The 72089-nt window shown below is 44.5% G+C and overlaps 2 protein-coding genes across 2 annotated transcripts; both read left to right on the top strand.

Moving 5' to 3' along the window:
- Window positions 1–33155: 33155 nt before the first annotated feature.
- Window positions 33156–34912, top strand: LOC308174848 (zinc finger and BTB domain-containing protein 41-like). The gene is made up of 2 exons (XM_080549959.1): window positions 33156–33211; window positions 33652–34912. Exon 2 carries the CDS (start codon window positions 33819–33821, stop codon window positions 34518–34520), a length of 702 nt encoding a protein of 233 aa, XP_080406085.1. The 5' UTR covers window positions 33156–33211; window positions 33652–33818; the 3' UTR covers window positions 34521–34912.
- An 18104-nt stretch (window positions 34913–53016) lies between these two features.
- On the top strand, window positions 53017–69171 carry opn8a (opsin 8, group member a; the record flags this gene model as incomplete). Its single annotated transcript, XM_080524333.1, has 4 exons — window positions 53017–53089; window positions 65024–65317; window positions 66254–66582; window positions 68800–69171. The coding sequence occupies 4 exons, from the start codon at window positions 53017–53019 to the stop codon at window positions 69169–69171; spliced, it is 1068 nt and encodes a 355-aa protein (XP_080380459.1).
- Between the last annotated feature and the right edge of the window lie 2918 nt (window positions 69172–72089).

Below are 72089 nucleotides of genomic sequence, written 5' to 3' on the forward strand. Positions count from 1 at the left end.
AAGCCGCTAATTAAAAGCAACTGATCTGTAACTGACTGGATCACCCCGCCATGCACATCCATGTGGCCCACGTCGACTCACATAAACCTTCACCCCCCTGACAATGCCTTGTAAGGTTCTGGGCCAAAATTGCAGAGGAACTGTATCTGTGCATCTCTTCTGAGTCAAAGTTAGCTGCCTCTCTCAGGGCGACAGGGAGAGTATTTAATATACTTTTTTATGGGAGTTGTTTTGAGGTTTTACATCAAGGTAAAACTGGCCATGACTAGAAAATTGATTCCTGCACTTCCTGTATTTTCCCAAAACTCAGTTCAATGTCATTTTGGGCACATTGCTAGGGCCTTTACATGGTTGGTCCCTTACAGTTACATGTATTGTCATAGAGTTATACAAAAGTTAAAGTAGCACTGGCATTATCATGCACCATACAGTAGATATCAGAAGGCCGAAACAATTGAGCTATCACTATAGCAACACCCCACAGTCGGGAGCAGAGTAATTGGAATCTAAATCACTCTAAACAGGGACTTTGATTACCAAGATTTGTTTGTTTCAGCAAAATGACAGCTTTAAACCCAAAGTCCCTTTAGACCAAAGTCTTGTTAAACTCTAAACCAGTCCCAGAAGTTGGCCACCTAGAGTATGGGGGAATGGAAAAAACTCTGAATCAAAGGCTACCTCTGGTGACTCTGTATTTCTTGTTTATCGGATGCTGATTTTAATGCTCCTTTTTTATCACAGCGATTAGTGTTGTTTTGGTCAGGCAAACCAAGACTTCCCTTCGCCCTTGCAAGTGTAAACACTCCCTCTTTACCCAACGCCATCGTTTGGAAGCATAAAGGACAGAAATGCAAACTTAAATTCAACAGCCTTTTTTGCATCATTTTGTAAAGCAAAAGCATATGCAATGGCTGTGTTCCACAGATTTCTTGCTTAGATCTCTGTCATACAGTACAGTCAACATTAACGTAACTTTTTACAACAAACCGTAATTGCATTTGATTGTGTTTTGATATTTAACCACTTTCAAATGTAATTTTGCACCTTGAATTAATCATCCTTAATCATTCGGAAATATAAAGAGGTTCGCAATTCAGCTCCCTACTTGGCGTTGGGTGTGATTTTGAGATAATGGTTCTCTACAGTAGTGTCTACCTTGAACAAGGACAGGGAGAGTTTCCTCGACAGCAGCAAGGAAAAGGTAGAGGGGGGTGGAGGGATGGAGGGATTGGGGTGATTGGGAGAGCGACCAGGGGAGAGTGAGGGAGCGACCCAGACAATGACTTGGCTGAGGTCAGGTGTAAACACACACACACAGCTGGTGAGCAGATGTGCTCAGACGAGAGCCATGTCTCTGGTTCCTTCTTCTCTGCTCACCTGCGTTTCAGCTAATTCAGCAGCAGCAGCAGCGAGGGTCAGCAGAGACAGAGAGCTAGCGGCTCACACACACAACCCTACACACACACACACACACACACACACACACACGCACACACACACACACACGCACGCACACACGCACACACACACACACACACACACACACACACACACACAGAGGCCTGATGAGGGAAGTCCCTGATCCGAGGAGGTCCTGAAATGCAGACAGTAAGAGAAATCAGAGGGAGGGCAATGAGAAATCAAAGCTCCACTGCTCCAGAAGTGGCCTCTTCACTTATGGTACTGAGTTAAGTGAGTGTGTGGTCGATGAGAGAGAAAGTATAACATTTCCCATTTTCTACTTTACCGGGGGAAGTAGAGTAGACCTACTACTTTACGGAGAGGCACACTGAATGGGATTTTTTTTTAAATGCTTTAAATGCTTAAATGTTAATTAACTTTCATTGGAACACCACCACTGTTGCATTCCTTGTTTGTTTGTTTCTTAATTCACTGCGTGCTATCGCCCAAAAAAGAATAGACAATTTAGTGTGTTTTTGTGGATTTTCTGAGTCTCTCAATCTAACTTTCAAACAAATGACCTCATGATGTAATGGAGTGAAAAAAAGCAAACAGCAACAAAACAAATGTCCTCTACTGCATTCTGGGCAATTGCGAATAGTTTACACCCCAGTAAATAGTTTAAATATTTACGAGACTTACTAAAACAGTTAGAGATTATCCTAAACCTATTACTGTAACATGGAGAGATGATCTTCATACTTTCCATATTTTATACAAAATCTCAGAGGCTGAAAATAAGGAGGTGGATCAGATTAAAATCTCTTTGTACATAAACTACCCATTGACTCGCAGTCTTCCTGTCGGAAGAAGCAATTAGAACTTTGAGACAAAGATCTTAGACATGTTAAACGACTAAAGATAAATAAATGTGGGTATCGCCTTTAGACATTAAGGCCTGTTTCAATTAGAGAGGAGGCTGGGCCCGGGTCTGTGTCTCTCAGGCTCCTATGGGCTCTGTTTCTATGGGGACTTTTAATTGCTATGTTTTAGCTGAGAGGGATTCCGAGTCAGAGGGGAAATGTACAGTATTCATTTTGGCCTCCCACTTTGCTCTGCTCATGTTGGCCTGGGGTGATTTTTCTCTTTAACACTGCATACTGTACAGTGCAGTACAGAGCTGTCCAGACAATGGCTTCATTCTTCCCATCATGAATGGAGATTTCTTTTCAGAGGACCTTTTTCTTTTCAATCCGGATTGATTTGTCTGACGTTATTTATTAACACCGACTCGCTCAGCTCCATATCAATTGAGAAGGTAAAGTGGTTTAAACTCAGATTTTGATCACCACTAACTCTAACCCTAACCCTAAACTAATATAAGTATATATTAGTCATCCATCATGAGATTCACACTTTTTACATTGACGTGTCTACTGTACGTTTATTTTATTCTATAACACAGGAGAGGAGAGTGCTGGGATTGTTAACTGTTATATAATTAACCACATTCAATGGGTCCCAACTCATTCCATCTCAGACATTCCTAACAATTCATGGAGGTTGGTTGTATTTTTCAGCACAGCAATTTCAGCTCTCTGACTCTTTACTTTTTTCACCTCTTTCACCGCAGCCATGTCAACTATCAAAAACCCAGATGATTAAAAAAGGTACCATTCAAATTCCTTTTTGAGATGAATGATGCTGAGGGGAACCAGATCTGTCTGTGCTCTCTCTTATGCATGCAGACATGTAGGTCAGACAGACAGAGAGAGAGACCAGAGACATGAACCATAGCTCCTCTCCCCTCTGATCTCCCTGCACTCTGATGAGCTCCCTCTGTCAGCATCTCCAACCATTTCTATCCACTTTTTAACCTATATCTACTCTCTCTCTCTCTCTCTCTCTCTCTCTCTCTCTCTCTCTCTCTCTCTCTCTCTCTCTCTCTCTCTCTCTCTCTCTCTCTCTCTCTCTCTCTCTCTCTCTCTCTCTCTCTCTCTCTCTCTCTCTCTCTCTCTCTCTCTCTCTCTCTCTCTATCCTCGGGCATCCCATCAATCATTCTCATTTCTAGCGTCAGATCTCAGCCCGACCCCAACATTCTCCCCGCATCTCTGCCACGCTCGGATGGGACCGTTTAAAGGTCCCTTTGTCCCTCTGCGAGTGGGAGCGACGGTATTTTTCCCTGTGATGCGATAATATGATGACTGTTACGCTATTTTCAGGGACGCCGCAGTTTCTTTTTTGTTTCTCTCAACACCCCTAATAAGTGGCGCGCGTCTTCGACAGTGATGGTTATACCTTTCACCCGTCTCTCTCTCTCTCTCTCGCCCTCTCTCCAGCGTATGGCACGGCATCGCGTGATTATCAGAGGACAGCTGGTTCGAGTTTTAGCCTTCCCGCCATGTGCTAATATCAGACATGCTTCGAATTTATCACACATCTTAATGGCCGACAGAGTATACACAGGCGGTTTGAAAATGCTGCTTAACCATTTGTCTCTCTCTGTTTATTAACTTATTTATTTGACTGCCTGTAAGGAATGGAGAGAATTGGGCCAGAGAGAAAGAGAGAAGCGCGCTACGCAGGCCTATCGCGGGTCTATGGTCTTGGTAACTCTCCAGCAGCCTCTCTGTTACTATATCAAATAGACCTAGAGTTTAAATGCAAACTATAAAGTCTACAAAGACAAGTCATTAAACAGGCAATCTGATTGGATCAAAGTGTTTGGTTCTTCTCCCTCCAGCTCTCTGGTTGGTCAGGGTCATTGGGTGATTAATGATGACACCCCTTGAGGCTATGACCCCAGAGGTCATGGGAATGTAGTAATGCATACATCAATATTAGATCCTCCACTTAAACCTATTGTCTTCCATCTCAGTGAGTAATATCTCCATAGAGATACTGTATATAATATAAACATATTTGTTCTGTCTCTATGAATACATCAATATGACAGACACTTGTTTGATTCCAGTAGTCTCAGTGATTTACTCACTACAAAGATAAACTTGGGTTGTCAAGGTGGTGGTTTCTGTATGGTTCATCACTGGTCAGCCAGCAGAGGTCTGGGAGGAGATGTGAAGATTAATGTTGCGTCAGCATAAAGGGAGTTGCAGAGGGAACAAAGACCGGTTTATAAAGTATGACCGTTAGACAGGCAGGATCAACACTCTTACTCAGGACCCAGGAATAGGCAGGAGGGCTGACTCAGCCTAGCAGTAAACGGCCCACATTCAGAGGGAGAGGGAAGGAGGGGGGGGGGAACACGGGAGAGAAAGAGAGAGAGAGAGAGAGAAAGGCTGAGAGCGAGAGAAAGACAGAAGGAGAGAGAGAGAGAAAGGCCGAGAGCGAGAGAAAGACAGAAGGAGAGAGAGAGAGAGAGAGAGAGAAAGAGAGAAAGAAAGAACGCACGCGCGAGAGAGAAAGAGACACCAGGCCCTTATTAAACGTAGATTGTTTAAAACTCCTGCTGTGAGGTCGACTTTGTGCCGCCCACTGTTTGCCTGCTCTTGACCTCATAACACATGGACACAAGTGGCAGCTTGGCCACCTGACCAGCCTGTTTACAGGAAGGACTTTTCACCAGTGACAATAAATGCTTGTGATGCGTCCGAGACTCCTGCCGCCCCCTGCTGAGTGTGCTTTCAAGATATGCACTCAGCTCCCTAACACACACACACACACACACACCCACACACGCATACACACACCCATACTCTCTCTCTCACACACACATGCACGCACACCCACACACGCACATACTCTCTCTCTCACACACACACGCATACACACACACACACGCATACACACTCCCATACTCTCTCTCTCACATATATACACACGCGCACACACACGCGCGCGCACACACACACACACACACACACACACACACACACATACACCAGAGAGACACTGCTGAGTAGTGTGGTGACTAGCACTCAGGGTGATAGGCCAGGGAGGTGTTGATGGAGGCCACAGAAGTAAATACACGGCTGGGGCAATGGGTGACCAAGTAAGAAACACACACACACACACACACACACACACGCACACACACACACACACACACACACAAAATCCCACAAACACCCTGTAAGGGAAAGGCCATAGAAGGCAGTACAATTATCCTCTTTATCCATCAATTAATACTAAGAGAGAGTCACTCCTACTCAGAGGTAACACAGTGTGACTTGAATTACTGTTTACTGTAAAAGAGCTCCACAACTGGAGTTGACATGGAATTGTATTTTGTTATATCATTATGTATCTGTATTACTTATTATGATGATGATGATGTTGATGATGTTGTGTATGTGTGTGTGTGTGTGTGTATGTCTGTGTGTCTCTGTGTGTGTGTGTACACAATATGTGTATGTGTATTTTCATTTGGAAACGATATCCTGTGTTTTTCCTGTTGCAGAGTACAGAAGCGTGTGGTGTGGAAGCTCAAAGCTCCCGCCCACATCAAGAGGAACCATCCGGCCTCGCAGCCGCAAGACCTCCCCCCACCCCCACCCCCCTCTCAGGCGTAATAACAGAGCCATCAAATAGCCGTATTTATAATCTCCGAACGGGCCAATTTTAAAGTGGTCAACTCCAGGGGTATTGGAATTGTTCAGAGCAATTTGCGGTTTTCATTTTTTAAAGAGGCGCTATCCTAGTGGCAAATGAAATAAAGTCAATTTTCTTTTTTTTCCATTTGGCAATATAAAAGATGTGTCCAATTACATCTTAGACTTCATCTTAATATCATTTCACAATGATTTATTGATTTGGGTTCAAAATAGTTTGTTGATTTAAACTTGCAATTTAGCTGTATGTCTTTGTGCCATTGGAATTAAGAGCATTTATCAGTCTTGAAAAAGTTCTTAGTTTGTTTTGTCATTCATATGAAACCAGTTAAAATCTCAGAAGCTGTAGCATTCAGGATATAGAACATGCCATGACTACTGTGTCCATTCATCTGGATAACTAGAACACCTAAGATAGTGTTGAATCAATTGAAAACAGTGAAGAAATCAAATTAAAAAAACTACAGTACACAAAGTACTGTCAAACAAGGTTAATTTTATTTTTTTACATTTAAATTGATAATTCCATTAATTTCACTGGTTTTTAATCTTGTCACTGTGTATGAAGTCAATCATTGCTGGGGTTCTACATTTAAATCTTGCTTCTGTCCTAACAAGTCATGATACATGTATCTTTCTCATGAAGTACAATACCATACAAAACATCCGTTTTCAATGAATCAATGAAATATACAATTGGAGCTGACTTGTGAGAAGTTAAATGCCTTTTGATTTGCAACACATTGTGAAAAGGCCAGTAGATCACCATTCATGAATATGTGCTGTGTATTTCATCTGGTCGTTACTCTGTAGTTATGGAACAGAGGCCTTTCTGCCAGTTTCCACGGGCCTGTCTCTAGCTGGTATCTGACACTGATGAAAAATACAGTGTGTTTTGATCCCGGCAAGATTACCATTCTGTTTTCTCTATATGTTGAGATCGAATGACTCCCCTGTGTTTATCTAGAATGATAAATGTAGTGTTGCTGTCCACGGAGTGCTCTATAAAAGCCATGCCATTAAAGGGCAGCTGCCAGATTGGTAATTGTGATAGTTTTGAAGTCAAATTACAGTCACTTTTTAAAAGTTGGATTGTCTCCATTTTGCCCTGACAGCCTGTGCTGGGTTCCTGCTCTGTGATTTGAATGTCAGCGCAGTGATATAGATCGGTAATGTGTGGCCTTCTCTCAAGAGAAGAATTGTCACCATACATGGCTGAGTTTTGGGTTATCTGCCAAGGTGAGTGTGGGTAGGAGACTTGGGTCGAATTGGTATTTGAAGTGCTTTCAAATGCTTGATTGAGGTGCTCTGGAATTATTCGCTTTCTTGGTGCAATGGAACCAATGGAATCATCTCACAAGGACAAACCGGCCTGCAGGCCATGTGAGCCATGCAAGCTAACTTAACTGCATCCAACGTAACATAAACTGCATCCCAAGTACAACCTAGGTCAAGGTGTGCTTTTTCGTTGCTATACATTGTAGCCTTGTGTGACAAGCAGCCTCGTATAAGACCAAAGAGGCCAAAATGAGAACAAAAATACAACAAAGCAAAAGTAATTTACGGGGTTTAAAGACGTTCTTCAACAACAACAAAAACTTCACCACAATGCAGTTTAGGAGCACGAACATCTAAATAAACTTGAACAAAATTCCGAATTTCATTCAAATGCAATAAGCAAAGTTTCATTTGATCTAAGGGGCAATTTATAAACATATTTTTTCTCAACTTTGAAAATGATAGACTTGGGATGGTATTTTTAGATGTCTTAATCACATTGTTTACTGATGCAGTTTGTGAAGCTTTTGGACCCAACTACTCTTGAGTTTGTGATGTGCACAGCCAGACCCATAACCATTAGCTGGAGCCTCCTTTCATCTTTCTGTCGTTTCTCCGTCTGCCCCTGAAGGAGTGTGCTCGCGCATGCCGGCGTCATAATCAACCATTTTGATATTCAAATGAGAAAAGAAAAGCTTTTATTCGCACGTGTAGTTGACGGCCATAATACATCTAAGGGACAGCTGGAATGAAAACGGTCTCTCGTTTTTTCTTCTCTTTTTCAATATGGAGATTAAATGGATGGACCGAGGCAGAGGGTTGAACGTTGGAAAAACAGGAGAATATGGGGAGTTGTGGAACTGTTAATGTGCGGTCCAATATCCCACTGTCTGTGCAGGAAGGAAATGCTGCTTTATACGCTTCTCTATAACTTCCTGTTTAACATCCGCCAGTTACAAACTCACAAAAAGAGAACAAAAAAAAGCTGGCCTGGGACCCAGTGTCATCCAAACATAGGAGCTGTGTATTTATGTGAGTCCACTCGTAGGAAGCTGGCCAGGGCCTGGTCCCTCCTGGACGCGTGTACCGTACGGTGCGTGGAAGAGGAGGATGTGTGTATCATGTGTTGAGGAGGATGTGATCAACATGGCAGCGATGAGAGATAAATGGCGTCCCGTGGGGTCGGCTTTAAGCCTCTGCACATGTGCACCGCACCACTGGCCACAAAAAATACGACTCCTGGATACTTTTCCGACGTATGGGTCTGTCAATAAATCACGGAGCTCGACTACAGGGTCTGCGCTTGGCAGGGAATCAGACGTGCCTCCAGCGACTACTCCTGTCTGTCATTCTGCCGCTGCCGCCAGGCTCGGCTTAATTAATGTGGCAATTGAACGCTGCATATCATAATGAAGTGAACACACAGCCCCCTCTATCTCAGCCTTCCCGCCCGGCTTGTTATTCTTGGGTGCTCGTAAGGATACGTCCCTGTGTAGGTTCGGATATTTATAGTTAAATGGATCTATTAAAATGCATGAGAACGAATTAAAAAACAAATAAATGCGAAGGTGCTCAAACGAGTCTTGGAATGTTTGAGGAGAGGGATTTTGGGTTTGATGTGTTTTCACAGCGAAGCTGGCGAATTTATCACTTTTACTTGTCGTGTCGCTGTTGCTGCGGTGCGTTGTGTCGCTTGATCATTTAGAAACACAGGCTGCTTCTGGCCTGCAGATTTTTCATTTGAATTTAGGTTCTAGCTCACTGCAGTGTTATAAATGCACAGGAACCCGACTTGAAAGACTTCAGGGAAATCTAGCACCGCACCACTGCTACAGTAATACTCTCTGAGTGATGTGAGGACACACTGAATCTACAAAGAGATCAACGCTTTACACTGAAAAACCCAAGATTGATGAGTGATAGTTAACACCCCCTCCATTGACCATGTAAGACTTTGACCGTGACAACCTTCTACTATTTTTTGCATACTTGCGAGTGGAGTGTGCTCATAAGTCGCAAATTGTTGACATTATACCGTAAACGAAATTCATAACTTTATTCAGTATTCGGCTCAACAGATGAGTATCCAATTCCAAGTAAAGAGTAGTGTATCATTCTGGCAGCCACAGGTAGAGGGTGATCCCCCTCCATTTGCAACTCTTTACTGTGCTAATAACGCTCCCTGTGCCATAAAGACTCCATAAATTACAGAGAGGAGAAAGACAATGATTTACGATCACAACTTCCAGCAGACGTCTCATCCTTTATGTACTTTTATTGCCCCCCTCTCGCTGTGCTAAAGCACCTATTCCCTTACCTCCCTTGCCCAGGTCTGGGATCTGACTTAGCCAGCTCTCCGCAGCCAACACACACACAGGAAATGGACATCCACTTCCACAGAGGGCTAATAGGATGTGACATCATTTATGGGTGGCTGGGGCTAATATGTGACATTTCAACTCTAAAGTGATACTTGTACTTAGAATGAGAAGATTTTTCAAGTCCATCTGAGGCCTAGGAGACAGTTTTGCCACTGAAGCGACTGCAAACTAAACTGTATTTTAACTCTAGAAGTTTGTGGTTGTCTCCTGGCTTAAAAGTTCCCAATGAATTCAGTAATTGACCACATCGCACGAGTACTTCCAAAGTAGTCTATGGATCTAGCAACTCAAGAATTTGGATCTGTTTACTTTACACATTTGATATCAGTGATGTGTCGCCCCATGCTGTTCCAAGAACAGTAGTGTCATATTGGTACATGTCAACACACAGGTATACCTTCCATCCATGTGTGGGAGTTTCTCTCTGTGTTGTCTGGGCTCCCCTCCAGCTCCAGGGGAGGACTCACCAGTGCTTCCTCAGTCACAGCCCATGTGTTTTGATGGCTGGTCTGGGCTTGGGGCTAGGGATGGGGATGAAGATGGGGATGAGGATGGGGATGGGGCTGGAGCTGAGGCAGAGGCTGGGGAATGAGAAGTGTGCTGGGCCACCCAAACCTGAGTTATGTCCTAGGTCTGTCACTGATTCACTTTCCAGATTACTGAGAGGAGGCGGTGGTGGCAGTTACACATTAACTTTAGATTCAAATAAAGTTAAGATCTCAGATTAAACCTGGAGAGCAATGCTCTATCTATTATTAAAGTGTCAAAACCATCCAGGAAATGTGAAGGCCCTGAGTCCAAGGGGATGTGTAATCAATCAATAAAATCAATGCGCTATGGTTACCATTTCATACAGGATTTATTGTACAATCTTCTATAATGCCTATAACTAGATGTCCTTTACTGTCAGAAAGCACATGCTCTTTCTCAAACTTCATGGTCTGTATTGTACCAAATAGTTTACTTTGAACCTCAATCCAACATTTCTGTGCAGCTCAAAACAGTAAAATACACTTTAAAAGAAAAGCTAAAAAAAACACACAAGCATTACAAGAAATAGTGGATCTTTTGTTTTCAAAGACTATTCCCCTTGCTTTGGCTTTGTGTCTCTATTTTGACCTGCCTGGTGTAAGGGTGTAGGATTAGTCTTCCCTGCCCTAGCCAAAAGGACTGTGTGTGTGTGTGTGTGTGTGTGTGTGTGTGTGCATGTGGCTGAAAGGAACAGGGTACAATTCCTATAATCTTGTTTGACAGTTGGGAGCGGAGGCAACAGAGAGAGATGGTGTCCCACAATGCAACTGTAAAAACAAACAGCAAGTTAGTGTATGGAGGGGGCCGAACGATGCTATACACCACACTCAGGAGCGCTAATCTAAACCACACGCACGCACGCACACACACACACACACACACAGACACACACGCGCACACACACACACACACACACACACACACACACACACACACACACACACACACACAAACACACACACAGGGGCTCTAATCCTGTTAAAACCTGTCAAGCTCATACAAAGGCAGGCCTTTTTCCCTCTCTCTCCCTCTCTCACTCCTCAGAAGATCAAGCGTGTTGACATTCTGTAGGAGAGGAGAGTAACCTGTGTTTGTCTCTTTAGTGGTTACTGTTGAGCCGACCTGCAGCGCTGCGGATTTGACAAGGTGTAGCGGCAAGGTGTCCACTAGTTCTGTGTCATTCAATGGTACACTGCTGTATCTAACACTTATGAGTGGAGGGGGTGGAGGGCGCAGGAGGTAGAGCCGGCGTCTAATGATCAGAAGGTTGGCAGATTTGCAGCTCGAACCCCAGCTGGCCATATGTCAAAGTGTCCTTGGGCAAGACACTGAACCCCAAATTGCTCCCAATGAGCGGGCCGGCGCCTTGCATGGTAGCTGGCTGCCATTGGTGTGTGAATGTGTGTGTGTGAATGGGAGGCCATTGTAAAACGCTTTGGAATAAGGCACTAGTCAGTCCATCATCATTATTATTATCATTATCTAACGATTCAAAATTCTCTGTGGGAAGACAATTTTAGACTTTTTTTTTATGTCAGACCTCACACTTGTGTCCCTGATATCCCCTCCATAGAGCATTGTGTTGAGAGTTAATGCAAGCATGTGGTCCGTGGCGGTGGTGCTCTCCAGCCCAGCTTAACACACATCCCTTTATTAGACCAGGGGATCTCTTTATGACACCTCAAACTAACGTCCCTCTGTAAGAGAGTGTCTAATGTCCATAATGCGTTCAGCAGCAGTGAGCCGGCACAGACCGCTGGATCTGCAGAGAGAGAGAGAGAGTGTGCTTGTGTGTGTGTGTGTGTGTGTGCGTGCCTGCGTGCGTGCCTGCGTGTGTGTGTGTGTGTGTGTGTGTGTGTGTGTGCGTGCCTGCGTGCGTGCCTGCATGTGTGTGTGTGTGTGTGTGTGCGTGCCTGCGTGCGTGCCTGCGTGTGTGTGTGTGTGTGTGCGTGCCTGCGTGCCTGCGTGCGTGCCTGCATGTGTGTGTGTGTGTGTGTGTGTGTGTGTGTGTGTGTGTGTGCGCGCGTGTGTGTGGGAGTGTTTGGTCAACCACAGTGGATCTACAGGATGTTGTGTGAGCCGACTCCTAGGACCCCTGGGACACACACACACACACATACACCCACACCCACACACACACGCCACACACTGTGGTTTTTCCCTTGCGGACGCACGGCCTTCTCACACTCAGACCACCAGAATCAGCCCCCTGCCTCACTGGTTCCCCATCCCCAGAGGACACACCGCGGCAGTGGGCACTCACATCCCTGGCTGTGTGGGCAGAGATCCAACACTTCTGATGTATGGGGTAACGGAGAGAGGGGGGTATTGATGTATGGGGTAAGGGGGAGAGGGGGTTGGAAGGGGCAGAAGGGGAGAGGGAGATGCGGGGGCAGGAGGGGAGAGGAGAGGAGAGGAGGAGGAGGAGATGGGGTAACATACACATCAGTCCCCATCCTGCTGGAGTAGAGTAAACGTCTGTATGCTGATGGAAGAGATGAGGTATGGTGACATACAGTATGGTCATTGTATGAAAGTCTAGGAGGAATATCTCTATCAATTTAGCTGATCTCTCCCATGTAAATGAAACATATTCAACAGGAATGTTATTAAGTCGGCAATGGATACATGTTTTGTTGAAAAAAGATATAAATCAAGTCTGTTTATTTGTCTGCTCCGTCCCTGCTCAGCTGTCATGGATTGTCAAATTTTGAGTGCTTTTAGTTCTGGACGCTTGTTTTGAGACTACTACTGCTCTGCTTAAATATACGTGTCTACTATTGTTCTGGGCTTCCATCAAGGAAAATAAAATGCTGTGTCATCATTTTGGGGGAGAGAACTGGTTGTAACAGTGGGAAAATGTTTCCCAGGCCTACCTTCCTGGCCTAATGCTGCCTCCCCTTACTGGATACACATCAGCACGTCTCGGGTGTGAGAAGAGAGGGAGAGGGATAGGGAGAGAGAGAGAGAGAGCGAGATGTAGAGAGAGGAGAGAGTGAGAGAGAGAGACAGAAAGAGAAAGAGAGAGAGAGAGAGAGACAGAGAGAGGAGAGAGAGAGATAGAGAGACAGAAAGAAAGAGAGACAGAAAAAGAGAGAGCGAGATGTAAAGAGAGGAGAGAGAGAGAGAGAGACAGAGAGAGATGTAGAGAGAGGAGAGAGAGAGAGAGACAGAGAGAGATGTAGAGAGTGGAGAGAGAGACAGAAAGAGAGAGCGAGATGTAGAGAGAGGAGAGCGAGAGAGAGAGAGAGAGACAGAAAGAGAAAGAGAGACAGAGAGACAGAAAGAGATAGCCTTGCTCCTCTAGCGTCCCCGGCGTCGCCATGCCTCCCCCTCGGTCCTGGCCCTGCCAGCCCCGCATAAACACGGGGAACCTGTGGAAAGTTTCACTCCTCTCTGGAGGGTCCTCTCCTCTCCTCGCCGGTTTTATTCCTGTCTATCTGGCCCTCGGCTCACTTCTCTTGTTTTAGGAAAATCCAGCCGGCAGCGTGTGCCCCCGAAGCCCTAACGTCTTCCATGTGATCATTATGGAGGCATGGCCCAGTTTGTGTTTGTTTTAGGCAAACAGCTAGCTCAGTTGCCACTTCATCCATCTAGTTTACTTCTCTGTTCTGGAAACTGACTTTTTTTTTTCTTCCAGAGTCTCACATGCGGGGGTTGTGGGAGAGGGGGGGGGACAGCTTAGGGAGATGGACACACCTCTAACTACCACACACACACACACACACACACACACACACACATGCACACCCACACACACACACACACACACACACACACACACACACACACACACACGCAGACGCACACACGCACGCATACACACACACACACACACACACACACACACACACACACACACTTCCTCCTAGAGCAGAACTTCATTTCAGACGTCATCTGACAGAGCTTTTGATATCAGTAAATAATATCAGTTGTGAGAGTTAGTAGGTCAGTGGGGAGAGGAAGTAGGACAGGCTTGTTAAATGTCACCAGGGAGCAAAAAGCCCTCACACACACGCTGTGTTGTCTGGACAGAGACGGGTTCTCAAATTAGGACAACATCGCCATCTTCAGGACACCAACTGTATCCTAGACAGGACAAAAGGAACTGACTGCTATGCCTCTGAGCCCTCAGAACAATATCATTTCCACTCCTAAAGTGCTGAGTGTTGGAATTCTAATACCAGCGTCTATTTTTTTACCCCCTTATTCAAGGGAGATGCTAAATTACCTCCATGACAGGAGGGGGCGCTCTAGTTCTCAGCCTTCAGGGCTGTTCTGTGGTCAGGGTTGGAACATGGGCTTGTTTGTTTGGCCGACGGTGTTGAAGCCCACCCACAGGTGCTGAAGGTACAGTGAGTACAGTGCCAGCTGTATGTATGCTAGCTAGCTGCTCCACTCTCTACTTTGCCCGATTCAGCGTGACTGGCCTGATCTCTCTCACAGGAAAGGAGGAAGTGGTCATGTTACCCAGCAGCAAATTTGAGGTTTATAAAGGGTGAAGGCATGAGTAAAAACCCTTTGGGGTGGTGGATATTTCCCAACTCAGCGACTAGACTGGGTGAGGTGAAACCTTTCCAAATGCGCCAATCACAGTAACGACTTGAGCAGTCTCTGATCAAATACAGCCAATCAATGTTTAAGAAGATTCTGTTTTGGAGTGCCTGAATATTTAGTAGATAATATAACAATAATAATAATAATAATACTTTATTGTATAGAGCTTTTCCTGCAAACGTTGCAGCTCAAAGTGCTCCAAATGCTCCAAATGCAATATGACATGACACGTTAATGTCTTGATCAGACTTCAAGTCAAAGCATAAAAACTGAAAAAATAACTATAATAATTGGCTATATATAATATATATATAATAGTCAAACTGTGCCATTCCATAAACTGGGCCACACAGAGGAACCACACACAGAGACCACACTGACAGGCCACACATACGGCCCTGCTCTGTACTACCATAATTGCTGATACAAAGAAAAACAACATTTCATACATTTTCAGGCAGCACGCTAAGAAAGTATCTCATGAATATTACACACATGGTTTATTTGTAGTGAAGAATACCTGAGCATTCCTTGAAAATTGCATAAAGCGGCATTTTACTAGAGGTGAAATCAGTAAGGCATGTGCAGCATTTGGATTTCATGAATGGTTTACCTTAACACCATCCTGTCTATGCGGGGGAATGGGGAGCAGGGGGGTGGGGGGTTGGGCTGGCAATTTTGTCCCTCTTGTTATTGCCAAGACAACGAAGCTCAGTTCACTCTCAGCTGTGGCGTATTTAGAAGCCTGGAAGCGGAGCAGCAAGCAAAAAAAAACGTTAAATCAGTTCCACTCTCCTGTAAATTACAACCCTGCATTTTTAATTTCCTCTCCACGTACAATATTATTAATGGGCGTCCAAGCCAAACATGGGCCCTCTAGGCCATACAGCCCCGTAGAACAAACTGTCCTCTTTTGCGCACTCGCTACCTGTCAGAAACATGATTGAAGACACACATTCCTTGATATGGAGTGAAGTATGGCGTGGTTTGAAAACAAGCAAAACAAAGGGAAAATGGCAACTATGTTGATTGGAATATTTTGAATACTTTCCTTTGTCTGGGGTTAAATGTCAAAATGAGCAGCTACTGTGGACGGCCCAGTTTGATAACATCCAATTTCCATTATCTTAAATTGTACACAGGGTGTTACTTTGAGTGAAGTCTTAGGATGGAGTGAATGTGGTGCTGTAGCTCCTCCTTTGGAAGAGCCAGCAACCCTGCTACAAGAGGGATGTGTCTCCAAATTCAATTTCAACAGGAACCCTGAAACCCAAGGCCCTAAACTCCAGCCATGTTGAATGTAAGCATTCATAGAGTGCACATAGCAGTATTTCATGGCAATAATATAGCAATTACACGCTAAGGAGAGAATGTGCATACCCAAACATGCTTACGCCATGCCTGAGGATAAGGTCTAAGCTCTTCTAACCACTAGAAAGAGAGAGACTTGGTTGCTGAAATAACATTAGGAGTCTGTTACCATAATACTACAACCCTCATTTGTTAGCATTACATATCTAAATACCATCTGAAAACCATGGCCCGTTCTGATTAAGCTAGGTCTTGCAATGGTGTAACATTTCAAACAACCCTGTACTCGCTCTAGGACTTCTTACAATGTATGCTTGGAGCCAGTCAGTAGGAAATCATCTATTTCTGAAATTGAAGCTTGTCTGGAACAGTGAAATGATATCTTAGATAACAGATGACATGGCTTTGGTTACCTCATCTAGAACCTTGTATCACCCTCTAACAGACACTCAAGAGACCAAAGAACTTATTAAATAATACATTATTCAAAGCTAAATCCCTTAAATTATCTTTTGCCAACAGTAATTCATCCGTATTGCTAATCAGACTTATAAAGTGTAACAGGATTTAATTTAGGACAACACACCATTGGAAGCCGTTAGCCTGATAGGCTTACATTGTAATTTTCACTAATTCAATCACCCCCCCATCCTTTCAGTGCCACACAAGGCAAACAAGGAGACACCTGGAACCTCTGCTAAAACAGGCCTTGCGTGTCCGAGTAACCCAAACTGACGTTGAAAGCAAAGTTATAACTTCTCATTAGATTTAGCCGAGAAGGCAACAACATAATCATGTCAGTATCCCGTGGCTATTCCGCCACATTGTTGTCTCGCTCAAAGACATTGGATTTGATTTCAGGCAAACTTAGCTGACCTTAGCTTCCTGGCGAGCATCAGTAGGGGAACTACAACGCTCTGTCCTCCACACTGGCACCCAGCCTGGCAAAACAACTCAACTTTTACAGACAAACCATTTCTCTTTTTGTTTTTGCCCAGTTCTAAAATAATTGTTCTTCAAGCGTGAAAAGGACATGTGTCAACTAACTTTTCCGGGTTTTTGCTGCTGTAGCAAATTCGGCCCAAAAATTCCTCTCTCCTCCCCCTCTGAGCCTTTCAGCTCCAGTGTTGATTATTATGCTTTTTGTCTTTACTTTCCTCCTAAATGTGTTATTCATCCTGTTCCGAGTGTCTCGGGGCACACTTCGGAACTGGATATAAAATAAACACTGGCTTTTTGGCCTCCTGCCATGAGGCCTATACACAATGTACTACCTGTAACAATAAACTCTTGGAGATCTCAGCATGTTTATACTCATCTCTATGGCTGCATGTATGACTTCAGTCAGAGGTGGAGGACAGGAACACAACAGGAACAGACACTGTGCTGCTAGGCAGACGCCCACTACCACCAGAGGTTTGGTGAATACTACTAGACCGTGATACAACAGCCCTGAGGCTGCTGGCAGGTACACACATTTACTTTGGAGCAGGACCAACTGTCTGCATGCAACGAGGAGCAATTGGCAACCTGATGTCCAGCAATAGCTAGACAAAACCATTCATTTAATGAAATATAAATTCTCCCCCTGCTGTGTGTGTGTGTGTGTGTGTGTGTGTGTGTGTGTGTGCGCGTGTGTGTGTGTGTGTATGTGTGTGTGTGTGTGTGTGTATGTGTGTGTGCGTGCGTGCGTGCGTGTGTGTGTGTGTGTGCGTACGTGCGTGCGTGCGCGTGCGTGCGTGTGGTGTGTGCGTGTGTGTGTGTGCGTGTGGTGTGTGTGTGTGTGTGTGTGTGTGTGTGTGAGTGTGTGTGTGTCCACGACTGTGTATAGGGGCATAGGAAATGCTAGCTGATAGATTCCTACTTATGTTTCATCTCAAAATATGTCAATGAATCTCTTCCTTCCTGTTGAGACCAATTAATTCGCAATGATGTCATATTACTGGACTCCAAGAGATACACTGTTGCCACCCTGTGTTCCCACCCTGTGTTCCAAGTCAAAGGTCAGTTTAGTTTTGCATTGGAAAAGGATGAAGTAATCCTGAAATACAGCTCTATTTATAACGTCATGACTCGGTGAAAATAATTGTCCTCGAGATGGTTTGTGTGCGTGCATGGATGCATGCGTTTGTTTCTCTGTGTGTGTGTGTGTGTGTGTGTGTGTGTGTGTGTGTGTGTACGTGTGCATGTGGGCGTGTGTTCTGGGAGGTAGTTTTTGATGTTGCGTATTTTTGACTTCACAAGACTTCTTTATGCCTGGGGCCTCATGATTCTGATTTCTCCAAAGGGCTGTTAACCTAAATGAGTATCTTGTGGTGACCCCCAGTCCCAGTCCCATTGTTGTGGTCTGATGCTATGTTGCCTTGCTGACTTTTGAGAAAGGTTACGGGTGGACAAATACTTTGCTTTTATACCAATTATAACAAATGGTTCAGTCTTTATTTGGATTGACATACATTCAAGGAACATGATTGTGTGCTTATTTCTGAGATTAAAGGCTCCAGTAAACTTCGGAGTCTTCACAGATCACTGAACGCTCTACAGTGTCTACCATTGTTCCTCAATGGTCTCAAATAGAGTTAGGGCTGGGGCTAGGGTTAGGGTTAGGGTTAGGGCTGGGGCTAGGGCTGGAGCTAGAGTTAGGGCTGGAGCTAGGGTTAGGGTTAGGGTTAGGGCTGGGGCTAGGGCTGGAGCTAGAGTTAGGGCTGGAGCTAGGGTTAGGGTTAGGGTTAGGGCTGGGGCTAGGGCTGGAGCTAGAGTTAGGGCTAGAGCTAGAGTTAGGGCTGGAGCTAGGGTTAGGGTTAGGGTTAGGGCTGGGGCTAGGGCTGGAGCTAGAGTTAGGGCTGGAGCTAGGGTTAGGGCTGGAGCTAGGGTTAGGGCTGGGGCTAGGGTTAGGGTTGGAACTAGAGTTAAGGCTGGAGCTAGGGTTAGGGCTGGGGCTAGGGTTAGGGCTGGGGCTAGGGTTAGGGCTGGAGCTAGAGTTATGGCTGGAGCTAGTGTTAGGGTTGGAGCTAGAGTTAGGGTTGGAACTAGGGTTAGGGTTGAAGCTAGAGTTAGGGTTGGAACTAGGGTTAGGGTTGGAACTAGGGTTAGGGTTGGAACTAGAGATAGGGCTGGAGCTAAGGTTAGAGTTAAGGCTGGAGCTAGGGTTAGGGCTGGAGCTATGGCTGGAGCTAGGGTTAGGAAAGAAGCATGACATGTGCCTTCCCAATGCAAAAACACATTAAAAGGTTTAAAAACATTCAAATAAAACAGCAGCAAGTACATTAAAAGTCATAGATAGTGCAGTACAACATACTTACACACTGCTAGAGTTAGGGTTAGGGCTGTAGCTAGGTTAGGACTGGAGTTAAGGTTAGGGTTAGAATGAGGGTATTGTAGGGGACTTACCGTCTGAACCTGCCTGCCAGGCTATGTTTCACCACACTATCTAAATTGAACCAATGGCTTCATTTCAAAGCTCTCTCTATTTTGTCATCGGGAGACTTATTGTTTGAATTGAAAATCCAGCTATCGTTTGACAAAGGAGAGGTTAGGATAACAGTGGGACCTGGCAGTATGCACCATAAAGCATCAAGTTAAAGCGTGGCTCGTTAAAGCACGTAGGATTATGACCTGGCCCACACACAACCATCACAGTTTAGTCAGGTATGCACCAAAGGATTCATAAATAATCTGCCTGGTCTCACAAGACAGACGAGTGACGCCGGACAGACGGACTTAATTCAGCTGTCAGGAAAATTAAAACCCTTAATTACCCACAGTCTTATGGGAGAGACAAACTTTTAACAACTCGGACAACATCAGCAGCATCAGTCTCATTTTGACCAATCCCCAGCCAGTGTTGGGGCTCTGATAGGTTTTCCAGAAGGATGTGGGACTCATAGGAGTGTGGCAGCCGCTTAAAATAAAGTGACAATTTTTAATGGGGTTTCAAACCTCAGCGAGTCTCAGCATCCTGCCAAGCCCCTGGCGATGGCGCCCGTCCAAGCCCTCTCTTTATCGAACAGGACGTGGAGGAGTGAGCCTGTTCTCTCAGATCGCTGCCATTACAGAGACTGTAGGCAGTCAACCATTTTTTGAATTGGATTTGCCAGTATCCCAGTAGCTTTTATATGTGCCATATGTGTGCATACATACACACTATGGTACCTCTGCAGCCAGCTCGAAACAATCCTACTTTTAGAGGTGAATGGTCCCCTGACAATAAAGGGGAATAGAGAACCCTGCCAAGCCCAGTTAATCCTAATAGGGTCAGGTCATTTTATACATTAATCAAAAATTAACCACAAGGTCTATTTAGATGGGAAGGACTGCCTTCGTCGTTCCTGGTATAATTTAAACAGAAAAATTCGGTCCCTTTGAAGTTTCCCTAATATGGGATATGAGTGAAATGGATAGTAATATTGCCTCTATTCTTACTGTCTCCACTACAGCCTATCTAGCACAGGATGCTGTGTGTGATCAGGCCTGGCAGAGAGAGCAGCTCAGTTAGAGAGAGAGAGAGCAGCTCAGTTAGAGAGAGAGAGAGAGAGCAGCTCAGTTAGAGAGAGAGAGAGAGCAGCTCAGTTAGAGAGAGAGAGAGAGAGCAGCTCAGTTAGAGAGAGAGAGAGCAGCTCAGTTAGAGAGAGAGAGAGCAGCTCAGTTAGAGAGAGAGCAGCTCAGTTAGAGAGAGAGAGAGAGCAGCTCAGTTAGAGAGAGAGAGAGAGCAGCTCAGTTAGAGAGAGAGAGAGCAGCTCAGTTAGAGAGAGAGAGAGCAGCTCAGTTAGAGAGAGAGAGAGAGCAGCTCAGTTAGAGAGAGAGAGAGCAGCTCAGTTAGAGAGAGAGAGAGCAGCTCAGTTAGAGAGAGAGAGAGAGCAGCTCAGTTAGAGAGAGAGCAGCTCAGTTAGAGAGAGAGAGAGCAGCTCAGTTAGAGAGAGAGAGAGAGAGCAGCTCAGTTAGAGAGAGAGAGAGAGAGCAGCTCAGTTAGAGAGAGAGAGAGAGAGAGAGAGAGAGAGAGAGAGAGAGAGAGAGAGCAGCTCAGTTAGAGAGAGAGAGAGAGTCTGAAGTTGGAGACTAACAGGAAATGCAATTACTGTCTGTCTGGAGCCCGCATTCCTCAACAGTAGGGCCAATTTCACAGCAATTTCAGTGAGTCAACAGCTCGTAAGTAATCGTAATGAGCGTCTTAATGTTTTCACACGATGCAGAGCACCCCTTTGTGGTTTTATCCCTTCACCATTTGATCCTCCTAATACTCTACAAGCTGTTTATACTGTACACTCGAGCTGTGGACTTGCACGGGTCCCAGGAGAAGGCCCCAGCCCCAGTGTTTGTGGAATACTGTCGTTTAAACGTTGTGTCAACAGGGATCAGGTTCCCGGGTTTGGCATCCCTCAGGTTCAAAGGTTGGCGGTAGTGGACAGCAGCTAATGCTAACAGGGTGTGTCGTGTTGGCTCCTGAACTGTTGTAATAGCAAAGCCGTAGCTCCAGGGTGGCGCTGCACTTTGTTACTCCCATTGTCAGTGGAGACAGGCCAGCTGGCACAGGAGAAGAACCGGCACAGAAGAAGTTGCATAACCGCTGAATGATAAAAAGGTATTTTGGTTGGGATTGGGGGTACTGCATGTAAGTAAGTATTGCTTTGACCTCCATGGAGTAAGGAAAAAGGCCACTAGCAAATCCTTATGGTCCTCTGATCCTGACTCAAAACTAAAGGACATGAAGCTGTTTCAGGTGGTAATTGGTGGTACACAGTTTTTGCCATTAGAAATTATGTTAATTCCTAAAAGAAGTAGACAGGCACACATACTCTCTCACTCTCACTCTCACTCTCACTCTCACTCTCACTCAGCTCACACACACGGACACACACACACACACACACACACACACACACACACACACACACACACACTCATGCTAAGTAGCTGCTGTGTGAACGGGGTCCAGGTTGTCTCTGTGCTCTGTGCCAAAATGATTAAACAAATGCCCCCTTTGTGAGCAGTAGCCTTGATTAAACTGAGTCGTATGTACCCCCTGAAAAAGAAACGCAGGAAAGCGCCTTTGGTGGTGCCAGAATTCACTTGCCCTGTTAAAACATTGCTCCTGTCAAAGTTGTTTTTACTTTCTCTGCTGGAAACTAAATTTATCATGCCCCTCCTGAGATTTCAGATTTTTTTCAGTGAATGAGCTTGATTATTTATGTACAAAATAAATATTGAAACTATATATGCGTTAGTGGTCACAGAATGCTGGCACCAATACATTTCAACAAGAGATTATTTACAGTGCCACAATAAGAGCGAAAATAACCATGTTGTGTCTGTAAAACAGACCCTTACATATTTCAAAACGACAAATTTCACCTACTCACTGAAGATCACAAATAAAATATATTATTATGCCACATTATCGAACACATAAAACTTTGACCATTGAAACACAATTTTATTGACAACAAATTAAGGCATTGCCATGGTTGAGTATGGATCTTACTTTGACCTTTCAAGTGTGAGTTTTTTAGAGGGCATCTTATTGGGAAATGCCTCATTTATGGCTCTTCATCCATGACTGTGTGCCTGTGCATGGCTCCAATACCATTATCACGTTCTCAGACGACACCACGGCAGTAGGCCTGATAAGCAACAATGATGAGTCGGCCTACATGGAGGAGGTTCAGCACCTGGCGTGGTGGTGTGCCGCCAACCCCCTAGCCCTCACCAAGAAGACCAAGAAACTCATTGTGGATTACTGGAAAACCAGACGCTGCGAACACACCTCCATCTACATCAATGGGATGGAGGTGGAACGTGTTTCCAGCGTGTTTTTAAGTTCCTGGGTGTCCACATCGCCGCAGACCTCTCTTGGACCGTCAACTCCTCCACCCTGGTCTAAAAGGCACAGCAGCGTCTATACTTCCTGAGGAGACTGAAAAACGCCAAGCTGTCTCCCAGGATTCTGGTAAATCGGTGCACCATCGAGAGCTTTCTGACTAACTGCATAACAGTGTGGTATGGTAGCTGCTCTGTCTCTAACCAGAAGGCCCTGCAACAGGTGGTGAAAACCGCCCAGTACATCTTCCGGTGCCCAACTCCCTGCCATCGAGGGCCTCCGGGAAAAGCTGTCTGCGGAGGGTGCGAAGCATCATTGAAGACACCTCTCACCCCAGTCACGGACTGTTTGCCCTCCTCCCATACGGGAGGCTGTACAGGAGTCTAGGCTCCCGCACCAGCAGGCTTGCGATTAGCTTCTTCCCTGCAGCTATCAAGCTGCTGAACACAAAATCCTTGCCCCCTAGCCCCCACCCTATACCTCTACCCCCCCACCCAGCCCCCTCCACACCCCAACAGGAGGAACATTGCACACACCCCCATACCACTCAGGACTTCAATTTAGCTTTTGTACCACTGCTGTTTTGCACACTGTACATATACCCTAACTTGATATCCATTGCCCTTGTTTTGTACATATCATACTGCACATATCTTAATTGTACATATCTTCGCCCTTGTCTGTACATATCACACATATATCTTTACTGTACATATTATATATTGATATTCATGCTCATATATATACTTTTTATATTCATATTCAGTATACTGACTTTATATTCATTTACTTATACTCACCATCATGCACTGTCCATACATTTATGGCTTTTGCAATGACAATAACGTTGAATCTTATTATTTTTTTAAAGTAATTTTTTCTGAGTGGGGCAGTCCCACTCATATTGTTCATTTTTATTGACAGTCACAGTGAAGATTTAGACAGGAAGGATGGGTGAGAGAGAGAGGAGGGATGACATGCAAGATATGTCCCCGGCCGGAATCGAACCGGGGACCCTGTGGTTACATGGTCTGCGCTTAACCCACTACGCCACCTAAGCACCCACGTTGAATCTTATTTAATGTAACCTAATTGAAGTCTCCCCTCGAGAGCTGGTGCTTCAGCAATATTATTTTCACCTAACTCTTGTTTTCATATCAATGCAACTGTGGGAAAGGAAAACAGGAGAAGAGGCCAATTGATACAACCAACTTGCATCCTATAGGAATTAAAATGTCCATAGGATGCAACTCATGAGATCATTTAAATTAATTTGAGCAATGCTGCTCCCTTCTGGAGAAAAGTTAGAGCAACAGTGGAATCATGTTTCAAATTCCAATATGTCTGCTCATCATAAAAAATAAAGGTTGAGAATGTATTAAATGCAGAAAACTACATTTTATGTGACATAATATTTTATAGCCGAAAAAGAAATTCAACTGAGCCCAAGACTTTATCCTATTCACTGATAAGATATTCCAGCACACTCAGCTTTGACTCCAGCTACAGTACAATTTGTGGGTCGACTAAACAGCTTTTAACTCTCACACTGGGTAAGATGTTTAGGATTCACACCTTTCTCTTCTCACTTTATTTACATTTATTATAGAAAAAAAAACTATTTTATCTCATGTGGGCTGAAATGCTGCATCTCCATGTTATCTAGCTCCAACAAAATCTGACACTGTCTAATGGATTGCACTTATATAGCAGAATATATATCAATATCTATATCCCTATATATATAGGGAGTGTTATGCTCCATCACTTATAGGAAATGTCCCTTTTTCCAAAACCCTAACACAGTCTTTTGAAATCGGTTTCTAAGCATGTAAGTGTCACATCAATACAGCCATAATATGATAATAGTATATCACATTATATAATGGAAAGACTCCTCTGGGTCCTGCATAATTGAAGCTGGCTTTTAAAACGATGTTTGTCTTTGATGCTCTCCGCTGATCCAGACCTTGATCTCCAAGAGCTGGTCACCTACTTCAGCGTCTTTGAGCCTCGGAAAAGCGCTATATTATGTAATGAATTATTATTATTATTATTATTATTATTATTATTCTATCGCTGCACCATTGAGAGCATCCTCACCAACTGCATCACAGTGTGGTATGGCAACTGCACTGTCTGACCAGAAGGCCCTGCAACGGGTGGTGAAAACCGCTCAGCGCATCGTTGGCACCAAACTCCCTTCCATCGAGTCCCTCCAGGCAACCCGGTGTTGATAGAGGGCGGCAAACATCATCAAGGACACCTCCCACCCCAACCACCGACTGTTTGATCCCCTACCTTCAAAGGGACTCAGGAAGTACAGGATCTTTAGGTCCCATACCATCTTCTTTCACAGAACACTCTGATAAACAATCCCCCCCTCCACACACCCGCTGAACTATTGCCCCCCCCCCCCCCCATGACAGTGACAATACTTTGATGGCTGCTCCCTGGTTAATGTGATCACTCTATAACCTTTACACTAATGATGTGATCCTTGACAACCGCCTATCCTGTGTGGAGAACATCACAGTCAGCAACGGCACGCTCCTGCAGATTCTTCCTTTACAACATCAGAAGGATACGACCATTCCTCACCAGAGAAGCAGTGCAACTCTTGACCCAGTCACTGGTTATCTCCCGCCTTGACTACTGCAACGCACTCCTGGCCGGGCTCCCCGCCTCTGCCATCAGACCTCTGCAGCTCATTCTAGCTCATACTACCATTCTTGTTCTATTTATATCATGCCCTTATATCACTATTTGAATATACTGCTTGATTACCCTGTTGTTGGAGCTGTGAGTGGCCACGCAGGCATGGGTGTACAGGGAGTAGAGGAGAGGGCTCAGAACACAGCCTTGATAGCAATAGAAATGTACACTTCTGTACACTCCAATTACTCATTACAGGCTAATTGTTATGATGACACATACAGCCTACATTAAAAGCCTACATGAGCCACCAAATTGGCTGTTGAATGATTTAGAGACCTAGACCTGGTATGTGAGTGTCCATATTTAGCATCTACAGAATTAATGAAGTGATACTTTATTGTGGACCACTGCAAAATGATCTGTTTCTCTTTTACTAGGTTTTAGGTTTTACTATTTATAGGTATGTGTTTGAGTAAAATGAACATTTATACAATTCCTTGGCCTTGTCAATGGTAACACAGTTTACAGCTGCGAGGGCATGACTGTTGCCTGTGTCATGAAGTCATTAAAGCCACACGTTTAACAGTTATAGTAAAATGTAGACACTTAAGAAGGTTGTGCCATGTTGCAGGTGACAACTAGGCAAGACCTGATATGAGCAAATGGCATTATAAGATCCTACTGGATATTGACCATGAGTTAAAATGTGACATGTTCTAATATAAAATATGTAGTCTATATATTTAAAAAAGTGTCAGTGAAATGTCACCTCTGGCAGAAGGTCATTTGGTCATCATCTTCAAAGAGGATGATGCCCGTGGCCTTCTTCTTAGCCCAAAGAAACTTGACTTGTCCTTGTTCTTTCAAACCAAAATTGACACAATACACAACCAGTTGACTGCTGCCTCTCCCACCACACTCCCTGAACCCCATTCCAACCCCCCACGACCCCCAAGTCATCCTCTTACATCTTTCAGTCCAATCACTGATTCCATCCTATCCTCCACAGTCACCAGCATGAAGTCCTCAACCTGCACCTTGGACCCCATTCCCGCCTCCTAGTCAAGGCCTGTCTCCCCACACTCACCCCACTCATCACAAACATAATTAACTCCTCCCTGTCCACCAGCATTGTCCCCCATGCCCTCAAGCTCGCTGCTATTACCCCCATACTTAAAAAACCCGGCCTCGACCCTGACACCCCCAACAACTTTCCAATCTCACCTTCCTGTCCAAAATTTTCGAGAAAGTTGTTGCTGCCCAACTCAAATCTCACCTCGACTCCAATAACCTGTATGAACCATTCCAATCTGGCTTCCGTTCCAAACACAGCACTGAAACAGCACTACAAAAAATCGCCAATGACATACTCCTCTCTGCTGACTCTGGCCACCTCACCATCCTCATCCTCCTCGACCTCAGCGCCGCCTTTGACACCATCAACCATTCCATCCTCCTCACCCGTCTCCAACACATTGGCATAACCGGCACCGCCCTCTCCTGGTTCAAGTCCTATCTCTCAGACAGACATTAATACATCTCAATAAATAACTAAATCCTTCACTACTCCAGTCACCCACGGTGTCCCCCAAGGTTCAGTGCTAGGCCCCCTCCTCTTCATTCTGTACATCCTTCCCCTTGGACAGGTTCTCCACCGCCACGGCCTCCGCTTCCACTGCTATGCCGATGACACCCAAATCTACCTCTCCTCCAAAACCATCTCCCCTAACACCCACTCCACTCTCACTACCTGCCTCAATGACATAAAATCATGGGTGCAACTGAATTTTCTGAAAATCAACAGCAATAAATCGGAAATCCTCATCATCGGCCCAAAGTCCCTCACCCGTTCCACCCAGACATTCTTACTCAACATCGATGGCTTCACCGTAACCCCCTCCAACCACGTCCGCAACCTCGGCATCATCTTTGACCCCCCCTCTCGTTCCGTCCCCATGCCAATCAGGTCACTAAATCTGCTTTTTTCCACCTCAGAAACATTGTCCGCGTCCGACCCTCTCTGTCCTTTTCCGCTGCTGAAACACTCATCCACACCTTCATAACTTCCCGACTCGACTACTGCAACAGCATCCTCTAGTCTACGGTTTGCCTAATAACCAGGGGTGCACATAACTGGTGCGCCAGTGCGCATGCGTCGCTAAAATGCATGCTGCGCGGCAGATCAGCCGCATGAAGGCGCTCTTGCGCACCAACAGCTTTTTTAAAGAGATGTCCGTTTATATCAGTGTGTTTAAAGAACAGACATTCAGTTAGTGCTTAAAGAGATGTCAGTTTATTTCAGTGTGTTTAAAGAACAGACATTCAGTTAGTGCTTAAAGAGATGTCAGTTGATTTCATTGTGTTTAAAGGAGTCGGACAGACTTTCATTCTTAAAGAGCAGTCATTTGATTTTGCATTTGTTTCTTTTGTTTTGCACACAATAATTTGGTCGTTCATCTTTATTTATGAATAAATGTCGTTTTGCTAATAATATATCCATGTATCCCTTTTTTATCCATCCTGTGGGACGGGTCGTGACTCGCGAGCTCGGGGAGCACCAAGCAGCATCCCTAGGTGCTCCTCCGAGCACTGGCCCCAAAAAGTTATGTGCACCCCTGCTAATAACATCCTAAACAAATTCCAATACGTCCTGGGGCCTCATTCATAAAAAAGTACTTGAACGTCATCTTTGACTTTCACATAAGCACATTTTTCTAAACGGACGTAAGCATTATTTATAAAACGGGCTGCGCTTGTTTCAAATTGCGTACGTGCTTCCTTCTATAAATACCAACGCAGGTAAAATGAACGCAATCATAAACATCAGGGGCCTCATTCATAAAAAAGTACTTGAACGTCATCTTTGACTTTCACGTAAGCACATTTTTCTAAACGGACGTAAGCATTATTTATAAAACGGGCTGAGATGGTTTAAAGTTGCGTACGTGCTTCCTTCTATAAATACCAAACATACTTGGAATTGAACGCAGGTGAATGAGGTTTGTATTAACGCCCTGTGATAGAGGCTCAATTATAGCGGCTGAATGAAGCCAAGTGCTATAATATAATATAATACAGACAGACAATACTGACAATATTATATACTGTCTGTATTATATTATATTATAGCACTTGGCTTCATTCAGCCGCTATTTGAGCCGCTATCACAGGGCGTTAATACTATATTATAGGGTAGGCGTGCGTCTGGAAGCGGGAGAGGGCAGTAATACCACGTTCATTGATTAAATGACATAAGGGATGGAAAGGGGGGATGGCAGTTTTAGAAGGGGGATGATTTGGACTGTTTTTATTTCAGGGGGGGTGCCATTCCCCCTCATCCCGACTCAACTCGAAATCCAGTATCATTTAGCGCGTGGCCGGGCAAGGCATAGGCATGTTGAAGAGAGATAGACAGCCTCAGAGGGATATAAAGAAAGACTGAAATACAATCATAAACATTAGTTCCCTTTAAATCTTGAATTTAACCCATTTTCTCGGCTGGTAACAACATTGTTAATTTTATTACGAGCCACTTAAACTTCGCATGAATTACAGTAGGCAACGTTTTTCCAGTGCGGCTCACATGCCTGTAATAACTCCGCATAACCAGTAGGTAATGTGCGTAAGCAAGTTGAATACTCGACGTCGAGCTACGATCGTTTCCACGATCAAATTGACTCACGTTGAAATTGTATAAATCACTATGTTGACGTGGTTTTCTACGTACGACACGGGTAAGATCAAAATTTGATCTAAGCACGTTCTATGAATGAGGCCCCTGACTGTTGTGTCCTGTTTATACCGCCAGTGGGCGCTAGTATGCTAGTGATGTATGCAGTTACGGAAGTGATGTATGCACTTACGGATGTGAAGAAGAGGAGTTGAAAAAACGTGCGAAGTGAACAGCAGCTGCGTGTCTCCCGGTCTCATTCTTTCCTAACTACTTTCTTATTACAGAATACCACATTTTTGGCGACGAGGATGGCTATTTCCGTACCCTTACCTACACCGTTCATGCCTGTGCCAGGCGAACCTGCTATTTCTTTTCCTACTTGGTTGAGAATGTTTGAAAATTACATGCTCGTAATTGATGCTACCGGAGAAAAATGGCCGGAGGAAAGAAAGCGCGCGGTTCTTCTCCATGCACTTGGGACCGAAGGACAAAGACTGTTCTACACTCTAAAGGATACGGGTGTTACCTACACTTCTGCCGTGGATGGACTGAAAAAGTACTTTGTTCCTAAGGTGAATGTGATTGCTGAACGTCACAAATTTCGACAGAGAGCTCAGGGTCCTGACGAGACGGTTAATCAGTTCCTTGCTTCATTACGCGAGCTAGCTGCAGCTTGTGAATTTGGTGCCATGGAGGAACAAATGATTCGTGATCAACTGATTGAGCGTGTTGCTAATACACGCATACGAGACAGACTTTTGCTTGAATCGGACTTGTCTCTGGACAAAGCTACTTCAATGGCCTTACAAATCAAGGCTGGACTACGGAACTCCAACGTTCTCTCTGGAGCTACAGCTTCGGTGAGAGCCATCGAGAAACAGCCGACGAGGAGGAGGTTCGACAAGGGCAAGAAGAAAGCTCCGACGACGACTGCACCTGCCACGGTCTACAGCCAGCCAGCTACAACTGGGAATCAGCGCGCCTGCTTCCGATGCGGATCCACAGGACACTTAGCTAACAAGCCTACATGCCCGGCGGTTAAGGTGACTTGCAATACATGCGGAAAAGTTGGACATTTTTCCAAGGTGTGTAGATCGGCTCAAAAAGAGGTGCGTGAGGTAGTGGTGAATGACGTTACTGTGCTTTACATGCAGGGGGCCGTCGTGAATGATAAAATTATGTGTACTGTACGAGTTGATGCAAATTATCATTCCCATGATGTTGAGCTGATAGTGGATACAGGCTCATCTGTTTCTATTATTCCAGAGAGTACTTACCAGACACTTTTCCATACATGTGTCCTTGCTGAGCCTACAGTGAATCTGCTTACATACTCCAGAGAGAAAATTCCTGTTAAAGGTTGCATGCATGCTACAGTTGTTCATAATGGACATTCAGTTACAGGTTCATTGATAGTGGTTGAATCAGGAAATGCATTGCTGGGACTAGATTTATTTGTAGCATTGCAGATGTGCATTGAGGGTAACAAAATTATTACTGTTAGCCCTGCTAGCTCTCCTACTGTGCTCCGAGCACCTACTGTACAGAGTACCACTCCACAGACCGAACCAGAGGTTCTAGTACAGGAGTTAGGGTGTGCAAAAGGTTTTATGCACAAAATACAGGTTAAACCAGATGCTGTGCCAGTGCAGCAGAAACTGAGGAGGCTTCCGTTCTCAGTGAGGCAGGCTGTGACCGATGAGCTCGCAGATCTACAGGAAAAAGGCGTTATAGAACGTATAGACGCATCTCCATGGGTTTCCCCTATAGTTGTGACCCAGAGAAAGGGGGGAGGAAAGCCTCGCCTGTGTGTTGACCTCAGAGAACCTAATAAGGCAATCATCAGTGACTGTCATCCCTTACCGCACATGGATGAACTGTTCGCTGAGCTCCGTGGAGCCACAGTCTTTTCTACTATAGACTTAGCCTCTGCTTATCACCAGTTGCCATTGCATCCAGATAGCCGTGATTTAACTGCGTTTATCACGCATGAGGGTCTCTTTCGTTTCTGCCGAGTGCCATTTGGCCTCGCTTCTGCTCCTTCAGCTTTTCAGAAAATGATGTCGACTGTACTGACAGGCCTGCCAGGCGTACAGGCCTACCTGGATGATGTGATTTGCTACGGCATCACACAGCAGGATCACGATGTCAGCCTACGGAGAGTGCTACATGCTCTAAATGAAGTGGGACTTAAACTGAACATGCACAAGTGTAAGTTCAACCAGAAAGCTCTGCGCTTCCTGGGCCACACGGTGTCCAAAGATGGTCTTCATCTTGACCAAGACGGGGTCAGTGCTGTGGCGAACGCGCCTGCCCCGCACGACACATCCTCCCTGCGGTCCTTCCTAGGACTTGCATCGTGGTATAGTAAATTCATACCTGACTTCTCTACTGTGGTGGAACCGCTACGTGCTACACTCAGGGAATCTACTGACACTAAGTTTGAATGGACAGCGGATGCAGAGTCCAGTTTTACTGAGGTTAAGAGACTGATTACTGAGAGTCCTACCTTAGCATTATATGATCCTGAGTTACCTACTTATGTCACTACCGATGCTTCTAACTATGGATTGGGGGCTGTAATGAGCCAGATTCACCCAGACAATACAGAGAGAACCATAGCTTTTGCGTCCAGGACACTTTCGCCTGCAGAGAGAAAGTACTCTACCGTCGAGCGTGAGGCGCTGGCATGCGTTTGGGCGGTGGAAAGGTGGAGAACCTACCTGTGGGGACATCGTTTTGTCCTACGCACAGACCACCAAGCGTTGACAACCCTACCGGTACACACATAAGGATTTTCTAAATCTTAACAGATTTTTTATCTGAGACAGACCCCACACATGAAGATAAAAAATCTTGGATTGAACAGCCTTGATCGTATTGTATGTGGTGTGCGCCGATATTCCCATTTCAGCACACCCCACCCCATACATAAAGATTATCGTTACGACAGTCTAGAGTCTCGTTCCCCAAGCCAGAAATCTCGCGTGATCAAACGTGATCTAACGTAGTACCCTGACTGACCTGTACGAGGCAGCCATGTGTGACAGGGCAAATAAAGTGCCACACGTCACAATCTGAGTCGCGAACAGGGGTGACAGATGAGATTGGCATTTTCTACCCTAACCACAGTCTAAAACCGCTAATTCCACCCCCAAAAAACGAGCCCATCTGGCAACCCTAGTCGGGAGTTGTCGGGAGTTGCCCACACACATTAGGATTTTTGGTCGTAAATATTTAACTCGTTTAATATTTATGATTGTCGGCGCCGACCATTTTCCGACCAGATTGTCGGGAGAAATGGGCTCTTAACACACCTCACACCACAGGAAAATCTTGTAGGATAATCTTTAGAGCCATCCGATAATCGGGCGTTTGCTGTCCTTGGTCGGAAGGGGGGAAATCGGCCCCAAATCGGCCAGATTATCTTTATGTGTGTACCGGGTTAAAGCAGTAGAATGAAAGTTCAATCGTTTTTTAGACTCGGATCTATTCATACAACAAGGGACACAGCACTTTCCCTTTTTCCCATATTGTCAGCGTCTTTGAGCCTCGGAAAAGCGCTATACAAATATAATGAATTATTATTATTACTGCAGCATTTCAAAGAGAGCGCCTCAGGCAACGTTGGATCCGGAAACACGTCACGATTTAACAACTGAATAAGACTTCCGGTTTCATTTTCGCGACTTCAAAATTAAAGTGTGAGGTTTAGAATACTTTGTATGACACGCCTCATGGTTGAAACTCTTGATATGTATACTAGAAGTGTTGCTGAGTACATACATACATTAAGAGGCGTACATGTTTATTCCCATATATAGTCATATATCATTTGTGGCTCCTTTATCCATATTTAGTATTTCCAAACGCTTAAACAAGATTAACGTGGCACTTTTATTTTGGAAGAAGTTCTCATTTACATACACCGGAGCTAAGTTTGCTGAGTTCCTCATGTAAATAGGCGTCCAAACCAAGAACAATTATTTGACGGTCAGGAAATTAACAGGGGATGCCACTTACATATTTGTGCAGGTAATGTGACAACATGATTTCAAAAAAACATTCTGATTCTCTGACAATGTATTAATAATCAGATGGCTCGGTGTAGGATAGGCTAGATGGCTGGTGTTCAAAGTATGATTGACGGTTATCCACACTGTATTGCACTGAAAATGAATGCATTCATTGTACTATGCAGAATATACTAGTCCCTACCGTCAAGCTACAATGATCAAACTCTTATGGTGTATATTATAGTAACCTACAGTGCTCTGTTGACATTTGTTTTCCTCTATAGTGATGAATACGGTCAACTCAAGTCAACAACAGAAAAGCTTTTTAGGATGTGAGTTCCATAATGTTTTGATTGTCACAGTACAGAGTGACCATGCTCAGTAGTGTTGTTGTAGTCGTCCTTGTCCTCGTTGTTGTCATCTAATATTTTAAGACCTAAACATGTGTCTGTCTTTCAGACAAGAGGCTGCTCCTTCCAGTCAATATTCTCTTTGCTAGTGAGGATGAAGATGATCAGCATAACTCCAGTGATGAACAGAACTCAAGAGAACAGAACATCACAACAAGCACACTGGAGTTTCCGATTGGGGAGGATGCGGATGAACCAATACAGACAAAGACCGGGATGGATGCTCAATCAAGAAATTATGAAGGCTTACAGGAAAATAAAGATGCTATGGATTCTCCAACAAGTGATGTCGAAGAGGACCCTCCAACAAGAAATAATCCCCAAATAAAGAATGTGGAAACCACAGAGAATGTTGAAGCTGACCCCCCAACAAGGGAGACCCCCCAAGTTAAGGAGGAGGACACCAAAGAGGAGATGGTGGATTCCCAGAGAGTAGGTAGAGCTCAGACGGGGGGTAGAGCTCAAGAATACTCCTGCACCAAGTGCCCCTACATCACAATAAGCTCCTACAACCTCACAGTCCACAAGAGGACACACACCAACGAGAGACCATACACATGTCCCAAGTGCCAGTGGGGATTCCGCACCCAGAGTCACCTCTACCGCCACACCAGGAACGTGGACTGCACCGCCACCGACATCGCCAAGATTAAGAGGGAGGATCTATCTCAGAAACCTTCCAGACAGAGGAGTGGGTCAGTAGCTGAGTTCAAGTGCGAGATCTGTGACTACTCCACCGCTCTCTCTTACAACCTCAAGGTGCATCAGCGCTTGCACACAGACGAGCGACCTTACGTTTGTGACAAGTGTGACGGCACGTTCCGCACCCAGAGTCACCTGTACAGACACACACGCAACTACCTGCACAAAGCTACACGGCCCTCACCTAGCATACGGGCCAAGCCACCATCCATGTAGAACAGGGGTGGAGAGGAAGACTGAAGTTATGCACCCAATATAATATGTCCATAGAGTACACTATTCAAATGAATGCAGCAGAATATTTTCAGGGTACATTTTGAGTGTTTAAGGAAACATTTTGTTGTTAGTGTTGCAGTTGATGCAGAGGCGACATTGTTGGTAGCAGTTAGAATGAGGTAGTGCACATTTTCTCAATTTGTTTGCCCAAAACTATAAAACCCATGTTCAGTTTGCTTCCTCATAGTATCACCTTTTATTTGTACTATTTTCTTTTCTACCTCAGTTTTCAAGCAGTACATTGGTTGTACTATAACATATGGGTAACATTACAGCCTCCCAAACACAGTTCACAGTTCTTTTTCTGGTGTCTTGGAAAGAAAATAGTTGATTAATCCATTTAAATGTACATGTGTCTTTGTCTTCCTCAATTTGTTGCACAAAACAATAAAACCCATGTTTTGCTTACTAAAACCATGGCTTTGCAATACCTCATAGTATCACTTATTTGTAATACTTTCTTTCAACAGTTTTCAACTGGCTCAAAGCTGCCTTCTGCCCAATAGGGTTCTCACTATTGCAACACCTTTAGATTGATATACTGTCATCATTATAATGTCATCATTTATTTCACTGAAGTGGGTTAGTTGTTATTTCCAAATTCCTATTAAATTGACTATTATGAATAGTGTCATAAATTTGTGAATTGTATTCAAAATAAATACTACCACACGCTTTACCTCTGCAGGAAATCTTAGAGAGACCCACAGCACACTGCTCTCCCCTTGCCATTAGTGGAACACAAACAGATCAAAGCTCCCATTGATTAATCTAGTTAGTGTACCATTACACACATTTTCAAACCAGAATACAAAAAGCATCTTTAGGCCTCATAGATGACATGGTCAGCACTGCAGCATTTACCATTAACCCACTCTGCATTTATCTCTATGGAAACTGGAGGAATCAAGATAGATAGATAGATAGATAGATAGATAGATAGATAGGTACTTTATTGATTCCTGAGGGGAAATTAAGGTGACCAATAAAGTACCTATCTATCTGTTGTAGCAATTATGTGTGTACAAATTATTATTTGTTTATTTTGTTGTAATACTTATTTGTGAACACTGGGTGGAGCATGGGTGCAGGAAAGCATTTTAGGTGAGCTCACCAGGACAGGTGCAGGTGATTGTAGATGGACACACAGGATTTGACAAAATGTGATGGTTATTCCTACTAAAAGCCAGCGAGGGATTTGGCTATACTGGGTAGAATCTAGTTGGACGTGTGAACCCAACACAGACGACCTATGTATCGTTGCAAAAATGATTTATTCCAATAATAACACAAACTACAACAAATAAAAGCCGTCTACAATCATATCCCAGTCTACAATCAGTCTACAATCACCTGCACAAAGTTACTGTGCTGCTTGCAGAAGACACAGTTTTGTAATTGGTCTTTCCAATACACTAGTCTTTGTCTTAACACGTGCAGATCTTACAAATCCTCATTTGTCAGCAAAGGTGTCCTGAACTCTACCCAGCAGCCAATAACTGCGGGGAGCTGTAGAGTCAACTATTAGAATGATGTCTCCTGGAACAAGATTTATTTTTTCTTTATTCCACCTGTGGCGTTCCTGGAACAACGGCAAATACTCAGGTATCCACCTTTTCCAGAACAAGTCAGAGATGTACTGCACTTGTTTTCAACGTCTCTTTACATAACAGTCAGTGTGTTCAAAAAGTCCTGGTGGCAACATTGGCTTGTCTTTCATTGACAACAGATGACTGGGAGTAAGAGCTTCCAGGTCATTGGGATCGTCAGATACTTTAGTAATGGGACGGTCATTTAACATCGCCTCAACTTTGCACAGGACTGTGTGAAAGCCTTCATCTTCCAATGTCTGCTGCTGCAGAATGGAGGTAAGTCCTGCATCCTGATGATCCGTTCCCCACACTCCTCTGCCGTGATATGGTGCTGGTGGGTTGAAACTCCACTTGATTCCCTCTTGCAGAAAAGCAGCAAGAGCCTCTCAACTCTCTCTCTGCTCCTGAAATTTGTTCCATTATCTGATCTCATATGTGTAACTTGACCCTGTCTACAGACAAATCTGCATAAAGTGTTGATACATGAGTCTGTGTTCAATGAGTAGGCACCTTCCAAATGAACTGCCCTGCTTGCCATGTATGTAAAGGTAACACCATAGTGTTTCACCAGGCTGCACCATGGATGTTTAAATCGCCATAGCCTGTCGTGGTCCAGACTGTGTTCAGTAGAATAAAGGAGACATGGCCAACAACACCGTTGTTTTTCATATGTGCTTGCTTGAAAGTGACGAACGAAACTCTTCGTTGTTTTTTGTGATGGCAAGTTCAGGAGTTGGACGTTCTCTTGAAATAATATTCTTTTTTTCCTCAAATGTCTTCCGAGAAAACAGCACAGAACGCAAAGATTCTATTGAATTATTAATAGCACTCATATTGACAGTGGAACTAGACAGATGTAAAGCAGTATGGTGGAGCTCCAGTCAACCATGTGACATGCTGCTGGTGGAAGGGTAGAGCATAGAAACACCCTGGTTTATCACTAGAACAGCCGTGGGTGTAAAGAGTAAAAAGAAAAGTTATATCTTTGCACTCGATAACATTTGAGGAGCCTCCTTTCATGACTTTTCCTAGATATGTGCGTTCTACCACCCAGTATCTTTACATTTTCAAAATCACATCAGGATAAGCTAGTATAAAGCTATTTTGCAGTTTTTCTGTGTAGGAGGCAGGCTGATTTACAAGGTGGCCAACTGGTGGTCGTTGTGTGTAAGTAGCAGTTTCCCATTGTAAAGACTATGGTCATTTGACCCCCGAGGCGGCTCTTATAGTAGACGCTGCTGTTCTGGTGTTAAGTGATCAGACTGTGATGATGCCCCTGTCTAATTTGAAAGCAATTGGCCCTTTATTATTATTATTATTAGTAGTAGTAGTAGTAGTAGTAGTATTATTAGTATTATTAGTATTAGCTTTTCTATGTTTTTTTTAAATATACTGTATATATGAATGGTGTAACTAAAATATGTGTTTGTTTTACCATTATACAGAAGTAGGCTTACGCTATAAACACAGATGTGAGGTCAGTTGATATGAACACAGATGTCAGGTCAGTTGATAATAGCTTCTACAGGGATATAAGTTAGGCAGGCTTCGTAGTGGTGAGGAAAGTTACACAATTTGAAGCCAAGTTACACACTTTTGGTGAATTTTCATCACAAGGAAGATATTGCTGTGGGTTCGGAATCTGGGGCGTCTGTGTCTCAGGAGGTAGAGTCGCCGTCTAATGATCGCCGTTAAGGGCAGAGGCAATAGAAATCACTTTTAGTCTTTTCTAACAGACCAGTTATTTTGTATCTGAACAGGCACCAACATTAGGCTGTATCTTTTGACTTTTCAAGCTCTTTCGTTGAGGTAGAACCGTCCTCTTAGAGGTGGAACCTTTCTGTAATGTAAGAAAAAACTGGGAAAAGCAGGGAAGTTGGACGGATGCCGGTGGTATTCCGCCCTGCAGCTGTGCTGCAACTGCGTACAGTTATTGCTGTAGAACTTGTTACCTTTCAGAAGGACGCAACAAGGTGACCTCACTGACAACTTACTGTAAGGAGGTGGACTCCTACAGGTACCTGGGAGTACAAATTAATAACAAACTGGACTGGACTGACAACACCGAGGCTCTTCTCAGGAAAGGGCAGAGCAGACTGTTTTTCCTGAGAAGGCTGAGGTCTTTCGGTGTCTGCAACAAGCTGCTGCGAATGTTTTATCAGTCGGTGGTTGCCAGCGTTCTGTTCTTCGCCGTGGCCTGCTGGGGTGGAAACATCTGTGCCAGGGATGCTGCGAAGCTAAACAAACTGGTGAAGAAGGCCAGCTCTGTGGTGGGGACCGGGCTGGACAGCCTAGAGGTGGTGGCAGAACAGAGGATGGGGAAAAAACTGGCGGCCATGCTGGCCAATCCCTCCCACCCGATGTACTGCGAGCTGGCGGGGATGAGGAGCAAGTTCAGCCACAGATTTGTTCTCCCCCGTCAAAGTACAAAAAGATTTGGACAGTCCTTTGTTCCAGCTGCACTCCGACTCTACAACCAGGCCCTGCAGGGTGGGGGAGACCTGGAGCTGGAACTTTGGAACTTGGAACTTTTTACTTATTGAGCCTGCACTGTTTTTATGTATTTTATTGAATGTTTTCTGTCTGCCCTAACTAAGCTGTTTGACAACAAAATGTCCCCATTGGGGACAATAAAGGTTTTCAATCAATTCAATAAATTGAGTACGCCTACAGGTGAATGATTGTAGATAATCATGATGAGACTCGTCATGCCGAGGGCTCTTGTGTGCAGCGCTGGTTCAGCCCGTGGATCAGTATAAGGTATTTATCTTGCTAGTTTAGACACCGTGTAACCTGGGTATCTTAATATAAGGTGTTTATCTTGCTAGTTTAGACACTGTGTAACCTGTGTATCTTAATATCCCAAATCACTATCATTCTCGTATCTCCTGTAAGAGCTAATAGTTCCTCTGCTGTTTATGGTTCTCTCAAAGCAAACAAGCTTTTAGAGAAACAACTTTAGTTGATGTCCGTAGACCCATGTCTACAGAACAAGCAAAGTCATAATTTGCCATCAATCCACACATAATACCCCAGAATGACAAAGTGAAAAAACATTTTTAGACATTTCAGGACATTTATTGATTTGCTCTGACAGTTCAGTTTTGCATCTAAAATGCAAAAATTATCTGAAAAAAACATGCAACATTTTTAGGGTTAGTGTTAAGCCTAAGCCTAGTGTTAACCCTAAGCCTGCCAGCTTTGCTGTCCTTACTCTTTCTTCTGCCACTCGGGCCTTCTCTGCCATGTACCTGGCCTGGGCTTCCTCCATCTCCCTCTTCCAGACCCCTTGTTCTTCCTTTCTTTCTTCTGCCACTCGGGCCTTCTCTGCCATGTAGAGCTCTTGCTCCGCCTTTCTTTGGTTCGCCTCCAACAGCAGGGCAGCCTGGGCCTCTTTACACTCCTGTGGACATACAGTGAACACACTTAAGGTGCAATCTCAAATGTATTTGGCAAGAGGGGTCCCTTGTCTTTTCTGAGAATAAAACCAGTCAGTTGTCTTCCCTCATCTTTGTGTATTGTCTATTTTTAGCAATCCTAAATAGGGTGAGTGGGCAGTTATCAAATACAGTACCATAGTCCTTTGAAACTCCCCGATGGAGATAACAGAGCTATCACTCTGATAAACAATCCACCCCTCCACATACCCCACTGAACTATTGCCCCCCCTCACACACACACACACACACACACACACACACACACACACACACACACACACACTTGACTATGACTCTCAGTACCCCCCCCCACCTTAGGATACTATAGACAATGGAAAATGCCTACACTATGATGACAATGACAATACTTAATAATGGCTGCTCATCCCTGGTTAATGTGATCACTCTATAACCTTTGCACTACTGATGTACATTACTACCTTTGTACTACTGTATATTGCACATTGCACATGTCTCCTGACATGGGGTGGGTCTTACCTTCTCCACAGAAGCATATGAAGCCTGGGCTGCCATGTACCTGGCCTGGACTTCCTCCATCTCCCTCTTCCAGACCCATTGTTCTTCCTTTCTTTCTTCTGTCACTCGGGCCTTCTCTGCCATGTACCTGGCCTGGGCTTCCTCCATCTCCCTCTTCCAGACCCCTTGTTCTTCCTTTATTTCTTCTGCCACTCGGGCCTTCTCTGCCATGTAGAGCTCTTGCTCCGCCTTTGTTTGGTTCGCCTCCAACAGCAGGGCAGCCTGGGCATCTTTACACTCCTGTGGACATACAGTGAACACACTTAAGGTGGAATCTCAAATGTATTTGGCAAGAGGGGTCCCTTGTCTTTTCTGAGAATAAAACCAGTCAGTTGTCTCCCCTCATCTTTGTGTATTGTCTATTTTTAGCAATCCTAAATAGGGTGAGTGGGCAGTTATCAAATACAGTACCATAGTCCTTTGAAACTCCCCGATGAAGATAACAGAGCTATCACTCTGATAAACAATCCCCCCCTCCACATACCCCACTGAACTATTGCCCCCCCTCGCACACACACACACACACACACACACACACACTTGACTATGACTCTCAGTACCCCCCCCCCCCCCCCCACCTTGGGATACTATAGATATGACAATGGAAAATGCCTACACTATGATGACAATGACAATACTTAATAATGGCTGCTCATCCCTGGTTAATGTGATCACTCTATAACCTTTGCACTACTGATGTACATTACTACCTTTGTACTACTGTATATTGCACATTGCACATGTCTCCTGACATGGGGTGGGTCTTACCTTTTCCACAGAAGCATATGAAGCCTGGGCTGCGCTCTGGACCTGTGGGGCTGCGCTCTGGGCTGCTCCCTGGGGGGCTGCTCTCTGGACCTGTGGGGCTGCTCCCTGTGGGGCTGCTGTCTGGGCCTGGGCCAGTCTCTCGACTGCTTTCTGGGCCTGTCGGGCTGCTCTCAGGTCCTTGGCTGTTTTCTCGGCCCATCGGGCTGCTTTCTTGGCTTCCCTCTGGGCCCATGGGTCTGCTTTGGGACTCTGGGCTTCTCTCCAGGTACGGGCTGCTCTCTCGTCTGCTGTCTGGGCTGCTCTCAGGGCCTGGACTACTATCTGGTCCTGGGCTTCTCTCAGGTCCTGGGCTGCTCTCTGGTCCTGTGGGTCTGCTGTCAGGGCCTGGGCTGCTGTCTGGGCCTGGGCCAGGATCTCTTCTGCTCTCTGGGCCTGTCGGGCTACTCTCTCGGCTTCACCCTGGGCCCAGTTGACTGCTGTGGGACTCTGGGCCTCTCTCTGGGTACGGGCTGCTTTCTGGGCTGCTGTGTGGGCAGCTCTCTGGGCCTGGGCTACTACTGCTCTCTTGGCCTGGCTGGCTTCTCTCTGGAGTGCCTCTACCTGCGGGATGCCTACCTGAGCCACATTGGCATATGAAGCCTTGGGCTGGTTGTCCGCGGGGGCAGCCATGGCCATAGAGGCAGAGGTGGCCTCGGGTTCAGCCTTGACCTCTAGGAGGGGGGCTGCTCCCTGGACTCTCTTGGCCCTACTGCCACTACTCACCTGCAACACAACAGAGTTCAGATACACATTCACACACACCTCACACACACATACACACACACCTCACATTCACACACACCTCACATTCACACACACCTCACATTCACATACACACACACCTCACATTCACACACACCTCACATTCACTCACATTCACACACACACACCTCACATACACACACCTCACATTCACACACACCTCACATTCACATTCACACACACACACACACACACACACACACACACCTCACATTCACACACACACACATACACACACCTCACATTCACACACACCTCACATTCACATTCACACACACACACACACACACACACACACCTCACATTCACACACACCTCACATTCACACACACCTCACATTCACACACACAAACACACACACACACACACCTCACATTCACACACACACCTCACATTCACACACACCTCACATTCACACACCCACACACACACACACACCTCACATTCACACACCTCACATTCACACACTCCTCACATTCACACACACACACACACACACACACACACACACACACACACACACACACACACACACACACACCTCACATTCACACACACACCTCACATTCACACACACACACACACACACACACACACACACACACACACACACACACACACACCTAACATTCACACACACCTCACATTATTTTTAATGTAGTCGATTTCGTTTTATTAAAAGTCAATTTAATATTCTTCCATATCAAATTACTGCATTTTGTAACATTCTTTGTTAGAGTTAGTGTATTTCTTCACAGAGCAAGAGGAAACAAATTGGCCTCTTCAATTCTGGAAGTCAACAGCCTCCACTGACACACACCATACACACACACCTCACATTCTCAGAATGATTCTGGTCAACTTGTTACATGAAGTCAAAGTAGCTTCAGATGGCATCGCATAAAAAAGTATTAAAATGATAATCAGTCAGAAGGCAGCAAATGGCTTGTTCTGTCAATGTTAGCATAAGACCTTACCATGTCTTGGTCCATCGTTTTTCTTGGTCTATACTCAGTCAGTCTGGTTTAACCGTGGTTACCTCCAGCTGTGAAATGTCCTTCAACTTATTTCAAAGTTGTGACTGACGACAGGACGGCTGTCAGCGGCATTTGTAGTGGCACATTACGTCATAGAACATTGTGATGTCATACATCAGTGGCGGACAATCAGATGCGGAAATGTATTCAAATGTGAAAAATAAAAATAGAAATATAGTTTAAAATTAATTAATTCATTTATTCATTACTTTCTTGTATCACGTTGGTTATTAAATACTAAGGCATACCTGTCAACCCTCCCGTATTTTACCCTTCTTTCCCGCTGTGCTCCCTTTTAAATGTTTTCGCGTAAATCTCCCGTATTTTTACCCTATTATAATACAGTGGCGAATTTTGAATATTCAAATGAAACAACACATTGAGGCCACCAAACCCAACCGGAGAGGCTACAGTACAAAAAAAGCAACAACAAAAAATGTTTAGGCAAAGTCCATCCTACGATCCTTCCTAGTAAATCCCATGATGACTTTGTCATTCCGTGTGTTGCCAAATGTCTGAAGTTTGACCAGACAAAGTATGTGGGAAGATGCACGCTCATGCTTAGTCACAGCGGTATGGAGGTCGTTTAAATCGCCATAGCCTGTCGTGGTCCAGACTGTGTTCAGTAGAATAAAGGAGACATGGCCAACAACACCGTTGTTTTTCATATGTGCTTGCTTGAAAGTGACGAACGAAACTCTTCGTTGTTTTTTGTGATGGCAAGTTCAGGAGTTGGACGTTCTCTTGAAATAATATTCTTTTTTTCCTCAAATGTCTTCCGAGAAAACAGCACAGAACGCAAAGATTCTATTGAATTATTAATAGCACTCATATTGACAGTGGAACTAGACAGATGTAAAGCAGTATGGTGGAGCTCCAGTCAACCATGTGACATGCTGCTGGTGGAAGGGTAGAGCATAGAAACACCCTGGTTTATCACTAGAACAGCCGTGGGTGTAAAGAGTAAAAAGAAAAGTTATATCTTTGCACTCGATAACATTTGAGGAGCCTCCTTTCATGACTTTTCCTAGATATGTGCGTTCTACCACCCAGTATCTTTACATTTTCAAAATCACATCAGGATAAGCTAGTATAAAGCTATTTTGCAGTTTTTCTGTGTAGGAGGCAGGCTGATTTACAAGGTGGCCAACTGGTGGTCGTTGTGTGTAAGTAGCAGTTTCCCATTGTAAAGACTATGGTCATTTGACCCCCGAGGCGGCTCTTATAGTAGACGCTGCTGTTCTGGTGTTAAGTGATCAGACTGTGATGATGCCCCTGTCTAATTTGAAAGCAATTGGCCCTTTATTATTATTATTATTATTATTATTATTAGCTTTTCTATGTTTTTTTAAAATGTATTTTTTTTAAATATACTGTATATATGAATGGTGTAACTAAAATATGTGTTTGTTTTACCATTATACAGAAGTAGGCTTACGCTATAAACACAGATGTGAGGTCAGTTGATATGAACACAGATGTCAGGTCAGTTGATAATAGCTTCTACAGGGATACACAGTAAGTTAGGCAGGCTTCGTAGTGGTGAGGAAAGTTACACAATTTGAAGCCAAGTTACACACTTTTGGTGAATTTTCATCACAAGGAAGATATTGCTGTGGGTTCGGAATCTGGGGCGTCTGTGTCTCAGGAGGTAGAGTCGCCGTCTAATGATCGCCGTTAAGGGCAGAGGCAATAGAAATCACTTTTAGTCTTTTCTAACAGACCAGTTCTTTTGTATCTGAACAGGCACCAACATTAGGCTGTATCTTTTGACTTTTCAAGCTCTTTCGTTGTGGTAGAACCGTCCTCTTAGAGGTGGAACCTTTCTGTAATGTAAGAAAAAACTGTGAAAAGCAGGGAAGTTGGACGGATGCCGGTGGTATTCCGCCCTGCAGCTGTGCTGCAACTGCGTACAGTTATTGCTGTAGAACTTGTTACCTTTCAGAAGGACGCAACAAGGTGACCTCACTGACAACTTACTGTAAGGAGGTGGACTCCTACAGGTACCTGGGAGTACAAATTAATAACAAACTGGACTGGACTGACAACCGAGGCTCTTCTCAGGAAAGGGCAGAGCAGACTGTTTTTCCTGAGAAGGCTGAGGTCTTTCGGTGTCTGCAACAAGCTGCTGCGAATGTTTTATCAGTCGGTGGTTGCCAGCGTTCTGTTCTTCGCCGTGGCCTGCTGGGGTGGAAACATCTGTGCCAGGGATGCTGCGAAGCTAAACAAACTGGTGAAGAAGGCCAGCTCTGTGGTGGGGACCGGGCTGGACAGCCTAGAGGTGGTGGCAGAACAGAGGATGGGGAAAAAACTGGCGGCCATGCTGGCCAATCCCTCCCACCCGATGTACTGCGAGCTGGCGGGGATGAGGAGCAAGTTCAGCCACAGATTTGTTCTCCCCCGTCAAAGTACAAAAAGATTTGGACAGTCCTTTGTTCCAGCTGCACTCCGACTCTACAACCAGGCCCTGCAGGGTGGGGGAGACCTGGAGCTGGAACTTTGGAACTTGGAACTTTTTACTTATTGAGCCTGCACTGTTTTTATGTATTTTATTGAATGTTTTCTGTCTGCCCTAACTAAGCTGTTTGACAACAAAATGTCCCCATTGGGGACAATAAAGGTTTTCAATCAATTCAATAAATTGAGTACGCCTACAGGTGAATGATTGTAGATAATCATGATGAGACTCGTCATGCCGAGGGCTCTTGTGTGCAGCGCTGGTTCAGCCCGTGGATCAGTATAAGGTATTTATCTTGCTAGTTTAGACACCGTGTAACCTGGGTATCTTAATATAAGGTGTTTATCTTGCTAGTTTAGACACTGTGTAACCTGTGTATCTTAATATCCCAAATCACTATCATTCTCGTATCTCCTGTAAGAGCTAATAGTTCCTCTGCTGTTTATGGTTCTCTCAAAGCAAACAAGCTTTTAGAGAAACAACTTTAGTTGATGTCCGTAGACCCATGTCTACAGAACAAGCAAAGTCATAATTTGCCATCAATCCACACATAATACCCCAGAATGACAAAGTGAAAAAACATTTTTAGACATTTCAGGACATTTATTGATTTGCTCTGACAGTTCAGTTTTGCATCTAAAATGCAAAAATTATCTGAAAAAAACATGCAACATTTTTAGGGTTAGTGTTAAGCCTAAGCCTAGTGTTAACCCTAAGCCTGCCAGCTTTGCTGTCCTTACTCTTTCTTCTGCCACTCGGGCCTTCTCTGCCATGTACCTGGCCTGGGCTTCCTCCATCTCCCTCTTCCAGACCCCTTGTTCTTCCTTTCTTTCTTCTGCCACTCGGGCCTTCTCTGCCATGTAGAGCTCTTGCTCCGCCTTTCTTTGGTTCGCCTCCAACAGCAGGGCAGCCTGGGCCTCTTTACACTCCTGTGGACATACAGTGAACACACTTAAGGTGCAATCTCAAATGTATTTGGTAAGAGGGGTCCCTTGTCTTTTCTGAGAATAAAACCAGTCAGTTGTCTCCCCTCATCTTTGTGTATTGTCTATTTTTAGCAATCCTAAATAGGGTGAGTGGGCAGTTATCAAATACAGTACCATAGTCCTTTGAAACTCCCTGATGGAGATAACAGAGCTATCACTCTGATAAACAATCCACCCCTCCACATACCCCACTGAACTATTGCCCCCCCTCACACACACACACACACACACACACACACACACACACACACACACACACTTGACTATGACTCTCAGTACCCCCCCCCCACCTTAGGATACTATAGACAATGGAAAATGCCTACACTATGATGACAATGACAATACTTAATAATGGCTGCTCATCCCTGGTTAATGCTCAAATGTCCTCCCACCCTGAGCAACCCATCCTGCAGAATAGGATCCAGCTTGTAAATGGTGCTTTCCTTTTCACTCCAGGCCTATCAGATGTTAATGCTTCAATTTCACTGTGGAAACTTTCCTGCTGACTGAACTGAACGATGGCTGTTTCTGCTTCAATAAGATCATCCACAGACAACTTTGTCCATTTAGTGTACTTTTCAACTGTTGCATTTCATGCTCCACTTTGGCTTGGTGTCTCCATGGGCATTTTCCAGCAAATGCTTCCTTTTCCGACTCCAGTAGTCTTCCTCAATTTCAAAAACCATGCAACTGAGCTTTTCAGCTTCCTGTAGTCTATAGATCATCATCAACGGATGAGTCAGAGTGGCATTTGAGATGTCATTAACTACCACAGCATTAACTATGAGATCCCTCTTCACCTCTGGATCGCCATCAACAACCAATCTTCATCCAATCTGTTAATTGGCCATTTCTCCATTGCGAAATGTCTGATGCTTCTCTGATGGCAGATATTCTATTGGTGACAAAGATGTGAAATATTTTGTCCTCATTTCTGATGTACTTGAGGACTGAGGTGCTGTCTGTCCAAAATACAGACTTCTCTCGTTTGAGTTTCAGTTCCCCTTGAAGCTTTCAATTCAATTCAATTCAATTCAACTTTATTCGCCATGTGCAGTGCACTAGGAACATGACTTGGTATTCTACCATGCTGAACAAGCTACAGTACAGCCAACATACAAGACGACAATACAACAATACTCAAGACAAAATATACAGTACCAATATGAGTGAATAGTATGAATAAATATACTGTACAACTAAGTGCAAGAACATGTAAAGTGCAAGGTGCAATGATCAGGAGTTATTGAGAAGGGCTATGGCTTTGGGGAAGAAACTGTTTAAGTGGTGTGATGTTTTTGACCTGGTGGCCCTGTACCGCTGTCCAGAAGGGAGTAATGCAAACAAGCTGTGAGCTGGATGTGAGGGGTCAGCCACAATCCTGCGTGCTCTCTTCAGTGATCTGGAGCTATGGAGGTCTGTGATGGGAGGCAGGGGGCAGCCGATGATCCGCTCACCTGTCCGTACGACTCTTTGTAGCTTGGCCTTGGATCGGGCAGACGCAGAGTCGTACCAGACAGTGATGGAAGATGTTAGGATGCTTTCTATGATGGCCCTGTAGAACTGGACCAGGATGTGACGACTGATGTGGAGTCTCTTCAGCTTACGGAGGAAGAACAAGCGCTGCTGGCCTTTTTTTAACTAAATGGGTGATGTTGTTATCCCATTTTAGTTTGTTGAATTCATCCATTATTGTGACAGGGGAGTTATAGATGACCAGTGGAGAGTGAGTTGGGGCCTTTTTCAGGAAGTCCATAATTCAATTCAATTCAATTCAATTCAATTCAATTCAATTCAATTATACTTTATTTATCCCTGTGGGGAAATTCAGTTTGCCACGCCACTCTCTAAAAACAACACATGACAACACAACATAAAGGTCAGACAACAATACTGGGCCAGCCATGTATAGTATAAAAACAGTAAGATCATGATAAAAAATGGGCAAAGTGATGGCTATAGCTATGATATTAAAATACTAAAAAGTAATGATGATGATTAAAATAAATAAATAAATACAGATGTGGCTACATGTGTAGCAGTCTGCTGGTTCAGGAGCCTTGACCCTGACTACTTCTTTACTTGCTGTTAAACAGTCTTAGAGCAGCTGGGATAAACAATGTTTTGTAGCGCTCCGTCCGGGAGCGTACTGAGATGAACCGCCCTCTGCGACGGCTGCTGGTTTGCCCAGTGAGGACATGATGATAATCACCTCCACTGTCTTGGTGTTGTTGAGTTCCAGGTTATTGGCTGCAGACGAGGACACCAGGCGGTAGGCAGTGATGAGGCCAACCATGGTGGTGTCATCTGCATATTTGATGGCATCCTATCAACCTGGACTGCAAGAACAGCGGCTGTGAGCTCCATGCGGGATATTGTCATCTGCTTCAGAAGTGCCACTCTAGCCTCGCACTCCAGCCAAGCACAAAGGCGACATGAATACTTTCTCCATTTTGCATCCTGATGTAGCTGACAGTGCCATATCCGCCTTGGCTGGCATCAACGAAGTGATGTAGCTGAACACTTGTTGGCTGTCCAAAGTTCTTTGAACTTTAAACAGTGTATACCCACGACTGTGCGGCCACACACAGAAGAGGAGACGCAGTCGTCAACATGAACAGTCGCATTTCTCAACGCTCCTGCTGCTGCCTCAACAACAATGCAACGGCGAGGATTATTCCACACTTTCTTCTATTCCTTCTGTGGATTACGGATGTATACATTAAATCACCACAGAACTTACATCTTATGGAGAAGGAGACAAACTTTATTGGAAAAGATGAAACCCATAGCGACTTTTATCTCCACGCCGCTAAGAAGTATTTAAACTTCGGAGCGGCAACTATTCACACGACGCTGACTGCTAACCTGACGCGGAAGAACAAGCCCCCGACAGGTAGAATGGACCGAAGGACCATGATCTTTCTCTATCTACTTCTCTCGGGAGACATTCAACTGAATCCCGTTCCAGTTATAACCAGTGATTGGCCTAATTACTGACGGTGAAGAGACCGCGAGGTCGACCACCTGCCTCAGCCGACGATCGTAAATATTAAACGTGTTCAATATTTACGATCAAAACTCCTCTAGTGTGTGGGCGAAAATTGGCAAGTCCCGAGTCCGATTGTGATGTGGAATGGAATGTAGCAAATCAAGAAGCGAGCTGACTGACATGTCTTCTTCTTTTCGTTCTTCTGCACTTTATTTCCCCTGTCGCACATGGCTGCCTCATACAGGTCAGTCAGGGTACTACTACCCTGATCACGTGAGATTTCTGGCTTGGGGAACAAGACTGTCGTAGGACAGATCTTTATGTATGTGGTGTTGTGCTGTATTGGGAATATCGGAGCACACCACACACAATACGATCAAAACTGTTCAATCCATTACTTTTTATCTTCATGTGTGGGGTCTCTCTCAGATAAAAAATCTGTTAAGATTTAGAAAATCTTTATGTGTGTACCAGGCTTTAGGCAGCTGAAAAAGTTCGGCTTAGGGCCTAAGATCCTAAGGGCCTCCTTCAGAAGCACAGCCGAGAGCATCATGTCACCTCATAGACCTTTGAGACTACTGAATGGACCATGTCACCTCATAGACCTTTGAGACTACTGAATGGACCATGTCACCTCATAGACCTTTGAGACTACTCATCTATACACCAGCTGTCATTTGATGCATGTACATTTTCTCTTACTTAAGACAAGCCCCCGACAGGTAGAATGGACCGAAGGACCATGATCTTTCTCTATCTACTTCTCTCGGGAGACATTCAACTGAATCCCGTTCCAGTTATAACCAGGCAAGCTACACGTTTGGCCAGAGAACAGCTGTGCTTTTCCCAGGCAACTGTTGCTAGCGACGCCATTGTCGTCACACCGGCACCGGCAGCGGACTTCCTGGATACAAACGAGGCTAACAAAACAGAGGGGAGCTATGCTAACAACATTAGCCCCCCACCTAGCTTCCACCAGCTATCCAGTGAACACAGAGGAGTCACCACCACCACCGCCGCCTCAGACGAGACCGAGGACCCCCAGCCCTCTCACACAACCCCCATTGATGTCCCATCTCCAACCACCGAGACCTGGGGAGACTACGGCTACTTCCCGGCCTTCAATGCAGTTTTCATGGCTCGTTTCACCGAGTCCTGGAGGCAGCTCACGGCCGGTAGAAACACCATCAACGACGTCCCCCTCCCCCACCCGGCGACGACCCCCCCTCCCCCCTCCCTCCCCCACCCGGCGACGACCCCCCCTCCCTCCCCCACCCGGCGACGACCCCCCCTCCCCCACCACCCGGAGACTCTCTACCGAAACCGTGGAACAATGGGCAACCCCCCCCATCCCCCAATCCTCAACTTGACGATGACCTGAATGGAGACTACTGACACTGTACATACTTTGTGTTTTGTCCCCCGCCCCCACCTGTGGTGTATGTCCCCACCTGTCCTACCCGCTGTACATACCTTATGTTTTGTTGTATTGTTCTTCCCATGTTGGATGTATGTTTATCTTGTAGATAGTACTAGTTATTTGTCTGTATTATCTTGTAGATAGTACTAGTTTTTTGTCTGTCTTACATGTAACGATGAATTGAGTATCAAGGACCCCAATTGAAATAAGCCAGTGGCTTTCTTGGGTTTTTATCCTGTTAGTTGACCTTGTATGTAATATGTACTTTCATGTACCTACTTCTGCAAATCTTCTAATAAAGTTCTCAATCAATCAATCAAAAAAACAGCTCTAACTGCTCTGATCAAGTTCGCCGACGACGCGACAGTGATTGGCCTAATTACTGACGGTGAAGAGACCGCGAGGTCGACCACCTGCCTCAGCCGACGATCGTAAATATTAAACGTGTTCAATATTTACGATCAAAACTCCTCTAGTGTGTGGGCGAAAATTGGCAAGTCCCGAGTCCGATTGTGATGTGGAATGGAATGTAGCAAATCAAGAAGCGAGCTGACTGACATGTCTTCTTCTTTTCGTTCTTCTGCACTTTATTTCCCCTGTCGCACATGGCTGCCTCATACAGGTCAGTCAGGGTACTACTACCCTGATCACGTGAGATTTCTGGCTTGGGGAACAAGACTGTCGTAGGACAGATCTTTATGTATGTGGTGTTGTGCTGTATTGGGAATATCGGAGCACACCACACACAATACGATCAAAACTGTTCAATCCATTACTTTTTATCTTCATGTGTGGGGTCTCTCTCAGATAAAAAATCTGTTAAGATTTAGAAAATCTTTATGTGTGTACCAGGCTTTAGGCAGCTGAAAAAGTTCGGCTTAGGGCCTAAGATCCTAAGGGCCTCCTTCAGAAGCACAGCCGAGAGCATCATGTCACCTCATAGACCTTTGAGACTACTGAATGGACCATGTCACCTCATAGACCTTTGAGACTACTGAATGGACCATGTCACCTCATAGACCTTTGAGACTACTCATCTATACACCAGCTGTCATTTGATGCATGTACATTTTCTCTTACTTAAGACAAGGCATTTTTTGCTAAATGGCATAAATGTAATATCATGTATGGGATATGGGAACAAATAATGTGCAAGTCGTCACATTTTAGGCTCTAAATTGGTCATTTGTCACCTGTGAAGTTCATGCGATGTGCTGCATGAGGATGCAATAACATTTCATACCAGGGATGTGAAAAACATTTAGTCTAATGTGTAATGTAATGACCAGCTCGCTGGGCCAGATTATCCCTAGACGGCATCGGGCGAGTGCCCAGGGGCACCAGCCAATGGGGAGGCATCAAATGATTAAGACAACGACTAGACTTTTAAAATATTTGGCATATTTTCTATATATATATATATTATTTACTGGAAGAGATGCAAACAGCAATATATATATAATATGAAATAATATATATATATGAAAAAGAAAAATAATTGCGATTGGATGTAAGTGCCCCCCCCTCCCCAATCACAGTCGAGTCCATAATGATGCAGTGCAGCCAAATCTATCATACCAGATAAATTCAAAATGGATAGGCATCAGCGAAGTGGTTGTGCTAAACGAAAAATCTAATAGTGTAAATTCTCTAGTCTCTGGCATTGTCACCCTGCTCGATTTTCTATGTCATGCCGAGTCTATCTTTAACTGCATTTCAATGTCATGTGGACAGTTTCAGCATAAACAATGTGTATGCTTTGAATTCATGGTGACGTGGTCAGTAAATACGGTAGGCAGAGCAGAATGATGTCATCATTCCCGTGTCACATATTGTTCCCCTTCTCCCCACGCAGCGTCTCCACAGCGATCTCTTGTCTATGAGCAGGGGTGTTGTACTGTTTCTCCAGTGTCTACTAAATAAAACAATTGAATAAAAAATCTTTCTTCTTTTAGCACGACGACTGCCAATGGCCGCTGGCCTGAGCTAGATTACTTTTCCTGCTACGACTGGTGGATTGATGATTCACTTAGTCAAATGTATTGATTGTCGTCGCTTTGGAATAAGGCGCCTGCTAATTGCCAAAAATGTAAATGTGTTCCAGATTTAGGAAAGGCAGAATACTGCATTTGCCCAGTGACGGGAGACGGGCAGTGTGTGCGTGTGTGTGTGTGTGTGTGTGTGTGTGTGTGTGTGTGTGTGTGTGTGTGTGTGTGTGTGTGTTTGTGTGTGTGTGTTGACTGATAGGATTCATCCTATTCTGCTCAGCAGGGGTATGAACAGTGTGTGTGTGGTGTGGTGCGGTGTGGGTGTGTATTGGTGTCATTATAGAAGAGGGGTTAGCTATCCAAGTATGCATCTTCTTTGTGGAGTGGGAATAGTTTATTGCTGATCTGAGGATAAGGATGGAAGATAAATACACTTCTAAACTGTCTCCCCTGGTTGACTTCGGGGCAGGAATATATCTGGGGGTAGTTGGTGAGTACCTCTTTTTAATGTACAGCTTAGTGTTCTGTTGTCTGTCTTAGCATTGTTGATGACATGTACCGTTACATTTGAGTCATTTCGCAGACCCTTTTATCCAGAATGACTTACAATAAGTACATTTGCCCAAAGTGAGTGCAATAACTATGCTATCACAATCATCCTAAGTACTGTAGGACTACTGTTGTGGAAGTGGCAAGAGATGTTAAGAGGATCTGAGGATCTCTGAGTGTCTGTTTTGTTAAGTGCTGCAACTAATCCTGTATGTAGACCATTTAAACGGTGACTGTTTGAACACGTCATTTGAGTAGAATCAGAAAAGAATCTCTGAGAACTCAACCCCTGCTGCAAACCGAGCATTCAGCTAAAATATAAATGGCAAAATGTCCCCCTGAGTCAAATTAGATAATTCATTGTGATTATTGAATGGAGAAATTTGTCTCGCAATGTATCAATACAGTACAATGGTTAATCAGTTAACTCTTGATAAATCTATACACATGCAAAAAGTGCAGTAAACACAGTTACAGTGTTGGGTTAGGATGGTTTAATTCATCCATCCATTGGGACGAGATGATCTACCTAACTATAGACTGCTGATGACGACTGTGATCCCTCACCGAGTCATTAACCTTTGTGAAGCAGGGTGACTCTGTGATCCTCTCCAAGGTAGTATTCGCCCTCGTCCCCTGGTCTTCCCATGAGGGTCCTTTTCCTTTCCCAAATCCATGAGAGCTTCCACTTGTTATGCATCAGTAGAACATTCCCTGCCTCTCCACTGTTACTGCTCCCTCCAGCCACAGACATGGTCACAACATGTGGGTACTCATATGGGTATATGGTTCGCCTTCGGGGGAGAACCCTGACCATGAGTTGCTTGAGGTTTAACATTATGGTTTATGATATGTTTGTGTCATAAGGTGGAAGTGTGACAGGTTCTAGGATCAGGGTTGTACAGGCAGTGCGAAGCAGAGACAACAAAAAGGACAATTTCCAATCATTTGTTATTGCAGAAATATTTTCTGTAAAATGAAATATACAGAACCAATGGTCAATTATCCAATCACACAGGTTTGTCAATCACATGCAATTAGTCATACCACTGACATGATCATTGTTGAATGCCCCACCGCGTCTATGTTAAATATTTGGAGAGAAAACGCTATTTTTTACCATCTCTTTCAAATCCACATGCACACACGCACATAATGTGTACACACGCACACTCACATTCATACATACAATTCATTTCATATAGTTTTTATACGCAGGCGCTATAAATATCTCTCACTTTCCACTTCACACCATCTTCACCGTCTTCCTGACCCCAAGCCTATGACCAGCTGCCTGACACAGAACGTCTCTCGTTGGCAAAATGGGATTCTGAATTTGTGATGAATACTTTCGCACCTACAGTACTTTACAAACTTTACAATACATGCACAACACAGCCTAAGCCCTGTTTCCAAACCCGCTATCTTTCATTCCACTCATATTGCCAAGAAACAGAGCGTAGTATGATTATTTCATTTCCTCTTTACAGCTGATCCTTGAAAGGCTGTTTTTTTATATATTGCTTGCTTTGATATGTGTGCTGTGTTTCAAGGAGTGTTACAATCCCATATTGAATCTAGGGGATATGGGGAGTAACAATACGATAAACTGGTGTACAAGAACCAGAGATATACAGTACCAGATTTATTGTATAAGGGTAAAGTAGCACACTTATGCACACCTGTGCTCAATCAGGCCGTCACCATGGCAGTAGGCAGGAGGAAGGACAATCACCTGGGAGAAATACAAGAAACAAACAAAACACACACTACAGACATAGAAATGCAAGATTTTAAAATGCCCTCTTCTAGAAAAGCAGCACCTGTTCATCAAGCTGATGAATAACCATGAGGACGATCTGTTCAAAGATACATTTGGAAATCTCATATAGGCTAATCACTCACCACCTTAGAGCCACTACCTAATTTAATTGGAAATATGCAGCACTGGAAATATGTTTTAATCAACTTTTGGAATTCAAGAAAATTCTGCTTCTTCCTTAAGTCCCAGCATGGCTAAAGCAGCTCATTCACACAGATTTACCATAGTAAGTAAGTAAGTAAAGCTTTATTTATATAGCGCCTTTCGTACATGAAATGCAACTCAAAACCATACCTCATAGTACTCTACAGAGCCTGACATCGGAGGCGATTCAACATTTGTTGCTGGTCTCCTCATAAAATGTAGACAAACTGGAGAACATCATTGGAGCAGGATGTGAAAGCACAGCTGTTGAAATTCTAATGGCCCTGTTCACTAGGCCTGAGGCTCAGGGCTTTGAACACCAGCTGGCCTCTTGGCACTCACTGTTGTTTCTGTTTTCCTTTGCCTGTGTCGGAGGTAGCACACAGGGAGATGTGGGTGGTGTGGCAGGGCATCATTGCAGCAGAATATCCCTCCCTGGCTCATGTCCAACTCTCAACGTTCAGTACCAGTCAAAAGTTTGGACACACCTTCTCATTCAATGGTTTTTCTTTCTTTCTTTCTTTCTTTCTTTTACTTCTTTTTATTGACTTTTTCACATTTCCGACAACGACACAACAGGACACACAATAAGACAAACTACTCAATCAAACATTACAAACCCCCCCCCCCCCCCCCTCCCAGACAGGGTCATGGGACAGTGAAAAGTATACAGTAGTCCCGTATTGCAGTAATAGTAAGGGTCACGTCATAGAGCAGTGAGAAGTATACAACAGTAGTCCAGTAATAACGATGATGGTTGGGTTCACCTCAGTGAAATACAGTTAACCAATAATGATATATCGACTACCTGGTTTTTCTTTATTCATATATACTTTTCTACATTGTAGATTAATACTGAAGGCATCAACACTATGAAAGAACACATATGGGATTATGTAGTAAACAAAAAAGTGTTTAACAAACCAGAATATGTTTTATATTTTAGATTCTTCAAAGTAGCCACCTTTGGCTTTTTTTGTGATTTTCTCCCACGTATTATAGAGAAGAGAATGCTGGGCAGTGTTCAAAGTTTCCTTTTCCACTGACACACACACACACACCAAGCTGATAGAAAGAATGCCAAGAGTGTGAAAAGCTGTCATCAAAGCTAAAGGTGGCTACTTTGAAGAATCTAAAATATAAAACATATTCTAGTTTGTTTAACACATTTTTGTTTACTACATAATTCCATATGCGTTCTTTCATAATTTTGATGTCTTCAGCATTAATCTACAATGTAGAAAATAATAAAAGAAAGAAAGAAAATGAGATGGTGACCAAACTTTTGACTGGTACTGTAAGTTGACATGATGTTCCACTGAGTCATAAAGGAGGAATCACTGAGTTGCCCTCCACTGACAAGTCTTTGACCTGCTTGTAAGCATGTACACTCCTCCACATCACCTTATGATGGATTCCTTTTTGTTGTAGTTGAAGCACTTTGGGCTGGGGCTGGGGTTGGTCCAGCCTAGCGGAAAGCTACGAAACCTTGGGAACAGGGTGAGGCCGATTCCATATGATTAACCTTAATTCAGGAAGTGAGGTGAAAGTCGAAAAATGTGCTATTCATTTTCAATTAATTGCAAAATCACTGAAAACAAATGCCTTATTTCTTACAGTATAACTCATACCTTACCAAACCAACGCTTAAAACAACTAATACTTGCTCATGGTGATTACAGTCATGGTTCACCACTTGCTGTACTCTGGAACACCAGCAAACTATGCATTATTCATAGGCCAAAATCCGTGCATGACTCTGATTTTAGAGTCTGATTTTAGAGTTTAGAATCAGATAACTCTGATTTTCATGTAAATCACTACGTTCAATGAGAGATTTGCACCGAACATTCAGGATTCCGGCCAGAGAGTATTGAAAAACATGCCTTTCTGTTACAGACTTGTATGTTTTGCATTATGTCCTGTGTCTGTTTTTGTTTTGCTTCTGTCTGTCTCCCCCTAGGTGAAGTGGTGTGATGTGGTTCCTCCCCTATTGGTTATTGGTTCCTGTCCATCATCGTTGTCTCGTCAGCCCTCACCTGTGTTCAATCAGCTATCATCCCCGGTCATCCAATCCCAGAAGATCATATCTCCTACTTAATGTGTGTTTTGTCATGTGTAGCGAGAGAGAGAGAGAGAAGTGGTGGTGTTTGTTTGCTTCGGTTGTTATAATCTATTACTAGAAATTGTTGTTTTTGTTCATAGCTGTGGTTTAGGGCCAATCCCAATTCACCCCTACGGCTTCGTTTCCACCCCTATGGCTTTGTTTTGCGCGTTCACGTTTAGGGTAGGGGTGTCCCAATTCATATTTCATCGAGGGCTAGGGGTAAGGGGGAGGGCTATCCACGGCTTCGTTTGGAGCGATTTCAGGACCAGCTCATCACTGTCAAGCCTCCAATTTAATAGCCTCTGAGTGGACTACGGTACGGTGGAGTGGAGATACTGGGGCCTGCGAGACATAGACATGACTTTTCCATAAAGGAGAAACTGTTACAGGAGCTCAGACTGGCCTGTGGGGGTTAGTGGAGGTTAGTGGAGGTTAGTGGAGGTTAGTGGAGGCCTGTGGAGGTTAGTGGAGGTTAGTGGAGGTTAGTGGAGGTTAGTGGAGGCCTGTGGAGGTTAGTGGAGGCCTGTGGAGGTTAGTGGAGGTTAGTGGAGGTTAGTGGAGGTTTGTGGAGGTTAGTGGAGGTTAGTGGAGGCCTGTGGAGGTTAGTGGAGGTTAGTGGAGGCCTGTGGAGGTTAATGGAGGTTAGGGGAGGTTAGTGGAGGTTAGTGGAGGTCTGGGGAGGTTAGTGGAGGTTAGTGGAGGTTAGTGGAGGTCTGGGGAGGTCTGGGGAGGTTTGTGGAGGTTAGTGGAGGTTTGTGGAGGTCTGGGGAGGTTAGTGGAGGTTAGTGGAGGTTAGTGGAGGTTTGTGGAGGTTAGTGGAGGTTAGTGGAGGTTAGTGGAGGTTAGTGGAGGTTAGTGGAGGTTAGTGGAGGTTAGTGGAGGTTAGTGGAGGTTTGTGGAGGTTTGTGGAGGTTAGTGGAGGTTAGTGGAGGTTAGTGGAGGTTTGTGGAGGTTTGTGGAGGTTAGTGGAGGTTAGTGGAGGTTTGTGGAGGTTTGTGGAGGTTAGTGGAGGTTTGTGGAGGTTAGTAGAGGTTAGTGGAGGTTAGTGGTTTGTAGAGGCCTGTGGAGGTTAATGGAGGTTAGTAGAGGTTAGTGGAGGTTAGTGGAGGTTAGGGGAGGTTAGTAGAGGTTAGTGGAGGTTAGTGGTTTGTAGAGGCCTGTGGAGGTTAATGGAGGTTAGTAGAGGTTAGTGGAGGTTAGTGGAGGTTAGTGGAGGTTAGTAGATGTTAGTGGAGGTTAGTGGAGGTTTGTGGAGGTTTGTGGAGGTTAGTGGAGGTTAGTGGAGGCCTGTGGAGGTTAGTGAAGGTTATTGGAGGTTAGTGGAGGTTAGTGGAGGTTAGTAGAGGTTAGTGGAGGTTAGTGGAGGTTAGTGGAGGTTAGTGGAGGCCTGTGGAGGTTAGTGGAGGTTAGTGGAGGTTAGTGGAGGTGAGTGGAGGTTATTGGAGGTTAGTGGAGATTAGTGGAGGTTAGTGGAGGTTAGTAGAGGTTAGTGGAGGTTAGTGGAGGTTAGTAGAGGTTAGTGGAGGTTAGTGGAGGCCTGTGGAGGTTAGTGGAGGTTAGTGGAGGTTAGTGGAGGTTATTGGAGGTTAGTGGAGGTTAGTAGAGGTTAGTAGAGGTTAGTGGAGGTTAGTGGAGGTTAGTAGAGGTTAGTGGAGGTTAGTGGAGGTTAGTGGAGGTTAGTGGAGGTTAGTGGAGGTTAGTGGAGGTTAGTGGAGGTTAGTGGAGGTTAGTAGAGGTTAGTAGAGGTTAGTGGAGGTTAGTGGAGGTTAGTAGAGGTTAGTGGAGGTTAGTGGAGGTTAGTGGGAGGTTAGTAGAGGTTAGTGGAGGTTAGTGGAGGTTAGTAGAGGTTAGTGGAGGTTAGTGGAGGTTAGTGGAGGTTAGTGGAGGTTAGTGGAGGTTAGTGGAGGTTAGTGGAGGTTAGTGGAGGTTAGTAGAGGTTAGTAGAGGTTAGTGGAGGTTAGTGGAGGTTAGTAGAGGTTAGTGGAGGTTAGTGGAGGTTAGTGGAGGTTAGTGGAGGTTAGTGGAGGTTAGTGGTTTGTAGAGGCCTGTGGAGGTTAGTGGAGGTTAGTAGAGGTTAGTGGAGGTTAGGGGAGGTTAGTGGAGGTTAGTAGATGTTAGTGGAGGTTAGTGGAGGTTTGTGGAGGTTTGTGGAGGTTAGTGGAGGTTAATGGAGGTTAGTGGAGGTTAGTGGAGGCCTGTGGAGGTTAGTGAAGGTTATTGGAGGTTAGTGGAGGTTAGTGGAGGTTAGTAGAGGTTAGTGGAGGTGAGTGGAGGTTATTGGAGGTTAGTGGAGGTTAGTGGAGGTTAGTAGAGGTTAGTGGAGGTTAGTGGAGGTTAGTAGAGGTTAGTGGAGGTTAGTGGAGGTTAGTGGAGGTTAGTGGACGTTAGTGGAGGTTAGTAGATGTTAGTGGAGGTTTGTGGGGAGGTTTGTGGAGGTTAGTGGAGGTTAGTGGAGGTTAGTGGAGGTTAGTAGAGGTTAGTGGAGGTTAGTGGAGGTTAGTAGAGGTTTAGTAGAGGTTAGTGGAGGTTAGTGGAGTTAGTGGAGGTTAGTGGAGGTTTGTGGAGGTTAGAGTGGAGGTAGTGGAGGTTAGTGGAGGTTAGGGGTAGTGGAGGTTAGTAGAGGTTAGTAGAGGTTAGTGGAGGTAGTAGAGGTTAGTAGAGGTTAGTAGAGGTTAGTAGAGGTTAGTGGAGGTTAGTGGAGGTTAGTGGAGGTTAGTGGAGGTTAGTGGAGGTTAGTGGAGGTTAGTGGAGGTTTGTAGAGGTTAGTAGAGGTTAGTAGAGGTTAGTGGAGGTAGTAGAGGTTAGTAGAGGTTAGTAGAGGTTAGTAGAGGTTAGTAGAGGTTAGTAGAGGTTAGTGGAGGTTAGTGGAGGTTCGTGGAGGTTAGTAGAGGTTAGTGGAGGTTAGTGGAGGTTAGTAGAGGTTAGTAGAGGTAGTAGAGGTTAGTAGAGGTTAGTAGAGGTTAGTAGAGGTTAGTAGAGGTTAGTGGAGGTTAGTGGAGGTTAGTGGAGGTTAGTGGAGGTTAGTGGAGGTTAGTGGAGGTTAGTGGAGGTTAGTGGAGGTTAGTAGAGGTTAGTAGAGGTTAGTGGAGGTTAGTGGAGGTTAGTAGAGGTTAGTAGAGGTTAGTGGAGGTAGTAGAGGTTAGTAGAGGTTAGTAGAGGTTAGTAGAGGTTAGTAGAGGTTAGTAGAGGTTAGTGGAGGTTAGTGGAGGTTAGTGGAGGTTAGTGGAGGTTAGTGGAGGTTAGTGGAGGTTCGTAGAGGTTAGTAGAGGTTAGTAGAGGTTAGTAGAGGTTAGTGGAGGTTAGTGGAGGTTAGTGGAGGTTAGTGGAGGTTAGTGGAGGTTAGTGGAGGTTCGTAGAGGTTAGTGGAGGTTATTGGAGGTTTGTGGAGGGATATAGCAGGTTGTCCTACCTTTGCCGAGAACCGGTTTCCGTATACTGGGGCTGTGTGTAAATAACCTCATATGCATCCAGATATTTTCCTTTATTTATCCTTTGTTAATCTCACTGAGATAAAAAAAAAAAAAAGTAGATAGAGCCCAAGACAGCAGCAGCGGGGGAGAATTATGTTTCAGTACAAATCAAAGCGTAGACACATACATTAAACAGCACCATAAATAAAGATGCAGAAAATCGTAAAATGAGATATGGGAATAATTTTTATTTTCATTTTCATACTGAGGAGGTTGAGACGTCCTCGTCCTCTCTCGGAGTCTATTTCTCTTCTTTCTTTCTCTCTCTTATCTCCTCTGTCTCTTGGTTGAGGTCTCCTCTGAGTCTGATTCTGAGTCTGAGGAACAGCTGCCGGCGTCGTCCCTGGTCCTCTTACCTCTACCGCTGGGCCTGGGTGCCGCCGTCATAGGGGCCCTGGCCACCCTCACAGGGGCCGACACGTGTGGGAGGGGAGTCGTCTGGGGCCTCATGGCGTCTCCTCCTTCTAATAATAATAATAATAATACATTTTATTTATAAATGCACTTTACATAGGAAATCTCAGAGTGCTACAATTAAACACAGGAAGATAAAGCAATACACATTTTCAATTAAAAGGCTAAAAAAAAGCTCTATTAAAAAGATGGGTTTTAAGGCCTCGTTTAAAAGCATGGAGAGGACAGCAGACCTACCAGTAGAGAGACCAGCAGAGTGTCCAGTAGACAGGCCAGCAGAGTGTCCAGGAGGGAGACCAGCAGAGTGTCCACTAGGGAGACCAGCAGAGTGTCCAGAAGGGAGACCAGCAGAGTGTCCAGAAGGGAGGCCAGCAGAGTGTCCAGGAGGGAGACCAGCTAAGTGTCCAGTAGAGAGACCAGCTAAGTGTCCAGTAGAGAGACCAGCTAAGTGTCCACTAGGGAGACCAGCTAAGTGTCCAGTAGGGAGACCAGCAGAGTGTCCAGAAGGGAGACCAGCAGAGTGTCCAGAAGGGAGACCAGCAGAGTGTCCACTAGGGAGACCAGCAGAGTGTCCAGAAGGGAGACCAGCAGAGTGTCCTGTAGAGAGACCAGCTAAGTGTCCAATAGAGAGACCAGCTAAGTGTCCAGTAGAGACACCAGCAGAGTGTCCAGTAGGGAGACCAGCGGGACCACAAGCAGAAGGGCGACACAGGCCCAACAGTCTGGCCCGTATGCTTCCATCAGGGTCGTCCTCGTCTTCAGACAAGTCCTCGTCTTCAGAGGAGGAGAGGACGTAGCGAGGGTAGGGAGAGGGAGGGCGTGGAGGAGGGGCCCGAGGACGGGCGCCACCAGGGCGTCCAGGGGCATCGCCCTTCCCTTCCTCTTCCTCGGAGTCATCGGAGGAGGAGGAGGAGGAGGAGGAGGGGACGTAGCGAGGGTAGGGAGAGGGAGGGCGTGGGAGGGCCCAGGAGCCGGCGTGGCGTGCCGAGTCATCGTCAGAGTCATCGTCAGAGTCATCGTCAGAGTCATCGTCAGAGTCATCGTCCGAGTCGTCATCGGACGCACAGGAGGAGCAGCTGTACTCCTCCTCCTCCTCCTCTTCGTCACCTCTGGTGCTGACGGCGACAGGATCGAGGTAGTCATCGACGTAGTCATTGACGTAGTCATCGACGTAGTCATCGTCGTCGTCAGGAGCGCTGTGCTCGCCGTCGCTGTCCAGGGTGGCGTGGCGTGCTGAGCCCAGCAGCATCCTCTGCAGCATCAGAGGGGTCGCGATGCCTCGAGGACGTCCAGCCAACATCCTGACGCCTGGAGGACGTCTAGCCCCCCGTACACCAAGCACCGCCAAAGGATTGTGTCGTCGTGTTTGTCTGCGGGCTGCTGGGACAAAATAGGACAACATTATAGTTATATAATGTAGCTAATATATATAATATAATATAACAGCACTTCCTAACTAGGCATACAGTACATTTTACAGTTCTTCTATCTAACCTTCCTTGGTACATACAAGTAGGCCTACTTGAAACAGACTCAAACATTCATTACAATCTTGGCCAGGGACCACAGATGAAAACGAGCCTCCTGGCTAAATCTGGCATATTTACACTTGTGGTCATAGTTAATTATAGACTACTCAACAAATGACTTTCAAGTTGCATACACTTACCATAATATTCTTGTAATATTTGGGGTTGGTAATTGTGCTGAAAGTTCATATTTGTGTCCAGTTTTCTAATGCCAAACAGCTATTTCAGAGGAGACAATCAAGTCAAATGACAGTACTGTCCATCAATTTATATATATATTAGAACATTTAGAATGTTGCTACACCAATACCTCTGATGTCACAAAGATGTTACTGTGGCAACAACAAACATTACCATTGTGGAACACCTGTTTTTTTTTTTTTGAAAACACCTGTTTTTTTTTGAAAAAGCTGATTTTTTTTCAAGGCTGTTTTCTCTTTTCCTCGCCAAGGGAGAAGGTACCTAGGTAAGATACCCTGGGGTATACACTACATCACGTAGATAACCACTGTCTAAAAACATTAGGTAAGAAGCGAGCGGGTGTCACGCCCCGTAATTCTGTAGCAGGTAGTTTAGGTTCCGGGTAGGTTAGTTAGTTTGTGATATACTGTAGGTAGGTCAGAGGTGTAGGGAAGAATAGGGCTATGTTTTGTTATTTTGTGACACCGTTCGCATGGTCCTTCTCCCTCCCTTCTCCTACCCTTTGTTGATCCCCGGTATTTTTTTGTGGTATTTCATTTCCCCCTGTTCATTGTTGATGTATATGAATGTTGTAAATATTTGTGTAAACACTTGTAAATATACTTTTCACTAAGGCAATAAATCATTTTATTTAAAAAGGTACCCTTTTTCGTCTAGTTGTCGATAAGTGCTCGCACCACACCCATGGTTATGTTATTTTACATCTACTAGCAGAGTGGATATAGGCAGGAGGTTGCACTCTCCCTCCCTAGAACATCTCAGGGAGAGCGTAACACTTTGCATGATGAAAATACTGGAAGAATAATGAATTAGACAGCAATTAAATTGGCCATTCAAGTAACCTTTCAGAGATTGACCCTCTTTGACATAAACCATAGAAACCATAGCATCATAATTTACATAAGTAAGGCCCACCACTCGGTTCCCTAAAGGTATGGCTAGGAGGCTTCTGAAGGACAAAACATCACATCCAGCTCTTTCTATGATTAAATAGCAGATTATGCATTAATATAAAGCTGTGGGGAGGATGAATTTGACACACAGCGGCACAATATTTCCTGCTGGGTTAATTACATTTCTATAAGTACTATGGGACAAGATGAGATGAGATGAGATGTTGTATAAAGCTGATTGAACACAGACACAGATTCAGGACACATCAATCAAATCTTCCTAATGGGAGACACATGGATTGCGATTCATTTTCTAATGACTTTTTGTTACTTTTTAATTTAAACATATTTCACTCTAACATACATGCACAGAGCTACAGTGCCTAAGCAATGTTTCCTGTGCTTCAGCTGAGCTGAACCATGCCCTGTGCCCTGTTTTTATATCCCCGGTAGAATAAGAAGAATGTTGTGACGTTAGAATTATAAGGTTCTATCTCCATTTTTGTCAAAATTGAGTTTTTTACATAGTCTGATCCATTAGGTGTCTATTAATGCCTGTGTGTTGGTTAGTAAGTAGTTAGTAATTCATAAAATACAAAGGTTCCATCTCACAAAACACAATGGAATGTAAAAACTTTGACGCTCAATATCTCTGAACTACCCTAAACGGAGATAGAACCTTATGATTCTAAGCTCGCGATGTGTCTTGGATTGTTTTGAAATGAAGAAGTGGAATAGGTTGGTGACATAGGAATTCTATTTAATTTTTCATTTCATTCCACTTTATTTTGTTCCCAGTTTGCAGTCATGTTGAATTTGACAGATCTATCTAGAACCTTTTTGAGATGCTGTACTGTACAATTTGTGTCGTAAAGATGAGGCTACTCTCTTGACAAGAATTGAGAGTGGAGTGACCATAACCTTTTGAATTGCTTTTTTATTGATTACATGATTGCTTCTTGTTTTCCAATAACATTCCTCAATTGGCAGCCCAATGTATACCGTGCACCTCCAACCACTTACCCTCTGGCTGGGCTTCCCTTTGTGACTTCTTGCTATCATTAAGTTAAGAGCTGAATTTCGAGATAGCAGCTAGGAGGCCATGAAGAAAATAGGGAATAGTAGTTGATGAGTGTCGCTCACCCGTATGATTCTACTCATGCCAGTGCCAATGCTCTTATTCTTCCCTATCTGACCTTGCTGGGAAGGATGGGAGCATGAAGTCAAAAATAATGTATTTTTGCCCACCAATAATTGTATCTCTGTCTCTCTCCCTCTATTTCATTCTCCTCTAGCGGTTCTCTCTGTCCTGGGTAACGCAGCTGTCCTGGTCACCTCTGCCCACCGTCCGACCCTCCTGAAGGCCCCTGAGCTGCTCACTGTGAACCTGGCGGTGACAGACATGGGCATGGCCCTCACTATGTACCCTCTGTCCATCGCCTCAGCCTTCAACCACGCCTGGATAGGAGGGGACCCCTCCTGCCTGTACTACGGCCTGATGGGCATGGTCTTCAGCGTGGCCAGTATCATGACCCTCGCTGTCATGGGACTGGTCAGGTACCTGGTGACAGGGAACCCGCCTAAAACAGGTACTGTCTGGTGGTACAGAATGGAGTAGAATGAAGTTGCTCCGTGATGCTCCATGTTCCTCCCTTAATTGTAAAGGTTAGCAGGTAGGTGAGATGATCCTTGGTTGTAAAGGTTAGCAGGTAGGTGAGATGATCCTTGGTTGTAAAGGTTAGCAGGTGGGTGAGATGATCCTTGAGCTGTGCAAAAGGACACTTACAATCCTTCAGCGCTGCAGTCTGCTGGTTTTCATTCCTGACTCTTAGTAGATCTATTGAGTTTCTCAGCTCTTAATAGATGTATAACCAAAATAAAAAGGGTTCTACATGGAACCAAATAGGGTTCCACATGGACAGCCAAAGAACCTAAGAGTGTACAAATGACTACATGCCTGCAGACGAGTAAAGGAAACGTAATGCTTGTGTTCAATGTATACTACACATTTCTCAGACTATACAGTTTGTAACTGCCTATCGCATTCGATGTTACACTGTTGTGCATCACATACTGTTCATGAGATTACGTAGCAATAGTCCCTCAAATAACATGAGGCGAAATAGGTCAGCTATAACAAAAGTAAAAAAAATTGGACTTATACATGTCGGGATCCGATGTAATGATCTGACTTTTCTTTCGAAAAACATGAATCCATTTCCGCGTTGTTGAGTCAACTAACGCAGCTTGTTTTGTGAGCCTGCTAACAATGTAAAGTAGTGTTATAGTTAACTAGGTAGCAGTGGGGATTACTAAACGAATCCATTACGTTGACTAGCAAGTTTGTCTTGTGATTCTCAACAACGTTGAAACGTAGTTCCGTGTTTCAAAAGAAAAGTCTGAACATTTTGATTGTTTGCCGACATGCGGACCAAATGATCAGACCGTATCACATACACAAATGTATCCAGTATCACAGCACTACCTAGCTTTCTCAGACATCTCTCTCTTCTCCTCTCCCTCAGGTAACAAGTTCCAGAGGCGGACCATTTTCATGGTGATTAGTATGATCTGGCTGTACTCTGGCCTGTGGGCCGCGTTCCCACTGCTGGGCTGGGGAGGATACGGACCAGAGCCATTTGGACTGGCCTGCTCCGTTGACTGGGGCAGCTACCAGCAGTCCTTCAACAATTCGAGCTTCATCATGGCTCTGGCCGTGCTGTGTACCCTCATACCCTGCCTCGTCATCCTCTTCTCCTACTTTGGGATCGCATTGAAACTGCACAAGGCCTACCGGTCCATTCATGCCAACAGTGACTTTAACTATGGCCACATTGAGAAGAAGGTCACTCTAGTGAGTCGGCTCTGCAATTTTGAAAAAAACATCCATATCCCCTACTTGATATAATTACAGATCTATATTTGATATATAGAATGGTACAGCGGTGAGCTCAAGTAGTGTTATTCACCGAATCCATTGCATTGCAATATTTTTTGACTAGCGAGTGTGTCATTGATTTTCAATAATGTTGAAATTTATTTAACATTTTCTGAATAAAAAATTGGTTGTTCCCGGTTGTGTGTGTGCGCGTGCGCGTGTGTGTGCGTGTGTGTGTGTCCGCCCGCCCGCTCGCTCGCTCGCTCACAATTGCAGTGTTGAGGACTAACAGCTCTACGCAATGCAATGACATTTCAGTTGACCATTCTTCGCACAATCTACCCTCAACAAATCACCTGTTACAAATGAATTTCTCATGGAAAAAGGGACTATTCGATTCTTGCAAAATCTATTCCAAGGCAAGAACAGATTAGTGGAAAGGATGAGAGGCAGTGTGCCAAAGCATGTCATTTTGACGAGAGTCTGGAGAGAAAGTACAGCGTGATTGTCTTTGTGATCTGTCAAATGTGTTTGACAGAGCATACACGGTCAACATAGGGTCACCACTCACATCTGGCCGTCCGTATACTTAACAGATCTGATGCTGTGGCGGTGACGTGTGTGTGTGTCTGTCTGAGTGTGTGTGTGTGTGTGTGTGTGTGTGTGTGTGTGTGTGTGTGTGTGTGTGTGTGTGTGTGTGTGTGTGTGTGTGTGTGTGTGTGTGTGTGTGTAGTACAGCCTCTCCCCTCAAATCCAAAGCAGGATTAATTTGTTTACTTATGCAAAGCACAATAATGAAGTATTACATGAAAAATTGCCATTTTTAAATGCCCAACTCATGGAAACATAATGCATATTTGCACATAAACTTTCTTCTATAATGTATGCACTTTGGTTACAATGTGAGGTACAGTAGCATCAGCATGAAATCCATTTGAGAGAGATTACACATAAACTCACTTCTCTTCACCCCAGTCCAACAGGGGGAATTCCAATCAAGAATGTTGTTTGATAGGTCAGTTTGTTTACTTGGCCAAGCACACACACAGACCACGAGAGAGAGATGTTGTTCTTTGGTCTTTATTGGATTTGTACAGCTTAGAATTTTGATAGTTTTGGCGCTGACCCTGTTGTCCTGACAACAGTATCCCAGGTTTGTCACCAGGATGGCAGGTCAGACCTTTGAAGGGCGAGCTGCCGTCATGCCCCCTGGTGAGAGGTAGACAGCCTTCAGCTGCTGCTGCTGCTGCTGCTGCTGGTGGTGGTGGTGGTTGTGGTGGTGGAGGGCCAAAGACGTGGCAGGTTTCTGAAAGACAGTCATAGTCATATAAATATAGTTACCTTTTTCGCCCATTGGATCATTGTTGACGAGGTGTTGTGGGGTTCACATCTGTCTTCATGGTTGAACCTATGCTTAAGCTTCATATGGTGAATTAACTGTTAGTCTGAGTTAGATTGATAAAGCTTGGTACTTCTGAGTCATAATTTATTGACCAGCTATCAGCTGAAATATAACCTGTTTATTTAAGCCTCATTTAATGGGACAAAGGCTTTAAGCATCCAGTTAATGCTCCTCCATGGCTTTCCACAGTGTGTATACTGCACTGGCTAAGAGAGTAAGTGTTGTGTCATCCCACCGCCCCCAGCATCCAACCGCTTGGTCATTCTCCATGGAGCCTTCCAACGAGGGGTTTGCTAGCCTTCTATACAGAACAGAGCCATCCAATTACGACAAGCTTCAATGTATTACTATTTTCATGAAATAAATGGTTAAACTGACATGAGTGTCCTGACTAAACAAAAAGTACTGTATATCCTTGACAGGAATGTTGATGTTGTTTGTCCCCCCCTTGCCGCCTTGTTATCCTTCTTTAGTTTCTGAGATAGTGGGTCTGGAGCTTTCTCGGTCCCTGCTTGCGACTGGGTTGCTGCTTGAAACACAGACATGTTTGTCAAATAACCTTTGAAATCAAAAACAGTTACAGCAGATGCTCCCTGTGAGTTGAGGTGAAGATTCTGATGAATGCTGGCACACATGGATGATGGGTATTTAGTCCTTTCTCTTCTCCTCTTCTCGTTTCTCTTCTCTCCCCCTCTCCTCTCCATTCCTCCTCTTTCCTCATCCATCTCCTCTCCTCCACTCTCCTCACCTCCCCAACCCTCTCCTCCCTCCTCTCCTCTCCTCTCCTCTAGATGGCAATTTTCATCGGTGTGGGGTTCTTCGTGGCCTGGTCGCCCTACGTGATGGTTAGCATGTGGAGCATGTTCCACTCACAGGGGAAGGACAGCCTGGCCCCAGTCGTCAGCATGCTGCCCTGCCTCTTCGCCAAGTGCTCCACCGCTTATAACCCTTTTATCTACTACATCTTCAGACGCTCCTTCCGCCAAGAGCTCCTCCAGCTCCCCGGACTCCTCTGTTTCTGCTGTCCCCAGGCTGAGTCATGCTCTCATGGGGAGAGGGAGGAGGGCATGTCGGGGGAAAGCTTGGAGCTCCGCAGAGATCTGCGCAAGGATAAGAGTGAGTTGGGACCGGAGTTTGACCGTGTGAAGATGAGCTCATGCTAACAGTGGCGTGTGTCCTTCCTTCTTTATTCTCCTTGAGGCAACCACTGATATGTGGAAGTAGGAATTCAACCCCTGCATACAGTTTTCACTAGTCAAATCAAGAGTTCACAGCAAGGACGTGTGTGTGTATGTGTGTGAGTGAGTGGGTGGGTGTGTGCTTGTGTGCTAGTTGACTGTGTAACTTGCAATATCTTCTCCAAACACACACTCCTGTCCTCATAACTTGTGATGTTCTCCCTATGTGTGTGTTTTTGTCAGATGGTATATCATTCCACATCTACCCTATCCCTAACCCATAACAAAATCAGACACACTGGCCATGGCCACTTGAATGTCCTCCACATGGTTCTCACTGTGTCTCTTCCTGCTGGAAGCATCAGGAACTGTCAGGGGAGAGCCAGCTGGGAATGACAGAAACTGTATTCAGTCCATCATGTTTCACAGCTGTTTTTGCTTCACAGGGGTCTTTTATCAACATAAGGTCAAACATAGAGCACACAAATCATGTAATCCTACTCTGTATACCCACCCCCACACCAGACCTATCTCTGATCCTTTTCACCCTTCACCCTGTTTTCAGTGTTTTGTCTGATTAGTACTGTAGCATTGGCTGGCCATATGGCAGCCATTTTGAATGTCTCTCCTTGTGTGTCAGTACCTACTTAAAGCCTCAGGAATCTTTGGGTTAAAAGAGAAACATTTCTTGCACTTGTGTAATATGACGTAACAATAAACTTGCAATATTCATGGCTTTTCTACAGTGCACAATCTGGTTAGATGACGAAGTGTGTTTCTGTGGAGAATGAATCGTGCCACAATGAAATACAATACACACATCGAAAATGCAATACACACATCAAAATGCAATACATGTTTAACACTAAATACAATGCTAAAATACTGAATATTTGAGTAAAACTTAAATCAATACAGCCGTATTGTATTTCGAGATGTGTACATTGCATTTCGAGATGTGTACATTGCATTTCGAGATGTGTGCATTGCATTTCGAGATGTGTACATTGCATTTCGAGATGTGTACATTACATTTCGAGATGTGTGCATTGCATTTCGAGATGAGTGCATTGCTTTTTCAATGTGAGTTTTGGCACCTGATGAAATTCTAGTCATGTTATAGGCTGGTTTTGCAGCTGGGGGAATGGCTGTAACAGAATGGTTGTAAAGTTAACATGAACCTGTCTTAACACATCAGCCACATAGTGATATAATTCCACAACTGGATACTACTTCATTTCCAATCATAGTATGTGAGGTTAAGAGGTGTTCTTCTACTGGGCTCAGATAATGAAACTGATGAGATTGCTGGTCCCACAACATAAAAAACAGTCAGCTGATTCCACAGCCATAAACCATTATCAGGAGTGTGTCTTCGATGCAATCTGTCTGATCTATATCATTAGCATTGGCCTTTGTATGCCACCTTTGTAGATCTACCTTTGGCTAGATTTGATATTCTGAGAACCATTTACATTCTGAAGATGTCAATTGTCAATGATTATTAAACACTGAGTTTTGCAAGTAAGTATTGAGTTTTTTTTTATAGAATACTTGCAAAAAACCTAGTCTGTTAGATATTCATGTACAGGATCGCTTTCATAGCAGAAAACCTATGGTAACTACAAAAAGTAGACCCACTGAACAGGATATTTAATGCAATCTGAGATGCAACCTTAACCTGAGAATGTCTATTGTTAATCAATGCCATATTGGGGTCGGCGGTGGCTGTGGCACAGGAGGTAGAGCCGGCGTCTAATGATCGCAGGGTTGGCAGATTGGCAGTTCGAATCCCGGCTGGCCACATGTCAAGGTGTCCTTGGGGAACAATGAGCCAATTTGGGGGCGCCTTGCATGGTAGCTTACCGCCATTGGTCTGTGAATGGGTGAATGAGAGGCAAAGGTAAAGCGCTTTGGGAAAAGGCCCTATATAAGTCAGTCCATTTACCATTTATTGACTTTACGTCTTACAACCTATTACAAAGGTAATCAATCAATCAATCTGCAGAAGAAGTTCAGATCTCCATTTCCATTAAAATCAATGTTTTAATGTAGTCTTCTTTGATTTTGATTTGATTTGATTTGATTTTTATTAGGAATTAACAAAAAGCATCATTTACACATTATGACACTAAGTAATGTCCAGAGGATGGCACTTGAAAGCATTATTTAAAACACATATTTCCAAAGTGGTCCTCGATGGAAACATAAAATGAATAAAACAAAACATCACACAGTATAAAACATAAAATGAATAAAAACAAAACATCACACAGTATAAAACATAAAATGAATAAAACAGAACATCACATCATAAAACAGCATAGAAAACAGTTTAAGAACACAGCATTAAAAAAGCACATATTAAAACACACAACATGGATTCTTAATAGGACTAGATGTTAAAATCCCTAAATAAAGTGAAACAAAACAAAACGGAAACACCCTCTCTTTCTTAGGGGTGAGACATTAGTTCTCCCCATAAATATGGCTTCACTTTTGTTTTAAAGATGGCTTTGCTTTGGCTTTGCTGAATATGCAGAGGCAGATGGTTCCATAAAGAAATCCCAGTATAGAAAAATGTTCTTGCTGTTTTACTTTTGACAAGAGGAACATTGCATGACATAATGCTTCCGCTTGTATTATAATCATGTATACTTCTCTCCATATCTATGTTACAGTTCATATATTCAGGGGCCCGGTTATGAAGAGGATTATGGGCCTGGTTATGAAGAGGATTATGGGCCCGGTTATGAAGAGGATTATGGGCCCGGTTATGAACTATATGAATGAATGAATGGTCTTTATTGTCATTGATATAGTACAGGTACCATACAACGAAATTTGGGAGGGGGGGCTCCCCCTCCCATATCAAACATATGGTTGAGTTTGAGTTGTTTTAC

This window comes from Nansenia antarctica, assembly GCF_963989245.1.
Source record: "Nansenia antarctica genome assembly, chromosome: 1".
NCBI classification, from domain to species: Eukaryota; Metazoa; Chordata; class Actinopteri; order Argentiniformes; family Microstomatidae; genus Nansenia; species Nansenia antarctica.

Bases quoted from the DNA above. Each gene is read 5' to 3' on its own strand.
- LOC308174848 (XM_080549959.1), top strand. From the start codon at position 33,819: ATGGATGCTCAATCAAGAAATTATGAAGGCTTACAGGAAAATAAAGAT.